The sequence below is a fragment of the Amphiura filiformis genome, chromosome 1 (assembly GCF_039555335.1).
Source record: "Amphiura filiformis chromosome 1, Afil_fr2py, whole genome shotgun sequence".
In the NCBI taxonomy this organism is placed as follows: Eukaryota; Metazoa; Echinodermata; class Ophiuroidea; order Amphilepidida; family Amphiuridae; genus Amphiura; species Amphiura filiformis.
The window spans coordinates 96662536-96731246 of NC_092628.1; the positions used below are offsets into that span (position 1 = coordinate 96662536).

General features: G+C 35.9%; 2 protein-coding genes and 1 non-coding gene across 4 annotated transcripts; all 3 read right to left on the bottom strand.

The window, feature by feature from the left end:
- Nucleotides 1-5175: 5175 nt before the first annotated feature.
- On the bottom strand, nt 5176-5249 carry Trnat-cgu (transfer RNA threonine (anticodon CGU)). The gene has a single exon. It is a non-coding gene; the product is annotated as a tRNA-Thr (tRNA).
- Nucleotides 5250-8251: 3002 nt separating this feature from the next.
- On the bottom strand, nt 8252-18499 carry LOC140167732 (equilibrative nucleobase transporter 1-like). The gene is made up of 9 exons (XM_072191029.1): nt 17967-18499; nt 16150-16273; nt 15684-15776; nt 15206-15440; nt 13502-13681; nt 12046-12135; nt 10868-11060; nt 10642-10765; nt 8252-8775 (listed from the first exon to the last, which is right to left on the bottom strand). Exons 1-9 carry the CDS (start codon nt 18263-18265, stop codon nt 8674-8676), a joined length of 1440 nt encoding a protein of 479 aa, XP_072047130.1. The 5' UTR covers nt 18266-18499; the 3' UTR covers nt 8252-8673.
- A 4597-nt stretch (nt 18500-23096) lies between these two features.
- LOC140158945 (WD repeat-containing protein 7-like) lies at nt 23097-52915 on the bottom strand. Of its 2 annotated transcripts, none has more exons than XM_072182247.1 (24): nt 52792-52915; nt 50042-50251; nt 49183-49289; nt 48029-48107; nt 47279-47453; nt 45878-45948; nt 45526-45648; nt 44663-44808; nt 43838-43940; nt 43011-43179; nt 42227-42309; nt 41522-41693; nt 40449-40669; nt 39599-39794; nt 37836-38871; nt 35986-36065; nt 34534-34652; nt 33629-33860; nt 32818-33018; nt 32091-32277; nt 30812-31082; nt 29948-30130; nt 27435-27539; nt 23097-26910 (listed from the first exon to the last, which is right to left on the bottom strand). In XM_072182247.1, exons 2-24 carry the CDS (start codon nt 50198-50200, stop codon nt 26725-26727), a joined length of 4404 nt encoding a protein of 1467 aa, XP_072038348.1. In that variant the 5' UTR covers nt 50201-50251; nt 52792-52915; the 3' UTR covers nt 23097-26724. The 2 variants fall into 2 exon arrangements, with proteins under 2 accessions (XP_072038348.1, XP_072038340.1); XM_072182239.1 differs by having other exon boundaries at nt 35986-36119.
- Nucleotides 52916-68711: the final 15796 nt, after the last annotated feature.

Sequence of the window (68711 nt, forward strand, 5' to 3'; positions counted from 1 at the left end):
ACCATTATTTTTTGCTAGAGACCTGTATTTAGTTAATATTGATGATATTTGAGTTGCTAAATTAAGGGGTAGGGGTAGCATTATGGAGCATTTCCCCAGTTCTACTGAGTCCATTTTCACAATATTGGTCTTGTTGGGTAGATATGAACTGCAAAAGTACGAAAAAGTAATACATGAGATATGATTTTAGAGCAGCTCTGACTTGACCAGGGGTTAAAGGGTCATGTGACGCCTGATTTTTAGTAATTTTCATGGTTGTGCGACCTTTTGACCTCTGGTCAAAACATGGATAGCCGAAAATTATATATCATTTATTTTTGGAAATGCTGCAGTTCATATCTATGTAACAATATCACATTTGGGAAATTTGACTGAGTAGAACTGAGGAAATGCTCCATAATGCTACCCCTACCTCTTAATATAGCAACTCAAATATCATTAATATTTAACTTACATACGTATCTTTAGCAAAAAAATAATGGTAACCAATTGGAGACTGCTTGCTATTCAGTGATGCTCTAGAGGGTCCAAACAAACTACCCAAAGTATTTAATATTGGTTAGGATGGCATCTGAATGCCTACTTTTCCCAGATTGTTTATACTGATTTCTCTATATAGCCGACTAATGCTGATATAGAGTTATACAGTAAGATATAGCAAAAAAGTATGGATTTTGTGAAAATCTACTGCCTGGGTGAAACATGCTTTGATCTTACTGATATTTTAGCACAATAGTAGTATGTACCCCAGTAAAATTCTCCGAGAGTTCCAAGTCGATCCGAGAAAAAAGGTGTTTTTCGCCCCACCCTAGTGCATAGGCATCTGTGATTGGTTTTTTTACCAACTCCTAAAGTGCTCTAAAGTGCTCTCTTCATTCAATCAGAATTGTTTTTTATATCGAACGAAACTTAACATTTCCACCTAAAAACACTGTTTTTCATTAGGTCAACAGAATACGCAATTTATAGCAAGGCGAATGTGGAAAATCTGTTGAAAACGACCTATCCCAGCACGATTTTTGACCAAAATGTAGGTTTTAAAAGTCAAAACCTGAAGTGTTCCTTACAATATTTTTCACATTTTATGTCATTTTGACATTAAATGAAAAAGCACACTTATATTGTCCATATACTAGCTTCATTTGAATGAGCAATGCCCATTCTCTTTCAATTGCGAATCTTTTGCAAAAAGTTACTATTTTCGCCTGTTTTGTCATACGGTTGTAAATTCGATGAACTATGACTTTGCTAAAGAGCGCTTACAAATTGATATGTGTCGCAAATAAAATACATCGCAAAATAGGAAAAGCCCAACTTTGATTTACATATTTTACGAATCCAATTACAAAAATATCAACCAGAATTGAATTAAAATTTCAATCAGATGACGGATCATTTGTTAGAAAATAATCAAATTCTGAATTCATCAACTCCGCACCATCATGACCAGGAAGATTATTCTGCTTTGGTAAAGTAAGTATCTTCTTTGGAAGACCACGAGTTAAAATTAAATTTTAAACTGAAATAACAAAAGCTCAACTTTGAGTTACATTTTTTAAGAATACAATTACAATTTAGAAGTAACTTAAAATTTTTAATCAGATGACGGAACATTTGTTTAAAAAATAAATAAAATTCCAAACGTTAATATTAGTGAAATACTTAGAAGAAGCTTACCTCTAGACTCTTTTGCTGCTAATTTGAAGATTATAAGAACACATAGCTCTTACTAATGGTGTAGGCCTACTGTGAAATATACTGCCTCATCATATAACTCGATATTCTAACAGTATTATCTGGATGAAATAAACAGCAGCCGAGCAAATCGTACTCTATATAAATACGTTGTAATTATAGGTAATGATAATCAGCAGCCAATCAGAAAAGCTGTTAGAAAACATATCAAATATAATAGGCATATATTTATAATTGCTTTTATGATAGGCTGCTATATATATTGCGAACAGAAAGTACCCGGACACTTAAAACAAAAGCCATTGCATGATAAAGATAGATGGAAACTTTTGTTTTGCGTTAAGCAGGTGGTGTATGACGTGCAGTCCCTAAATTCAGTAAATTTTCATCGTCAACCGTGTAATTGAATGGGATTATTTTGAAATTTTAAAACGCTTGAAATATCACAAACAAATAGGCCTATGTTGATAAATAATATAAATACAAGCTAAAACCGTTGGGGTTCGATAATGAACCCCACAAAACTAACCGAGCATATGGAAAATGCCATACGGCCGGGCGGTTTCACGAGTTGCCGGCTCGATCATGTCATCCGCCGCCTGGCGTTAAGACTTTTTCAACGCATGCGTGTTCGTCTCCTACGCCTTCGCTGTACCATTCCATTCACTGTGTGGAGTGAGTGGAATCTCTTGATCAGATGTTATTATTATATTAACCTAAACAACCAATCATATTCCATCGGTTTACTACAGAATATAATATATTGCATACAAAATTTTTAAAATGTTAAAATGTATTTGTGTACCTAAGTATTACGATACCACACATTCTTGAATTAATCGTGACGTAATTCCACTCGCCCTTCCCATAATTCATTGCAATTCCTGATTCGAACTGGGCAGCTTTGTTTCCAATGGACATTTTATTGTAAAATGTCATTGTACAAGGAATAACATTTAAAAAAAATTCCACATAGCCCCCGAATGAGAAGTAAATTATCTTTGTATATTTGTTTGTAATCACTCAAAAAGCATTTTGTGTGAATTTTACATCCGAACTAGGTGTTATTAAATTTTTATGAGCCTTTTTATTTTACATGTAAAGTCTATGGGTGTAACGATTAGAAATGGATGGCAATATTGAAAAACCCTAATTTTTGGCCATTTTAGACACTAAAATGCCCATAAAAAAAGAATAGCACATAATTCGGATGTAAAATTTACACACAATGTTACCTGAGTGAGTACAAACATAATTAAATACATTTCATTCGGGGGCTATAGCAAAAACAAAAAAATTTCCTATACCTTAATGGTTATGGTACAAAGGTGTGGGGTGTACAGGGTGTAACAATACAGGGTTACAGGGTGTAACAATAATATTTGTAAAATTTTGAAAATAGAATGACACAAGCTTTGTTGCAATAAAATCGATGGTATATAAGTGAAGATATGGCCAATTATGTAACCTAGTCTTAAAACCGCTCAGGCGGTGATGGAAGCGATATCGCCAATTTTGAGGTCGCCATTGGATTAACACATAATCATGAAATCTTCACAAACAATTCTAAATTTTTTATGTGGTGTCAAAGCTAAATTATCTTACTCTAAAACCGTCGGGGTACGACAGTGTACCACACTGCAAGTATGTTAATTTTCCATTTGTAATTGCTAACCGTGTATTTTGAATCGGGCTGTCAGCCTTGTATCTTCGCCAGCCTCGTACGTCACGTGTTGCGCTTCCTATGCCGCCTGAAACCGCTACGTCAAGGGCGCAGTCTTAGCTCTCAAATGCCGTTTGTACTGTTCAATTTGCTTGTTTCCATTTCGAGATGTTTATTTAACAAGGAAAGAGAAAAATCACAATTGTGCCACTTTTACTAGGGAAGAGAGCTGTACATGTAAATCAATGTGATAGCTGATGTTGATGCGTCTAATGCACGAGCCCCGAAGGGGAAGTGGGGGGCATTAGACGCATCAACATCAGCGCGCGTGCATTATTTTGTCTAATTTCTCTCCCAACAAGTAATACGCGTTCATTAACTTGTGCAATTTTTGTTTGTCTTTTAACACTAAGAGAACAGCATTTACCATGATAAAATTATTGACATGCACATGTATTTAATTTTACAGCAGAATGTGAAATATCTCTTTATCGTTTAATCTTTAAAGTGGAAAAAGAAAATCATTATTCCTGCATCATGATAAAGCAGTAAAAACAGTAAGCAAACATTGTATTGTGTAATTGATGCATTCTTTTGGATTTTACGAAGGAACTCTTGATAAACTTGATGCTATCACTGATTTACATGTAAAGCCTTCTTCCCAAGTAAAAGTGGCACAATTGTGATTTTATCCTTTCGTCGTTAACTAAACATATCTCGAGAATAAAACAAGCAAATTGAACAGAACAAACAGTATTTGAGAGCTAAGACTACTCCCTTGACGTTGATGTAAGCATCATGCCACAACGGTATTTTCTAATTGCCAAAGAGGGCGCTTTTCCACTCACACAATTTTTTTATAGACAGGCTGTAGAGTTGAACCATGGACAGCTCTTATGATAGGTAGTTTTAACAACGGTATTCGAAATGGTAGAAATGATTACATAATAGAATATTTCCTTGAGTTTTTGAAAGTCACAACTAAGCACTGATATAACAACCTCATTTACTAGAAATCGTGGATTTCAACCCCAATTCACGTTGGAAGAACGTATTTTTATGGTTGTGACATTCGGTAGCACATGAAGTCAAGCAGAAACCATAAGATTGTTTATAGCTCATTTTCACTCACGTCTTCCATCAAGCCATACAATTACATATGACTATGAAAATTATGTAGAATTTTTGAACTGAAATGCTGGCATTAGTGGTCGCCCCAGAACAACTAGAAGCCCAGCTGAACTTAATTTCAACATTTAATTGTTTTGTACTTATGGATGCAAAACCTGTTCTCAGGGGTATGATATGCGAAATCACTTTATTTATAAGATAATTTGAAAGAAATTTCATGACTTCATTAAAGAAATATCATATTATTATTAAGTTTTTTTATGACGAAACACCACTTATAATTCTTTTGTGTCAGTTCTTTGATGTTTAATGCACGATAAGCATATCTACGCGGTTCAAACTTGATATGCGCAAACATGGCAAAAGTGGCCCAACACGTTTTTTGGATGTTTTAATTAATCGGACATAACTTTTGAACCCATGCTAGTAAAGAAACCAACTAAAAGTCTTCTTTTACTAAGATATAACTGATTGTATTTTCCTGAGAAGTCAAAATGCAATTGTAAAAATTTTATTGTTACACCCTGTAGTATTATGGCGTTGTGTTTGGGGTGTTATTTTGCTACATTAGTGGAACCAATGTTTTTTTAGCATTACACCTCAAATAATAAAATAAGAATTGGTTCTATGATGCAATTTTATCAGTTTCGCCGTCGAGCAATGATTAAAGGAGGAAAGAGGAAAAGTGATCCCGCCCGGGAATTGAACCCAGGACCTCTGGTTTACGAGACCAGCGCCTTAACCACTTGGCCACGGGAGCTTCATGATTAAGCAGACTGGGAATTCAACCTATAAGCGGTCACTTAGCCCTACTTCCTCCGTGTAAGTCATCCCGATGTGGCTCGGGCTTGACAAGCGTAAATAATGCCGTCCTCACTGTAGAGGGACATAACATGAAAAACAGCGGCTTTTTTCGACGGGAATAAGCAAACTATGATGCAATTTTAGAATTGGTTCTATTTTTCTATATGATCAAAGGAGCCAAAACTCACAATTTTGCCCTCATCGTTAGGAACAAAAACAAAAAAGTTAATTGTAGTATTGTTATACGGTGTTTGGTTTTGGTTAGGTTAGTTCTATTTGGTATCAAATCATGGATCGCCTGATATGATACCAGAATAAGTGCGACCTCATAAAGTTGAGACGATTCTCAAAATTCTACATATGCACAAAACATCTAGTAGCCTATACTCAGGCGGGAAATGTTAGGCTTTTACCACAACGCCGAAAAGTAGACCCACGTTAAGAGTGCTATTAGTTGACCTGCCTGTCTATATATTAGATTAAATTTGTATTTAAACTTGAATAATTCCTGATGCTTCTGGGGAGATGTCACAAGACAATTCTCAAAATAAAATAATTTGATATCAATCCGCGATGTTATAAGTCCCGCCGATTACGAGCTGATCAAAGTATATAGTCGTGGGGGATTTTGAGCAGGGAAATGGTCGATTGTCCGAAGGTTCATTAGTCCGAGAACCCAATAACCTAAGCCATTAATCATAACCATACACATAATCCTAACTCATATAATCCTAACCATAACTTTAACTCCTAACCCTAACCCGAACACTAACCATAACCCCAAATGCTAACCCAAACCTAATCTTATCCGTAACCTATTCCTAATATTAAAAGCCCTAAATCCGAACTTTACCCCTTTTCAAAACAATAACCCTTTAGACTATAATGAACTGTTTGGTGTCATTAAAAAAGGATTTCACGGCAGAATAACTTTAATACCAAAAATCCACTGAAATCCATCTTGGGGAAATTCTGTAAGTGTTTCAAAGGTAGCAATGTACAGGGTCAAAATTTGACAATGTTCCGAATGTTTTACTGTAAAATATATACCAATGGTTCTGTCAAGTCCCAAGGATTACAATGTATAGTTTGCACTACCTGAATGAATTATAGTTCAACTCATAGCTACATTACAATAAACATTCAAAGTCATATGGGAATCTCATAATGCTCCTACTCTTTCAAAATGGTGTCAAATTGTTAATCTTATTGTGCATTAACCCAAAACGCATTGGTGGCAATGTTAATGTACGACATATAAATCATAATTAGAGGGGAAAGTATAAAAGGGTCCACATAGTCTATGGGAATCGGTCCTCTATTATAGTCAATCAACATTTTCTGTTTTCAGTGTGTTTTGGTATGACCAAACAAGTGATGAATTAAACGAAACTCTGAGAATTCTGAAACGTATGCCACAGAATGGCCTTGAACCACTTTAGGCTTAAATTGTATGAATGAAATTATAATAAGACGTAGATGGTTTTAATGGGCACACACCACTAAATAATCGCCCCATTGAAATACACGGGAAAATACAAGAAAGTAAGTTTGTTTTTCTACCCCATGTAACAACATTTTTAATATTTTGATCAAACCAATGTCTTAAATAAAGATTAAACTTTTATTTAAATTTAATTTTTTGGGACAAGTTAAGACAAACTTGAGAGATACGAACTCCTGAACAGCGCCATCCCGAATTTCAGCCGACACGCTCGCCTCCTTACCAGTTCCGGGCATGATATTGTTCCGAGGGCCTATTACCCATGCACATTCGATTCAGAAAATTTTCTGAACAGATATGTACTGTTGAGCTCCTATTCTATCTTTTTTTTCTTTTTAACCAAGAGTCACTCAAATTTGGTTCCCTCGGGACGCCGATATATTTCGCATAGGTGCTATTTTTTACCGGAACTTTGAAAGGTTACACCAAATGCGGAAGGATTTAGTGTAGTGCACCCTAATACGTCTCACGTTCACGACTTTATTATTCAGAGCTGTGGTAGCCTGCGACCTGTATCCACAAGCCTTCGGAGCCACTGGTTTATTCCGTGGTCGTCACGTGACCGGGCACGTGACTGCTGGTGTTTCTAGGGTCACATGACTTGATGATGCTGTCATAGCTGAGAGAGATGATGTACTGGTCCTGGTGCCTGTTCAGATTACCGTTTCGTCTCTTGATGTAAATGGCTTTGCGCACTCTCCTACGGTACCAGTCGCTTTCGCGGTCCAGAACGCGGACATTGTCCCAATCAATGCGGTGCTTAGCCCTTATAGCGTGCACTCCAACCAGAGAGCCAGGTCTTTCGTGTTCCCTGAGTCTATTTCTTAGAGGGCGGACACTCTCACCAACATAAGTGGATTCACAATCATCATATTGGAGGCCGTACACTGCACCTGATTTATCCAATTTGTGTGTGGGATCTTTAGGTGACACCAGCTATGCTATGAACGAAGTGAGTTCTGTGGCTATTATGAGTTGTTATGAGATCTGAACAGCCGTTGGAGGCTTTCAGCCACTCCCTCTGCGTACGGGAGAGTCACATTGTCCTTGTTGGGGTGGTCAGTGTCTTATGTCTTATTCAAATCCTTACCAAATTCTAAATTTTAACCCCTGTATAAGCCTAGCCCCTTCACGAATTAATTTTCCCATGAAGGATTTTAATGTAATTTTGGTATGTTGTTGACGACACAGTGTGCTTCTGATGACACCGTCATATCTTGTTCTACCATTTTGTTCTGGGTATAACGTTGTTTTTCTTTCAAAGATATTTTTAATATCCAAAGTCATTAGGTCGCTTATTTGAGCATTGTAGTGAATTGGGAAAACATTTATTGGTGTAGTTGGAAGTTAGTAAGGCGAGGGCAACTGCAATTAGGATTAATGTATAATCAGAGTATATAATCAAGCACGGTCATTCACTTCCAAAAAATAATGGTCACAAATAAAATATTTTATTCTCTAGTTAATATAGTTCTCTTGGTCAAGCATGCTGCCATGAAATAATCAGTTACTCTTTTAGATTTCGTCGAGAACCATATTGCATGAATTATAACTTTATATGATATAAAGTGTCCATCACCCCTGATCACTACCGCAAACGACTTTTCACTCATCACATTAGTATAAAGTCATATTCCATATATAATTACAAAAGAGCTGATTCATTTTTCTTCTCGATCTCGGTCGTTTCAATCTACTTGGAACACTTCTTAGTAGCGATATAGCGACCTACATTTTTCAGTAGCCTGTTACAATTTATATAGAGCGGCTCTTTTCAGGGCCACTTATTATTCATTGATAACATATTCATTGACACAAGAGGATTGAGACTGAACTTTAATGTTATCGATAAAATCTCCTTGCAAAGCACATATTTTTATAAAGTATTTGCTTTTTTGTTCAATCTTCTGGCATGGTAGGTGACATATACAGGCAAGGCAATAGTTGCGGCACAGGCTATCAACATGATAATGTTCATCTGAAAGAAGAAGAAAAAACATGAAAGAAAATTTAATACCAATCAGTTTTTATGTTTGTAGAATGGTGTAGCCTGCTTCTTTCAATGTAACTTTGGATCCTCTTCAAATGACCAGAATTTATAAGCTGATTATCTCCTGTTATCGCTTATTTGTGATTATCTTATGTTTTCGAATGTACAGCTCAGGTGACTTTCAGCAGTTCTGACTTTCAGTAATACGTGACTTGAATAGTGTCTTTGATAAATTAGTGACATCAAAAGAGACTACATTTCGCTTAACAAGACCAATACGACTTTTAAAATAAAACGGTAAGTATACCCTAATTTTGAAAGCAATCAAGTAAATAATGAATATACAATACTGACAGAAAATATCCAACAATCGTATCCCTGAAATATTAGGATACAATTGCCTTAAAGAATATGTAATATTACACATAGTCTTTTTCAAATTAATTGATTGTGATAACTCACTTAGTCAAACATAGACTTCTCCGTAGTCCACTTGCCCATTTTGCATACTCTGGCTATTACATTTAAGCATAAAACTCTGATTTATATTGATTTGTGTGCAACTGATAGATTTTCACATCTGTATCTGATCTTTTCAGTCACCGCACTCCCTCTGTTTGTTAGCTTCCCAAGTGGACTACTGACTTTGCCTTGTGGTTAAGATTTTTAACACGGGACTCTATGGAGAGTTAGGCCAATTTCTGGCCTAACTAAAATTGGCCATGATGTAATGCATCTTTAAATGGATCTGCCTTGTGATTGGTCGCCCATATCTCGCTATGGTTTAAATCTGCCGGGCCCGCGTCATTACAATTAACTACACCGTACACATAGTATCTGTGGTATTTGCGGCGCTTTTGTGTTGACGCGAAAGTTAATCTCTCATCAAACATCTAGCGCGTCTTGTACTATACCATGCTTAGTAATTGTGGTTAATGGACTGATAAACTAGTATGCTTGACAGTGTGTTTTTAGAGAGCAAAGTCCAGGGGGGTAAAGTTCTGCTTAAAATTCAAAGTCCATAGTCGGATTTTCGTGGTTCGCTATCAATACGCCGGTCGCCGCCAACTACAGAATTGTTCAGCGTGAGCCATTATAATGATGCAAGATAATGTTGCATTCAATTACTTTTATTGTCACTAATCATCTGATATTTTTAACTCTTTATTACCATTTTTACAATCAGGTCCCAGGAACAGGTATTTTTACAATAATCTTTATCTCCCTGGTTTAACGAATAACTCATTAACATGGACAAATAACACATTTCGAAACTGCCACAAAATGTTGGAGAAAGACATTCAACAATGTAAATTATTGAGCAACATGCAACCCAATGATGAGTTAAAAGATGAGCGACAACATACCATTTGTCTTTGTCGGATAATGTATACTGCTAATATTTGATACAAATTGATTTTGTAGTATTATAACTTGGTATAGAACTTAGACAAATCATGATAATTATGCTAAGAATACATCTAGCAAGGAAAGTTGTATCTGTGGTCAGCAGTCAGCGTGGTCTTTGTAAAAATCATTTTAAATTTGAATGTTGCACTATTTTAGCTCAAAATGAAGGGGGGAATTCTGTATTTACCGGGCCAATTGGAGGGCTAGATGTTGAAATTTTCTTTTGGGTTGATTTTAGGGGATTGAAACGTTCTTTGGGGGGTTTGGGTCAGCAAACCAAATCATTTCGGGAATTAACCACTTAACACCCCCTTTTTATTTTTGTTTTATTTTTTCTTTAACTTTCAATCAGTTGAAAACATCGTATGTTCTTCCTTTTACCCCTCCACACAAAGACCACACTGTCCGTGGCGGTGACACTAAAGTGCCCGGTAAAGTACATACCACGAGAAAGTTATTATTGAGGTACTTCTGCGTCATGATATACAAAGGATATTGTAAAAGATCGACAGTGGCTCCAAGTAAACCAATAACACCCGTCAATGTTCCATAATATCGAAATGGAAACCTGTGAAAAAGGGAAAGAAAAAGCTATGAACAATTACTACCAGAAATAGTCCTGAATTTTGAATCAATGCAAAGGTAAGCAAACAAAAGCTGAGAAACTTACACCACAGGCAAAATGCCGAACAATATTCCGAACAAAAAGGCTTTGGAAACTCCACAAAGAATAAATGTCGCATATTGTATCCGATGTATAGGAATAGTGATGAAAATCGCAAACAGTACAAATAATATAGAAGTTGTTGCAAACCCTAGAGCGCTATCTTTAAGATCATCGTATGGTTGGCGATTAGGTTTGCCTGCAAGAATTGTAAAAATTAAACTGAACGTCAGATGGAGGCAAAGTATTGTATGCCGAGGCAAAAGAGAGTGGGAGAGAGAGTCTAGACGGAAGAAATAAGAAATAGGTGGAGGAAGGGAGAGCTGGGGAGAGAGGAGGGAGAGATGGGGTAGCGGGATAGAGAGAGAGAAACAAAAAAGACCGAGAAACTGAGAAATCAAACACTAAAAACGAGATATCAACAGGAAATACATTGTAACTTACAGAATATTATATAAGGATAAAACCCAGAGAAATGAAACATAATTCGGTTAAATTAGCTAGTTGGTATGATTATTAGGCTAATCGTGAGTGAGGAACAGCTATAAACTTCTGGTCACAACATATAAAATTGTTATAGGAACAATTTAGTTTGGTTGTCGCGTTGACGAAGCTGTTCTGGATCGGCATGTGATATCGTAACTGGATAGTAGACGCTTGTTGACATGTTTAAGTTACGATTCTTAAGTTATTAAAAAAATATATTATATACTTTGATCAGCTCATAATCTATTGCGAGCTGATCAAACTATAGTTTTGTAATACGTGCTATTTAACCGTGGATTAATCAAGGCCCATTCAGTGATTTGCTCATCCGGACGATCATCAAAATTCAGATTTTGGTACCTTTGTCATTGTCATAGATGTGCTAACATAACCTGCGAGTGGTTAAGCCGAAAGCCGTGTATTTAAGACAAAATAAGACATTTTACACGAATCTGTAATTTAGATACTGACAGTATTTAAATTAGCTACATGTATTTGAATGGGGCTTCAACTTCGTCAGTACTGCTGTTTTCTTCGTTTTTGTGTCAAATTTGTCATTTCAAAAATACCAAATGGGAATTTGAATGACTTATCCTTCACTTTAAAGCAATTTATAAACAATTTTAAATTGTTTACACTTGCGCTGGGATCATTGAATGGGTCTTCAAGTATTACGCTTGTATATGCAATTTTGTTACCTTTATTTCTATCCAGAATCATACCACCCAGTGGTGAAAAGAGTATTACACCAAACTGAATGAAACCAAACACCTTCGTGTAGTGGTCCACTATAAGTTGAAAAAGTAAACAAAAGTAAATAATAAGGACAATATTAGTAGCTTAATGACCACAATCTAAGGGCCCAACTCCATCAAAACTGTTTTTGAGATATTAAAGTTTTATAGACAGAATGTTTTTATATTCAGGGGACCTTTAATACACGAACATACAGTATTATATACATTTGAAATCATAAATGATGTTTCCATGGCAAAGTGTCATTTCTGCAAGCAGATGTGCTGAAATAGCTACAGAATTTTGGAAATTATCCATTACTTGCACAAGTAGAAGCATGTAATATGTTAGCAAGATAGTTTATTGTAGTGAAAAGCAGATTTCATAGATGAACAAAATTCCTCTTAAACCTAATATTTGTGGAAGAAGGGCCCAACCCCATGGAGTTGGGCCTTTCTTCCATGAAAACCATGATTAAGTGTACGTGGAAGACTATTTAGAGAGTGGATTTTGGCTCATCTTTCACACACAGGAAGAACAGTCTGCTGGCAATAAATGCTGGGTCTAACTCATTTTTGTAAAAAATGGAGTTGGGCCCTTCTTCCACTTAAGGTATCAATTGGTTCCGTGGTAATGACCAGTATAGATAAAATGAAGTACCAGTGTCATTGTTTATTGGTGTATTTATCACATCGTTGCGTCATCGCGTCATAAATCTGTGCCCATACATTACGGGCCCTATTTTGGATGCAACCAGGACCGATTGTAAGAGGTTTCGCCCTACTCTTTTCGAAACTGACTTGAAGTGATATGATTGGCATGGCTCTCTGCACACGAATCTCTTACCACTGCACTAGTGAGGTGTGAGGTGCCAAGGTTGCGATTTTAATCCGATATAAACCTTTACGGAATAAATTGCATATGTTATCTGTATTGCAGAAGCTATAACTGTGACGTCACATTTAGTATGGCACAGGCAGAATGATTCCCATGATTACTCCTTCCCCCGTACTTGAACGTCCTCTCATGTTGGTTTCATACTTTCTGCCGCTTGCTGCTGAGCGGCGTGACGCTTCATCATGTCGCTTGAACTTTTCTGCAAGCAGAGCGGCACACCGCCAAAAATCGCACAGCTAAAAATCGTTTCCTGTACTCGGGAGCACCGCTCCCGAGTTGTCTTGATTTCAACTCCTGGCGATGCTGCAGCTTGGGCAAAGCGGCGTAGCGATCAATATATCGGCTTGCCGCTGGCCACCGCTAGCATTTCTGGTGCGACTGTACAGTAAAGCAGAATCGTTGTCAAAGCGGCAAGCGGCAGAAAAGTATGAAACCATCATCATGGCTAATTTAGACAATTCTAGACGTATCATTGCGCCGGCGCGGAAGTAAGAATTTTATTTTCGATGGTAATTTACTTACCTAGCTGCCGATTTCCACCTGTCATTTCCACGGTTAAAGGATTAAATAATCCTGTATATGAACTGAGTCGCAGTTCTTGCATACAGAACCAGAACATTAGCAGAATAAACGAAGGTGATCGTAAACAAGACTTGATTGTAGGAAATTCTACATCGTACGGATTTTCAGCATATCTATTGTCTGAAAAACATATATATATTGTATTATTTTTTGACAACGTTTTCGGTAGTTACAAGTAGATTGGTACTTTTAATATTATTTTCCTGTCATATTGCTAGTTGTGCGTTAATTAGTTGACCTTCAACCCTCATGTAGGTGACCATTGAAATCCCCAATAAATTCCTGAAGTCATATTCTACCTGAGATCTGCATTTGGGGTTGAAGAGGTAATACCAAAGTAACGTAGGGTTGACATTTTTACCATACAACCACCCACCCCTCCCCCCGATCCCTACCTACATACATGAACACCAATACACCTATCGATGGTCGATGCTCGTTTTTTAGTCCCCCGTCTTGACCTCGCTCGATTGGACAATTAAAAAGTAATATATATAATAATAAATAATATTTAAACGTTTCTTTTGTATTTTTAGTTCAGGTAACTTCAAACAAAGTGATTATCTTCTTCACATGATAATATAACAAACTGATATGAAAACCGAATCTCCTTGCTACAAATTTTACGTTTCTAACAAAGGGTAGAAACAAAGATATCGATAATCATGTCAGTCAAGAGTTTAGGCAGGATAATAGGAAACAACGTGACCAAAACCAAAACCAAAACCAAAACTAAAACTCAATATGTGAAATGAGGGATTGTCACCATTATAATTTATGTAAATAAGATAATGACCACTATGCTCAAAAGGTGTGGCCAATTCGGCGTTCATACGCTGTTCCTGGTATTATATAACACTGGGTGATTGCTTAGGGTATAGGCGTAATAGTTAATTCAGTGACCATATCCAGACTACAGGCATATGATCTTCAGACAGATGATAGACATAAATCTTATGTCAACATTAGTGTATTGTGTTGGTGTGGAAATATTTAGCTCGCAGGGAGCTTTCAGTGCTTTTGAAACTAATTGATATAATTTGACAACCCTTAACGTAAACAAAAACTAAATTTTATGTTTTATTAGGGTGCAGACAACCTTATACTTCACATCGCAAAAATCCATTTTCCAAAATAATGTAAACTGCAGAAGTTTTTAGTATTACCAATTCGCTAAACTCAGTAATTTCTTATAGAGGCTTTTGGCAGAAATTAACCTAGTGATTAAAGCCATAATGAAATTGGTTAATTTTTTTCAAACCTGATTTTTGGCATAATTTAAAAGACATGTCCCAGCTTGCACCTAAATGGAATCAGCCAAATTTATTGTGTTTGTAGGTCAGCGGAGCAAAGTTCAACATAGTCATATTTCATGAATTATGACTTTATGTCCTCCTATACAATGTTAAACTACATTTTAATAACCAGTAGAGTTTTTTTTTTCATTTTACTTTTTATTTTTAAAGAAGCCCTTTCCATCTGTGTATTGGTGGTAGACCATTCAGGTTTTTGGAAAGGTGTTCAAATCCTGAGCCAACAGTGATATCTTTTAAACATAACATTTCTATCGATGAAAAATGCTAAAATTAAAGGTATAATAATTTTACGGTTAAAGAAGCTTAAAGAATGCATACATGTCAATACCTTCTTCAGTTATTTTTTGATTTGCATCTTCATGACTCAGCACAGATAAATCACTCTCTTTTGTATCGTCGTCTTCTCTGTGGTCACAATGGATGCTGCTTTTATAGTTAGGTGGTAATGGCCATGGTATTTTACCGTTTGGTAGTAAGTAAAATGTCGGGATGAAGACGATAACAGTGCAAGAAATTAGAATGGTAAAAGATGTTTGCAGTGGAACACCAGCGTCGTAGGCAAGCTGTCGAGTAGTAACAAATTTTCATTTTTTTATTTTATGCTTTGAGACGACTGGGAAAAGAAAGATTGAAGTAAGATCTTGTAATATTATCTTCATGCTATGTACAAAAAAAAACTCTTATCAGTAGCTACACGGTTACAAATCCGTTACGACTACACCGTATACTGTGGTATTTTACTTAGTGGATTAACAATGGTTAGACTTATATGTGCAAGAGAATTTGTAGTTATTTTTTGTCCTTACTTTAATAAACAGCATGACAACAGCTGATGCGTCGTAAGATCCTGAAATGAGTGCTGCTGCCGTAGACCTGTGTTTCGCAAATAAATTACCGATCTGTAAATATTAAAGTAAATAGTAAGTATACACCATACCTGAGTGTATTATTTGCTATTATTTTCTTCTAATACGGATCACATCATATTGAGCTGTGCAATAATTATCAGTCTTGGAAGATGGTAAAGTGGGGAGGGGCAGAAAGGGGCAGGCAAACAATTTTTGGCAGGTTCAACGGGTGAAAATCGATTTTAGCACACATTTACGGGTACTTTTCAATAAGACCCTTAAAAGGCCTAGTTCAAGGATACGTTCAAATGTACAAAATGTCCTGCTCATTACATCCCAATTACTATCACATCTAGGGGCATTTCGTGATCCATAACCTCATCCCCAACCCCCAATGTTGGGTTGCGTTTACTGTGTATCATACCTGTATAAGAGTAATGTACAGTGAAGTACCTCCGACTACAAGACACATCATCCCTGGAAACAATAAGTATGGTGTCGCTGGGCTTGACATCAGCATCAGCAGAAGACCGGTGACGAGAATAAAACTGAATGAAGAGGATGGTCAGAAATTGTTATATAAAAAAAATAAAAACACACTATATTATAAAGCTGAATGAAGTATGAACATGAACGTAGAGCATTCCATGTGTTCACTTATGCATGATTCTTTTCTTTTGGTCTTCCCTAATTTCTTGGATAAACATTGTTCGGAATAGGTCCAAGGTTCAAATCCTGAATGATCAATGAACTTTTAGTGCGTTTGAATAAACAACAAAATATAATACATAATATTAACTGCCATTTATGTTTATAAATGAGGTTCCAAAACATTTAAACCCACTTTGAAGTTATTTCAAAATTTCATTTACATATTAGTAAAGTATTGGCTTAGTCCATTAAGCATTAGTGTTGAAGAAATCTAAGAAAAAGTCTCAAGAATAAGTTAATTTTTGCTAATTTGAATAAAAGTGACGAAAATTCACTTCGTCCACGGGTAACTCTTTCACCGGCACATCTGACTGTCATCTTGTATGAGAAATAAATCGCTGTTTCTGAGTAATTTTTGCCTTTGTGTATTAACTTTGTCCTCATATTGACGGTTGACCTCATTATACGCAATGGCTAAAATATCAAAGATCGAAGATAAATTAATGAAACTTGTACCTGCGTTACGACACACAAAAACTTGTGAAAATGAATGTTCCTTTTTTTTTCGTTTGACTGTCAATGTCATACACACTATCACCGACTAAGTACGTGATATAGCACAATGTGATTGATTGGATTATCCACACCAAAGAATACCACACAACCATGAAAACAAGTACAAAGTTCAAAGTGAACCTGGTTATCTGTTACTTTTCTTTACAGAGTTTGTTTTTTCTGACACATGGGAATTACGAAATAGACAGTATTATAAACCAGTAGCAACCATGAACGCAAAAAGTAAATACTGTATGTTTAAATCATTCAAATTGTACTTGAAACAATTTAGTCAAAATATTGAAACGTTTATTAAAGAAAACGCGCCATATCTGATACTATCTGAACACGACGTACCATTTCGGTGATTTTTAAAGTTAGTTTTAAAGTATACTATCACGAGCTAGAAAGGCCAAGGCCAAATACACCCTTTACTCTTTATTTTATCTCCTGATTTATTATTCTTGTAATTATCAAGAAACTTTCAATCATGTAAATTTGGGAAGTGTTTCCTTCATTGGGAATGATAAAATAACGTCTAATTTACATTTGGACGAAATGGATTTTCGTCATTTTAATTCAAATGGGCATACTAAACTTATTCCTATAAGGCACTTAGATTTTTGTCCACCACGAATGCTTAAATACGTTAATTGTATGTAAATGACAAACTGAAATTAATTTGGGAATTAGTAAAAAACTGTTGTCAAATGTAGGTGTATTTTTTTAACCACCCTGTAGTGGGGACTGATATTTTTAATTATTTCTTATGGTTGTGTTCATTTATGTTGGTACTAAGGTTACCGTAAACTGAGCTTGGCATAAACGGAAAACTGTATTCAAGTTTAGTCAATTGATACAGCACTTAAAACAAAGAACCTGGGGAACATTCTAAGCGAGTGAGTATCAAATCCAGACTAAGATACCCCAAGGAGGTGTTTTAGGCCCACTCTTTTGCGTCACTTGTCTGTGTCAATGGAATATCCAAAAATTATTAAAGTAGGTTATACTATTTTAATATTACAACATACTTACTGTGATAGGATGCGAGTTAATCTGGTCCCAAACCAATCAAACACGATTCCAACTGGCAGCAAAAATAGAAACGCTGTGGTAGAACCGATAGTATAGACAAGGTTCAAATTTGCATCTTGTTTGTCACACACAACAGACTCAGTTATTCTGGAAGTATCGTTGTGAACGCATAAATCGAAATAATAGCTTTCTTCTTTCAGAACATATACTAGAGAAGGCCATCCGTAGAATAGACCACCAAAAAATAGCATTTCACATATTGCCAATATAAATATAACATGGTATCTACACGGAGCCATTATAGTGGTGATTAGATATTGGATCAGTGAGAGCGATCCGGTCGTAGCTTTAAGTAATCAATATGAATGATGTATGAATACGCGTGTAAGGTCACCCCGACACACACCCCAACATGTACACCCCCACATCACACACAACTCACTCCAAGTATTTTGATTTGAAAACCTAGTTGTGTTGAGTCACGAGATAAGCTGTATACAAAACCAATCCTGTTATTCAGTCGAATAATCACAGTTCCCTGAACCTATTCAAACGAGTCAATCAACTTAACCAGTAGGTTACGCTGTATATGCTTAGAAAGGTCACAGTTTCTGTGCATGAAATATCGTATTTGGTATTAATTCCGAAATTTGTCTAAAAACCCTTTAAATTATTTTCCTTCAAACACTGTGTAAACAATAGATGTGATGAACTTCTTGTACAAGAAAAATGTCTCAATAACCATGACAATGTGTGATATCAGATACTAACGTAATTTTTCTTTTACATGGGTGCCCTATAATGTGTGACATCAGATACTAATGTTGTTTTTCCTGTACACGGTTATCCAAAAATGTGTGACATTAGTCTCCTCCGCAGCCAGTTTGGTTACGCTCCCTCCACACAAACAGTCTGCCAATTGCCACTTATAACGCCGTTTCTGATTAGCTACACGAAAGTAGCCGTAGAGCTGTACATACGGGAACTTGATTGACCTCAGTCAGCTGGCGAGATGGCGGGCTCAGATGGCGGGTCAAACTTGCTCATGAATAATAAAGTAGCCGTCTAGCCGATCGACCAATTGAAAGCTTTGTTTGACGTCAAGCTGGATGACGTCGGCAGAAAACCGTTAGCGAATCAAAAAGGACCAGTTCGTGATCATTGGCAGACTGTTTGTGTGGAGGGAGCGGAACCAAACTGGCTGCTGTGGAGACTAGTGTGACATCAGATACTAATGTTGTTTTTCCTGTACACGGTTATCCAAAAATGTGTGACATCAGATACTAATGTTGTTTTTCCTGTACACGGTTATCCAAAAATGTGTGACATCAGATACTAATGTTGTTTTTCCTGTACACGGTTGCCCATTTATGTGTGACATCAGATACTAATGTTGTTTTTCCTGTACACGGTTATCCACAAATGTGTGACATCAGACACTAATGTTGTTTTTCCTGTACACGGTTATCCAAAAATGTGTGACATCAGATACTAATGTTGTTTTTCCTGTACACGGTTGCCCATTAATGTGTGACATCAGATACTAATGTTGTTTTTCCTGTACACGGTTGCTCAATAATGTGTGACATCAGATACTAATGTTGTTTTTCCTGTACACGGTTGCCCACTAATGTGTGACATCGGATACTAATGTTGTTTTTCCTGTACACGGTTGCCCATTAATGTGTGACATCAGATACTAATGTTGTTTTTCCTGTACACGGTTGCCCACAAATGTGTGACATCAGATACTAATGTTGTTTTTCCTGTACACGGTTGCTCAATAATGTGTGACATCAGATACTAATGTTGTTTTTCCTGTACACGGTTGCCCATTAATGTGTGACATCAGATACTAATGTTGTTTTGTCTGTACACGGTTGCCCACTAATGTGTGATATCAGATGCTAATGTTGTTTTTCCTGTACACGGTTGCCCACTAATGTGTGACATCAGATACTAATGTTGTTTTTCCTGTACACGGTTGCCCACTAATGTGTGACATCAGATACTAATGTTGTTTTTCCTGTACACGGTTGCCCACTAATGTGTGATATCAGATGCTAATGTTGTTTTTCCTGTACACGGTTGCCCACTAATGTGTGATATCAGATACTAATGTTGTTTTTCCTGTACACGGTTGCCCACTAATGTGTGATATCAGATACTAATGTTGTTTTTCCTGTACACGGTTGCCCATTAATGTGTGATATCAGATACTAATGTTGTTTTTCCTGTACACGGTTGCCCACTAATGTGTGATATCAGATAGTAATGTTGTTTTTCCTGTACACGGTTGCCCACTAATGTGCGACATCAGACACTAATGATATTTTTTTGTACACGGTTAGCAAATAATGTGTGACATCAGATACTAATGTTGTTTTTCCAGTACATGGTTGTTCAATAATGTGTGACATCAGATGTTGTTTTTCTTGTACACGGTTGCCCAAAAATGTTTGATATCAGATGCTAATGTTGTTTTTCTTGTACATGGGTACCCAATGTGTGATTTCATATACTAATGTAATGTTTCTTGTATTATGGGTTTCCATTAATGTGTGACATCAGATACTGTTTTTTGTTCCTGTACGCGGTTACTCGCTAATGTGTGACATCAGATGCTAATGTTGTTTTTCCTGTACACGGTTGCTTAATAACGTGTGACATTAGATACTAATGTTGTATTTTTTCTGTACACGGTTGCCCATTAATGTGTGATATCAGATGCTAATGTTGTTTTTCATGTACACGGTTGCCCATTAATGTGTGACATCAGACACATTTGACATTTTTCCCGTACACGGTTGCTCAATAATGTGTGACATCAGACACCAGGGGCTATTTTAGGGGAAGACACTGCAATAAATCAAAATTGGTGCATTTTCTTTCTTTTAGACCCCTGTGGTTCTGCAAATTTAAGCTTTGACATTTTGGATGAACTCCGAAATATAATTCTGATATTGGTCAAATATCATGTCATTTATCTTGTACATGGATACCCAATAATGTGTCCGTCATCAGATGTGCGATATCCTTGGGTAGAATCAAAGAGTACCAACTCCGCCAAGTTTGTGTGTCGCTCATGGACAGCAAAATAGTGTTCAATTTATTTTGTTATGCTTCTGCCAAACTTTGATTCAAGGTGCATGGTTGTTTGCAATCTGCGTGTAACATGTCATACCAAAAACGTGTGCTAAGCGCTGATTGTGCAAACCTATGCGATGCTCAAGCTTAAAAGTTAAAGATGCCAGGTACCATTTTATTTTGGGGTTTAGCCGATAAATGGCGGAGGTAAACTATTTTGCAATCCATGAGCGACAACCAATATTGCAAAATACCAGACCATGTTTTTTAAGTGACTGATAAGAAAACACAGACCACATCATGAATTGACTGATAATCAGTATCATGATCCTCGTTTAATTTTATTCAATAAAATCTCTGAATACATGAATGGTATTAACATTACTGTAAACATTAGCACATGACCATGTATCAAAAGTGGGACCCTTTTTTGCGACACTTTTTTCATAGCTGAAAACATCAATTTTGAGATGAATGGTTATACCATTTTATGTACCAATTATAGGTATGTAAAAGCATACATTGCTGGAAAGCATAAAGAACAGAGATTACACTGACCTAAACCTGAAGTCAATATTCAGGGTGTACTAGAAGATATACAGGGTGTAACAATTAACTTTTTAATGAACATGTGGTATAGTTTGGGAGTCCCTATTTCTTTTCGGGAGTATTTTCTCAATCTGATGACCACATAATCAAACAGAGCTCGAAAAGGTCCACCAAAAATACATACTTTATATAGGGTGTGATGCTGGCTTCTATGTATACAGAGTGATAAAAATTTACTTCACTATTAGACCTAATTAATTATTCAAAAGGTTAAATTAGTGCCAATTAGCTGATTAAATACTTTACTGCTTTCAGTAATAAATAATCATTCCAAACTAGAAAAAATACAATTGACTTGTTCTGTCACTTTTAGACCAATTACTTGCAATGTAGATAAATTGACTGTTTTACATAGAAGCCTATAAGAAAAGGCCTGGACGAGCCTGTAAACATGCTCGTTAGTATAATTAATGAGATGATATTACACAAAGTACATCATTATTTAGTTGCTACAATTACTGACATCAAATTGGTATGCAAAAATCAATTTACTTTTCAACTCAACATAAAAGGTCTGTTAGCTTAATTGATCATAAAATTAATTAACATTAATGGAAAATCCTGGTTTTGGTGGCAAATTAAAATTTTAAAAAGAACTAAGCTTTAAAGCAAAACTAATATGAAGGATGTAAGTATTCATCTTCATTTTGAAAATATCATTATCATTTCATTTTTTTCAAGAAAAATGTCACGCTGCCAGCCTTTTGGGGTCCTAACTTTTGCCACATGGCCATATAGCTCCATATTGCAACATACAGGTTATGAATGTTATATAATTAATATTGGATATGGACACATCAATACAAGCATGGGGCAACAGGATAACATTTATATACCTTACAGGAATTTTCCTTTAGTTTTACCTAATATAGTATCAATTGTCACCTGCCACCACGAAATGAGCGTAAACAAGTTGGTAGTTTCAAAATGCCCTGGGTAGTTGGTGGACTTTGTTTCCTTTGTGAATGGATATACTTCTGGCTTGAACAGGTGCGCGGCAAACAATTTGAAAAGAAATAACATCATTTTCTATTGATATATCGAGGGTTGACAAACAGAAGGCTGTAACTCAAAAAGTGCCTTTTTGAGAAAAATGAGTAAAAATAATATTTTGCATTGAAATGTGACCAAATATTATTGTTATAGATGCAACAGGAAGTTAATTGAGTTCAGGCTTTATGATTTTAAGAATCTGTGGGTATTACAGTGAGTTAAGGCCTTCTGTTTGTCAACCCTCGATATACGCTCTCTTTAACTATCAATAATTGGATGTGGCAAAGTTTATTTTATTGAATGAAACAAAGGTCAATAAACATAAGTTTTCACCAGGTTCGCCGTCGCAAATAATAAAGGAGACAAGTAGAAAAAGTGATCCCACCTGGGAATCAAACCCAGGACTTGTCTCCTTTATTATTTGCGCCGGCGAACCTGGTGAAAAGTTGTTTATTTATATAATTCCCGTCGATCATGCCACTGTTTTTCCAGGAAACAAAGGTCACTCACAAGTTTCAATCATCAGCTCCAATACATATCTTTGGTGAGGTAACTGTAATGTATGTACATAACTGGAGTACAACTTAATGAACAGGTGCCAATACACTGATTAATCGGCTATTTATGAACCCTGATCATTATTCCAGTAATGAATGTACACTACAGTACCGTGTACCTAAACTATCTGACATCAAATAATAAGAGTTTGTTTTCTAACCCAGTTGTAGTACTGAAATAAAATAACATTCACAAAATATACAATATACATAATTTACTATCATACATACTATTTTGGGAGGATGCCCTTAACTTTTCACACGCATTTGGTGGTGTATTACGTATATTAAGTGCTTCATTTGATTTAGACCAATGGATTGAGTTGTTCTTCAATACAGACAATATATCCTGTTTATTAATCCAATCTAAAACATCACTGTATATCAGTTTTTCACTAGCACTTTTCATACAAAACACACCCAGTTGGTTTTGTGTGCACTTGGTTTTGAAAAGCCTAACCAAATAAAATGTCACTACTTCCTGTGTCTCCTTGATGAACTTCATCGGATACGCTCATCTGTATACTGGGAAAAGAGATCAGCTAATCAGGGGTCCATTTCACTAAACTTGAACTCCTTGTAATTCAAGAAACCATTCACAAATTACTGAATACCCTTTTACAAGACATAACTTTCGAAGGGTCCCGTAATAAATCCTTAATACTTACAAAGGGTACCAGTCCTAAATCATTTAAGTGAAATGGATTTTACAATGCCCGGCTTTGCAAAGTTTAGTGAAATGGACCCAAGGTCTGATTAAGGCCTTCGACGACATGAATAAAATTATTATCATGTGGTTGAAGGAAGTAAAATTATGCTTGGTTTTGACAAGCAAAACTTGAACATTTTTGTTGAGAGCTATGTGTTGAAATAGCATCTGTTTAGTAACACTACCAGATTACTCTTCCTGGAATCAATGAATAAATAAAATGTTTTATATTAACATCAAATATATTTCAGCAAACCATTTATTCAGGGAGGAGGTAAACACAATATACTGAAATATACTTGGTGTTCACAGACCAGTCAATAGTATATAATGTATATATTTAATTTACATAACATGCATGGTAAATTTGGAATATAGCTATTTTACAATACATTATAATCATGATAATACACACAATATAATATATATTTTTGGAATTATGTACATCTATGTTATCAACACATTGGAATGATTTATATTTTGTTACATAGAACCACATTGTAAACACAATTAATAGGTAACAGAATGGGTATTTCTATTCACCAACATGGTGAACAGTGACAATTTTGTTTTGCCAAATTAAACAGCTCACACAAGATCCTTTGGCTAACTGCCAATAAAAGTGAATTAGGGTCAGGAAAATCACACTTCAGTGTCTGCTGGAAACAAATTGTGTACACACACCAAAATATCTCCTGACCTACATACCTTATTTTTCAGCTTGTTACACCAATACAAAATATTTAGAGCTCTAACCATCAATAAGTTACAGCTATTCTTTGCATATTATAATTTTAGGTTTTTGTTACAATGTGCATCAATAGTGAACTCTTTGAGAACTGGCTCCATTGTAACTTATGATGCATTGTGACATATCTATCATAAATATTTCTGATAAGGAACTCCCAGTTACAATGTGCATCAATAGTGAACTCTTTGAGAACTGGCTCCATTGTAACTTATGATGCATTGTGACATATCTATCATAAATATTTCTGATAAGGAACTCCCAGTTACAATGTGCATCAATAGTGAACTCTTTGAGAACTGGCTCCATTGTAACTTATGATGCATTGTGACATATCTATCATAAATATTTCTGATAAGGAACTCCCAGTTACAATGTGCATCAACAGTGAACTCTTTGAGAACTGGCTCCATTGTAACTTATGATGCATAGTGAGACATCAATCATAAATATTTCTGATAAGGAACTCCCAGTGTGATTGCACAAAACAAATTAATAATATTATGGAGAGTGCTGTCATTGAGATTTTTCTTCCTTGTAGACATGTCAGATAAATTTCGAAAAATCACACTTGTTTTTCAAGTGTTTCTTAAATATGATTTTACCACTGCAGTAAGCCAAAAAATTAAGGTACCGGTTATGTTCACCCCCTGTGTATCCTAAACAAAGACAGATATGTCATAATTGGAAAAAGCAGCCAATAGCTGCATCTTTTAGCTCGAATTTAAGACCTCTTTTGTTGAAATTGTTTTAGAAATAAAAATATGACGATCCACAAACCCAAGGAAGATGCCAATTTTAAAGTTGCGGTTTGCTCCATTGTATGCCCTATTGATTTGTATGCAAAGCATTCGCGAACTAGTGAACTTGCGCAGTGCTTCCATTTATTAGCACGTTAAAACTAGCATTGTGCTTTCATCGATTAGAACACAAAAGTGTAACTTTTGATTTTGTTTCTTCATTAGGTTTTAGATCAGTTTCTTTAATTCTCAACCAATTTCAACAAATAAGGAGTACTGGTATTGGCTGCTTGTTTTAATTTTGACATAATTGTTTTTATTTAGGATATACAGGGCTGAACACAACTGGTACCTTAATTTTTTGGCTTACTGTATTTCGTAAGTATACCATGTGTCATTAACAATGTTGATAAATGTTGTAATCCAAATTTGATGTCGACATCAGCAACTTTTTCTGATAATTGTATGTCAATGACAGCACTAATGGATACTGTTAAGTATTAGTAGATATTATCTGTTTAAGCTACATGTACAGTGATACCTATGTATATTGACTTGGATAGGTTGACCAGTCACGCATGTCTAGGTTTTGATTCTTAATAATGAGATGACATGGTAGATTAAACAAATAATAATACAAACTTGGTCATGATATATATTGCTGGCTACACAGTTAATGAACTATAAAAGACATTGTCCTACAATATGGGTCAGTATGCATACAGGTCATTCAGGTTTTCCCATCAGTGAAGACTACTCATTCAATTGCTCAATCCTATACAGTGCACTTACAGACATCATGAAGCGTACTTTTGTGTATGCGAGGTGCGGATACCTAATTGCATTGGATTGGAAGTAAATTGGCATTTGAGCACAACAGTATCAGACATTAGTGCATGGAAATGTGCAAATGTGCTACTTCACACAGTACCAAAAACTATACATTTCAAGCATATTTTATATTGAAGAAAATCAATACCATTCTCATTAATTCTCGAGATTCATTCAAAAATGTACCATAAATATTAATCTGCAAAATTGGTTGAATTAATATCCAATCTGACTCTGAGCAGAGTATAGGACCTGTCTATCATTCCAGATTTGTTACTATGCAATTTAAAATATAAAATATAATAATTTAAACAAATTTCACTGAGTAGTTTTCTAATGACAGAAAAACCTTAAGGCCATGAAGTAGACTATCATATTCCATGATGTTGTATAGCCCTTTCACACATGCTATGCAATGGTTGCTCCATTATAATACTTTTATGATAGAACTATAAGGAGTGTATTTATAATTTACACTCCCTGTTTATATAACAAATTTGCCTAAACTACCATCCACATATCTTAGGATGACTGCCCTTGATTGAGGCCAAGAAATGCTGACCTGACGGAGCTGGTTTGTACTAGAACTACCTGTGAATACTTTGGTCTTGAAAACTTTGACGCATTTGGCCGAGGAGCTGATCATGCCACCAAGCAGAGAAGTACCCGTCTGAAAAAAGATACACCACAAATATGACAAAATTAGTTCCCACTTCAATTATGTAAAACACTGGATAAAACATTGAACATTTCGGACAATTATGGATTGAAATTACATTAAACAAGGTTTGTCCATTTTCTTCAAATAAAATGATCAAAAAATATGATAAAACATTGAACATTTCGGACAATTATGGATTGAAATTACATTAAACAAGGTTTGTCCATTTTCTTCAAATAAAATGATCAAAAAATATGTTAAAGGTATAATTCGAGATGGAATTAAAAAGGCTAGTTTGTGTCTGACGTCAGGGCAATGGCGCGGCATGATTGGTTGCTGACCTGCGCAGTATGGCATTTTTGTTCTGGTTGATAGGATGTCATGCGTAAACTAGTCTTTTTAATTTGGTCTTGAATAGGTGGTAGTAAAGCCATAATGTATAGTCGTTTTAAAGGAATTTTGTTCATTGTTTCAAATGAATTATCATCAATTAAACCAATTAATTAATACAAACATAAATAATTTGTACTTACTGCCCAGAAGCATAGTTTGGTATCCCAGAGAGCATATGATGCTAGATATTTGCCATCAGGTGAGAAAGCAAGAGCTGTTACAGCAGTAGTATGCCCAGATAATGACTGAGGAAGGAAAGAAACAAGAATCACAACATGTAGAAAACACTATATATTTTACATGATATTGAATGTCCACCAAGAATTTCTTGAATTCATTCTTCAGCTGAAAAATAAGGAGATCACACCTACTATTACTGTTACTGTTAATTTTTGCAGGAATCTGTTAAATGCTAGTTGGATTCCTTGCATCATTTCCTTTCATCATTACATTTAGAGATACAATGAAAAACAATATCTAAATTACGGACTCGAGGAAGGTATACAGACTATAAAAGTTGTCATTCTTGATTGGATAGACTTAACATTGTTCAAATGTTAACTCAGGTCATTAAATACCAAATATTTTCATAATATTTATTTCTTGTTCCACTTCTGTAAAAATTTGTTAATAAGCATATGTGCCTATTAACGAGTTGCTCGGACAAGAACAAATTTTTAGTGTAGTTTAATAAACTTTTTAATTTTTTTCTCTTAATTTACAAATATCTGTAACACATGCTTATGAACAAATTTCTATGGCATAAGGATATCCAGCAAATCCAGGTTCACAATAGGAACCTGTCAATCAAATTTGTATTTGACTAATTAGTTCACATTGTTGCTATCATTGCAAGCATTTTTGGGCTTTTCAAAAGGAACCTGTCTAGCAAGATGGGATACAGGCATGAGACAGAGGTTCAATCAAAAAAGAGGAAAAACACCAAAAAGGAGGAAAATTAATCAATCCCCTATACTAATCCGAGGAAGAATCTCATCCATGGGGATAATATAACGATGTCAGCAATAGAAAGAACACCCTCACATTACCCAAGATATGGATATATCTCAAACTGTCCAAATTTCAAGTTGGATCGTTTTACCAAATCAAGGTCAAGGTGACAGTCAAATTCATTTCACCAGTCTCACTTCCACATCCTACACCAGAACATCGCATATACACTGTTTAGGACTATACAAATGGGAACTTTATTCTCTGGCTTTCACCTATTAACCGGGGGCATATACAAATTACGCACATGTTTTTATTACATTTAATCTGTCAACAAACAATTCCCCATATAAGTATCAACAAGCAATAACTAAAAATACAAGCCACTACCTTTTGAATCCTCATGAAAATAAACCCAACACCTGTCACTCACCTCTTTCACAACCTTCATAGAATTTATAGAAAAGTAAAAATTATATTTTTTTTGTATCAATAAGTCTTCTGCTTTACAGATAATAGGAACATACGGTGAAGGAAATTACAGCCAGATGATAGCTTTTGTAACAATTTGTTTTTCTCTCTTGGTATAAAAACACCAAAATGCTATCTTTGGCTTTCACTGAAGGCCTATCCTATATCCAAAACAATCATCATGATAATCCTTCAACATATTATGAAGTTTGAAATATGGTGTGGAGACATGGGTTCTTATGAGATGGTATACACTCCTTGTTCTAAGACTATACCAACTTCAATTGTGTGAAGGTTAAGATGAAAGGTATCAGAGATGTTATTATAATATCTTGTTTTGTAACAGCACTAAAAATAATCATATCGTAACCATTAATTCTACCCCCTCCCCCCGTAGGAATATCAATATTATTTAGTTAGTGTCTATACCTACTTTGCTACTTTACTTACAAGCCAATACAAAAACATGGGTTAAGCTCATGAAAAATAACAAAGAAACTGACATTTCACTTGTATTTAGCTAGCTTAACATTTTTATATGTTTCATTTATATGTTACATGAACATTTTCAATAAATCAAATGATTTTGCATTTTTCTGATTATAATGATGACAGATCTGAAACAGTAACCATAAGACCAACAAGAACAACTGTGTTCCCAATGTCTTATGTGATAAGGTATATAATTAGATAATAATAATTGCGCACCATCTATTTTGAGGTCATTGTGTGAAATCGGAGGGTTTTGTTTTGGGTTGAGGTATTTTTAAATACAGAGGCCCAAAACAAAACCCGACAATTTCAAACAATGAACTCAAAATAAAATGGTGCAAAGTTATTATTGTCATTCATTACCGTCGTATTTAATAATTTGAACAAATCAAAATAGCATTTTATGTTATTTTATGCCATAAAATGTTGTTAAAATATAACCAGTTTTAATTATTGTTGTAACCTACCCTACAAAAAAATCGACCAGGCGAATTTAACATTCGCGCCGACAACAAGAGCTACCAATCACAGAAATGCGGCGGCATCGCGTAGGCGCGTGCGCTGCAATAACGCTTAGCTTTATACACGCACACGCGCGCAGAAGTCATTGTAGCGCGTCAGGGGTCATTGTGAGTTATTAATGACCTCGCAATTAGTGCCCGGTCAGGCAATCTATTTCTTTTGATTGGATCACAGGTTTCGCGTATATTAATGAGGTTATGAATATATACATATTTACCTGGCATTTTCCAGTTTTGGCATCATAAAGTGCAATGACCCCAGTCTTGGCTCCAGCAGCAATACGTTTTGTACTGGGGCAGTAACTCAGCATGTTGAATCTACAGATGCTGGGGAACACCTCCATCAAACCTTTGTTCTTCAGTTGAGATGCATCTAGACAATGTACTACTATGTCCATCACCTGAGTGAAGATAGAAAAATATGTCAGGTTGTAATCAATGGTGCGATTCCTGATTCCCTTGGGTGATGCAAGTTTTACCAAATTCATACTAATAATAAATCTTAAGCAATTTCACTGCTAACAACAGCTATAGTAAAAATTTCATTCAAATGACAGCATGATCATAATTCAAGTACAACATGAATGCACGACCTTGCATACTTACGTTACACAGCGTTCATAACACAGTGTACATGGACAATCGTCATGCTGTTGGCAGCTGTGGTCATTTGAATGAAATTTTTTCTATACCTAGTGCATTTAATGAACACTTCTGTGGTCTATGCTAAAACCCCACTCAAAATTAATTTAGCCGTCCTAATTGAGGGGGGGGGGGGAGCCATCAGGTGGAAATTTGTACTTTATAGGGGAGAAGGATCCAACATGAGCAGGATCTTGCATTAATTTCCCTAAGCTATAAAATATGATTATGATGTCTTATTATGAACCCCAGCATGGGATCACCAAGCACTGGATCAACGACCGGTAGCCAGGTGATTAACTCTTCCCAGATTACCCACATACTAATTTAAGTCCATATTTCTAGCCTATAAATGCAGGTACAATAGAAGCATCCTAATCCTTGATTGAGCTAACAAATTTCAAAACAAAAAAAAATATCTAGACAAGACTCAAACTTACCTCAATAAGCAAGTCCACCACATCATTTTGCATCTTATCAATCAGTAATTCAAGAATTCTCAAGATCTCAGCCTTAGCCTTGTACAATGGACTAGCCTGGAGTATCGCTGCTGGTGTCTGTGCATTGATTGCCAATGCCTGGTACCTAGCCACCTCTTTAGCCATGGTTGTGATGAACGTAGCAGGTCTTGCTGTGGCGATAAGCGACAAAGCATGGTGTGCGCTACGGCAAGAATCTGCAGCCGATGTGATGGGTAGACCGGTTGCCATGCTGAATAAAAGTAGGGAAATAAATGAGCACTTGTTATGATTATAGATAGTTGTGTATGCTGTAGTTAGTGGCAATGCCACATGCCCGAAGTATTTAAATCATTACGAGATCTGGGTGACCACTGACCAATCACAAGTCAGATCCATTTAAAGAAGCATTACATCATGGCTTAGGTGTTATGCATTTTAACCGCAATCCAAAGTAGTCCACTTGGTGAGCGAGCAAACAGATGGAGTATGGTGACTGAACAGATCAGATATGAAAATCTATAAATTGTACACAAATTACAAATCAAGAGTTTTATGTAAAATGTAATAGCCAGAGTACAATGGGCAAGTGGACAACAGAAAAGTCTTAAGCTTATATGAGACCCATTTTCATTTAAGAAAATACTGTACTGAATAAAATTGTGTCACTCTCAAAAGTCACCATAACAATGCACAAAAAATAATAGTCACCCAAGCAGCAATTCAACTTAGGGTCACTGGGTCACTGGCTTCTCAGTCATATGACTACTGATTTCCCAAGAATAGGGGATTTACAAACAAACTGAAGAGCATGTACATTTCTTTTTTACTGAGACTTAGGAATTAAGGCTGTCAATCAACAAGGCCTTTATCAGCAACCTTAGGGTGTCTTGTCAATGGTGCAGTGGTCTAAGACTTCAACTCACAATCGCCAGGTAGCTTGAGGTCGTGGGTTCGAATCCCCGCAGGATCAACGTGTTGTGCACTCAGGCAAGGCTCTTTACACTGATTGCCTCTTCCTATCCAGGTGTACAAATGGGTACTGGTTTTATTCAATGCCTGGAAGGCAACAGACTCGCTGTGGAGGAGGTGCAGCGATTCCCCACAACAACATCTCATAGAGGAGTCTGGCCCAATTGCTTCAAAAGAGAGGTGGGCACTCCAACCTGTGAACACAGGTTTGTTCCCTTTACCTTTTTTTACATACAAACACAAATCCTGCAGTTCCACAACCCAATCATGCAATACTGACAATACTTACCCTGCAGCATAGAGATTTGGATCACTACTGAGCTCCAGTAATCCCATCAGCACAGCAGACACATCGATAAATGGCTCCCATACAGTAAAACCTCTGCCCAATAAATCTATACCAGCTCTCCTGATAGGAGTATGGGCTGGTAACCGTGGAGTCGGAGGATGGAGTAACAGAAAGGACAGTGCTTGAGCTGAAATCACAAATATCTCAAAATTAGTGAAAGAAAAATAACATGCTTTTTAAAAGCAGCTTCAAGGTCAAAGAGTCATTAAACTTGGTATTGGCAGTGAAAGAGTATGTATGGTTTTCTTTCTTTTTTACATATTCTCACCCACTTCACAAGAATGTTGAACTTTTATCTTGTATTATAAAGCATCCAGTAATTCCTTTTCCAAAATAATACAAAACTTATCTTATCTTATTTTACAATAGTATAATATCATAATAGTTATCATAATATTATATTATTTTAAAAATACTATCAATTTGTCAGGCACCAACATGTATGAAAAACATATTTCTGTACACTTGAAAAAGCAAAACAATTAGAGTACATACATTGATACAGCTTACAATGTTCACATGATGAAGGAAAGGAGTTGTGGGATTAAAGATATAATTCGCCCTTAAAACCACACATTTAGTAGAAATCACTGATATCTTGATATGAATTTTAAACAATATATTTTAAAAGCTTACAAAAAAGTATATCTACCAGTTTATGAATTACCTGTATGCCTTGCCAAGGAGTAGTCACTGAGCCCAAAGCCTTGCTGAATAGGTCTGTTGGTAGTTGTACTTGGCGCCCTCTGTCTACTTGGTTGGACTTCTGCACCAAATTCAGCACCGATCACACCCAGCATAACAATGGCTGTGGCTTGACGTCTTCGAGATTCAAATGATGAGGATACCTTCCTAGTAGGGGAGTCACCTGTAAAGATATAACCCAAATGCCTATAAATCTGACAATATCTTACAAATGAAAACACTGCGCATGCATGCATACCATGTAATGCAAAGACGCAATCACCTTAAGTTTTGTGCACATGACGTATCATACCGTAATATGGCGGACTACTCAAATGCATTCAAAAAAAGTATGATTGCAATCTACCGTGACAGTTCGTCTCACACACATAACAAATGCACTACGATCAAATAGGTTGATGACAACATTTGATTGAATGGACTATGATTACCATGAAGGACACCAGTTCAAATCGTTTGTTTGGAGCTAATCAATAACACACCCCTGGCTACCGGTCGTTGATCCAGTGCTTGGTGATCCTGTGCTGGGGCTCATAATAAGACATCATAATCATATTTTATAGCTTAGGGAATAAAGTTGTATAATTAAAGTAAATAGTAATGCAATCATATGAATTGCCACTCCCGACCTTCAAAAAATAATAACCCACCGTGTATAATCCCTCAATGGAGTCTACATGCACATATTACATGAAGGAAAAAACAACTTTTCTATGCATAATAGAGTGTTTGAGTGTTGCTTCATCTAGCTCCTTAGTATCCTTAATACTGACCTGACAAAATCTCTTCTTCATCAGCTTCGCTTTCATTGCTACTAGTCTCCCCTCCAACCTCTCCACTACGGCTGGTGGCGATCGCCTGTTGGCTATGCGTTGCTGTCAAACTCATAGAGGACTCAACATAATTGGGTAGGTGAGGTGCCCAGTGGTTGATTAGCTCCTCACGGCCTTCACCACCCATTCTACGTAACTCAGCTAGTAGCAAAGCCTGTGCTGCTGCCCGAACCTGCAGAAAAAGTTGATTTGAAGTTATTTGGTAGTTTTTGGAAGTTGGAACACCTTTGGAGAGTCTTGTCTATCTCCATCGCAACCAGGGATGTAAGAAAGCCTGAAGAAAATAACTGAAAACCTGAAAAAAGCGCATAAATTCGGGCTAAAAAGCCCCAAATCGTGTAAAAGAAATCGTGTAAATCTGGACTACAAAAAACCTGAATTCTGTAAAAATACAGAAAACTTACATCCCTGATCACAACCAAAATCACGCTATTCAAAACCACCTGTGTAACAGTACTTTTATATGGCTTTGAAACCTAAGTAATATCTGGTCACATGGAAAATAAGATAAATGCATTTGCCACATCATGCTACAGGACATGCTCAACAGCAAGTACCTTGACTGTGTGAGCAATGCCCGGATCTATGTTATGACTGACACCTAGCCTCTCATCAACTTAGTAAGGCAGCATCAACTTTACTTCCTCGGACACATCCTGAGGATCCCAGTGGAGGAGCCATGCAGAATATATGCTCTTTATGTTCTATCACATTGCTCTTTATGTTCCATCACATGGCAAAAGGATACTTGGATGATTATATCATGTAAAATTAACCAATCACAAGCTCTGTAAGAAGGCAGCAGTAGTACCCATGGGGTTATAAGACATCCCTACACCACTTACCTCCAGACATCTATCTTGCCATCTCCTTGCCAACATTTCCATATGTGGTGGCTTGTATAAGGTACTCCCCAGTAGGTCAGGCAATAACACACAATGCAGTGCCGCTAGCAGACTCCAACCTGTCACACAGTATAGGAATAATGAAAATATCACAAGAACCAAAACACAACAACAAATCCTCAATATTACACATTTCATACTGATTAGTGTCATATTCTGGATGTTAATGATACTTTATCATTAAGGTACATTCAAAATTTACCTACCCCATAATCAGCCCTCGAATTAAGGATCTGAAGGGGCACGGCAACTTTTTTAGGGCAAGTTGATAATTGCCGTGGATTTTCACTGAAAAGGCAAGGCAGCACGGCAATTTGTAATATTTCAAAAGGGCATCAAGGCAACTGTTGAAAATTTGAGAAGGGCACCAAGGCAATTTTTTTAAAGTGAATAGATGCAAATTACCGTCACTGAATTCGACACCAAAGTAAAATTCGACTCACAACTTTGCACTAAAACTAACCTGATTGTTTAAAAAACCTGCTTTATAATACAGTTTAATTTACTTCAATTTTGCGATCCCTAGTTCTGAGCTGCAAAACTGACTCGAAATGTAGCGATGAAACAGCTGTAACTTTGGTAATAATATTGATCAAATTCGCCGGGATAAAAACTATTTCGTGCAAAACATATCTAGCGATGGGCTCACATGTACAAGATAAGACGATACCGGAAGGGTATCGCCATCGGGAAGTCAATGTTTGATAATCGAGAGAACAATTGATTTGCCCAGCGCTCAGATTTTGTTCACGACATCGACACGAGGTCGAGGAAGCTTTAGTTACTAACAGCGTTTCTGATTGGTCGATAGTACGTTGAAGGTATTTCTCTGACCAATCGAGAAAATGAAGTCAGATTTCTAGTAACCAGATAATGTATAACTTATAATGTATAAGCCGATGTGATTGGCTGAATATGTAATACGTAGGGGTAATGAATATTAATTCACAACAAACTATTGTGTATACTGTGATTGATAGCTGGGTTACGATGCTCAAAATAGCGATCGTGTTCAAGATTTTCGATTTAATTTTCCATAATTTTGCTGGGATTTAACCAGTACCAGTACTTGTTAATGATTTTATAATGAAGGGGCAGGGCTGGCCGGCTAGGGCACCCACGGCAACTTCATTTAGGGGCACGGCAAGTGACTGCCGTCGGTAAAGGACATATTTTGAGGGCATTGCGGCAATGGGGGTGGGCACCCACGGCAATATGCCGTCGGTGCCGTGGGTTAATTCGAGGGCTGCCCATAATGCCAGTTTTCCCCCAGTTAAATAATCTAATTCTGAAAATGTCCTTTATCAATCAAACACAATGCAAAAAATAACCATCTGTATAACAAGCGTATAAATACATACAGGCCACCAAATTAAAATCACATTATATTACCTTGCTTTATCTGTGCTTGCTCTGGCGTCAAATCAGCCAAGTTATCTTCTGGGTTCTCCACCTCGCCCGGCGTCTTGACCCTGAAAAGTGTTTGTAAGGTTTGGGATACAATTGCAGGTTGGGGTCCACTAATGCTACAATACATACATACATACATCAAAACCCATATCAACGGAATGTTAAAAAAATAAAATAAAGGGGGCAGTGTGAGTACATTCGGTCGGGGCACAAGGCAGCCATATCCAATGAAAGAAAGGTAGAAGGTTAAGTTATATTATGTTCAAAAAAGGTGTGAAAAGGTTTACCAGATGATGAGGAAGAGCAAAAAGGGGGTGTAGAAGAGATATTGATTGATTGATTAGAAGATATATTGATTGATTGACTAGAGTTGCTGGTGAGAATAAGTGATAGAAGTTGTTATCAGATCAAGATGAAAATATGACTGAAATTTTAAAATGCTTACAACTTGGAATGAAATTTAATTTGCTTTTTTTGGCTTATAATTACATGCAAGGATCATTCAAAAAGTTTTGCCTTGATTCTCATAAATTCAGTGATGTAAACGGTGGCCTCTGAACACTTTCCATGGTTATACATTTGAGTCTCATTCATTAATTGTGGGAAGAGTAAAACATTGTTAATGTTCCAGCGTAAATATTTGCAAACCAATATAATATTTGAATACAATTTTCTTTAATTCCAGTGCATTGAATGGTGGTTTTGTAACACCTGCAACAAATACGAAAGTATATATATAAACCACATGTACAGTGGACCAACATATGTAATCATGGAAAATATCACAGAGAACCTCAGAATTACCATTCACAAACACAGAGATACGAAAATGACGGCAGTTCTTGAATGACCCTCTTATCATCTTCACTGAGGCCATTGCACAGTGAGCTACATCTGTGGTGGTTCATATAATTATTCCATGTTGTCAAACTAGCTCCGTAATGACATAGGTTTGATGAGTTTTGGCACTACCATATCGTCAGCCTACTATGCTATTTGCCAAAGTAATTTTTTGTAATTTTGAGAACAAAGTACGAAATATGGTTCAAGCATGCATTTAAACATATTTATTCACCAATCTTTGCATAAGAATAAATGATAATGAGACCATTAAAGGGAATAATCAGAAATAATTATGGTGATTACATTACTGATGCATACTTGAACCATTATTTTGTACTTTATTCTCAAAATTACAAAATATGACTTAGGCAATTATCGGAGTAGGGTGATGATGCTGCTGACAGTTTGCTGCCATCAGCAGGCAGTGCCCTCTAATAAGTCACTCCAACTTGGTCATTTTGGACAATACTTGTTATACATTAAACAAAATTCAAACCTGAAAAAGCAAAGCAGTTATAAGAGCCAGTATTTAGTTGGACAAATGCAGCATATTTTGTTTCAGCAGTGACAAATTGCCCAGACAATAAACAAAGCCCATATATAAAGCTAATCATGTAAATGGAAAATTACAGAAGGAGAGCACAAAACAAAACATTTTTGGAAACGAAAAATACTAAATACTGGCTCTAAAATTTTCATAATGACCAATTAAAAAGTAAACATTTTAGATAGGAGATTGTTTTACTTACAATTATTAATTTATCACTTTCCAATATAACAATGTTTGTTTTTTGTCAATTACTCTAGGTCTGGATTGCATTTTCCTTACAGAATTTAAGATGATAAATGTTGTTGTAATTGCATAATGCTTTACTTTATCTAAAACTGATGACCCAAAAACCCATTTTGACTTTCTGAAAATAATCTTAACTAATGTAGGCCTAATTATCATCAAAATTACAGCATTTTAACATATTTTCAGTACTTACTTCTTTCCTTTCCTCAGATGTGATAGTATGATGAAGCTTGCATTGTTCATTCCCATCAGTGTGTTGGCTACCGATATCACCGACAAAAGATGCTGAGTTGTAACCGCCCTCGACAGTTCCCAATGGCCAAGGTACTGCTGTGGTTCTGAGATAGGCGATGGAGTCTGTCCCCTCTTCTTCAACTCTAGGGCCTCCTTAGCCGACATAGAGCTTGGATCTGGAGAAAGACGAGGACTTCGTTCTTTACCCGGGAAACGATGCCAACCAGGAAGCATCAACGACATGTGTGCTCCGTGAGAGAGTAGACCAAATGATACCGGTGAGTGTGGTTTGAGTAACCCCAGCTTCTGCAGGCAGATTTCATCTAGTGTTGTGTCTAATCCCCAGGCATGGAGACAGGACATGAAGAGCTGTGCAATGTCCAATGTCAGGTGCTTCTGATCCAGAGTCAAATGCTTGTAACCCTTTCTGGCTGGTTCTCTTTTCCCTTGAGACTGCGGAGCGTGCAAGGAGGGATAGTCATCATCATCATCGCTGTCATCCTCATCACTGTCTTCCAAGATGTTCTTCTCTATCTGTTTGGAGATGAAACCCACGACTCTCTGAGTAAGCTTTGGCGATCTGGACTCGGACCATTTAGCCGATGCCATCTTCAGATCCGATTGACCTTTATTGATGATACCTGGGATTAAGTTCTCATCCGTAAGCAGGTGGACAATGACACATTCTGTGTCAAAGAACAAGACATGGAAATCCGGATCTTTGGGATTTGCCCGCAGCGACTGAATAGTCAGAGCATGCGAGGGATTCTTTGGAACTGGCTCTAGATGAGAGGGAATGTTGAGTACCGTGCCTTGAGCAGCAGCAAGGATGCTGCGGTGAGCGGCATTCTTGATGGCTGCCAGACTTCTACGGCGGAATGCCATGGCAATACTTTGGCCTGGTGTCAGCATGTTTTCAATGGCTTGAGTTCCTTGATCACATGCACCTAAGATGTCTTCTGCTATGTTGCCTTGTGCTATTCTGTCAAGATGACCTGGCAATTAAATAGGAGAAAAATCACATTTAATTTTGTACTTTATGTTTCCAATTTGAAATATTATCATTCTTCACAATTTTTTTCTTTAAACTTTATGTAAATATTTTGCTAACAATGACTGAGACACATAAACACAAACACCTGTAGAGACTGTAATCACACACACACCTATGTTATACGCTGCAATCACAGTTAATCATGTATGGTGTACAAGACTATGCTTGTCCTGATGCTGTGTTGCCATAGTATATTTGCATTAGTCTTTATTCACAAATTTAAAAAAAAAATGAAATACAGAATTACACAACAACTGTGGACCTGCATGTGGACCTCCTATAAAGGAAATAGGGCTCACATGGATTCAACATTATCATCCTTGTTTGGCAGTGCTTACAAATTATCGCTCGCACTCATCCACACCCACACCCGTATGCTTAAGTGCTGTAAAGTGATGATGTCACACTTGAAGCTGTAGTGTATTATTCAATTGGGGGGACACTTGCTCCATTATTGAAACACTATACCAAAGACACATAAAATCACACTATCTAACTAAGACATGTCCTATACGCCAAAAGCAGGTCAGCTCTAAATAGCAATTTTACACTATTTGCAACATTTTTCACCTGACAATGAACTGAGGATATCCTCAGTTCTGTGTGTGTCCACAGTTGTGATGTGCTTACAAATGCACCCCGAATGGTAAGAAATTAAGATCACTTACCAGTTTCCATTTGCCAAACAAAGACGCTTCCATCCTCGCAGCCTACAACAAGAAAATCATCTAGAGGGCGCCATTTAATGGTCTTGATAGGAAACAGATGTCGACTTGCCAGCATCATACATTTGCGATCACGTAAGCTGAGCAGAGCTACGGAATGATCACTTGCTATGGTGCATACACAGGTTAGGACTCTGGCCTGAAATGAAATGGTAAATAGAACATTTGCAATGAGATATGTTAAGTTTCAAGAATAATAATTCTCTATGTTCTGCACAACAAATCTGTAAATCTTTTTGCTTTCCCTAAACCAAACTATTCTATGGAAGATAAAAACATTGATAATTTACATCACTTACAAAATTAAGAACTTTGGATTATTTAAGGAGAGAATAAGGGCAGACACACTCATCCCCATCCGAACACTAAGATGTATTCTTTCGCTTGAAACTGATAAAATACAACTTTTTGATATTTCCCCCAAATTTTTGTCACTATTTCGCTCTTTCCAACAATGAAAGTCACATGGCTCAAGACAGCTAAACAAATTGGTGGGAAAATATGAGTAAAAAATGCGCAAAAGCAAAATATTGTGAATATGCGCAGTGTGACACGTTGCAAACCTGCTTGTCGCTGCTATTTTGTTAACACCAGTAAACGTGTGTAAACAAAACAACGATTTGCAGTCAAAATGTCACTGAGATTTTTGAATTATTTTCCTTTTTGGCACATTATAAAAAGCATTTTTGATTAATGGGTGCAAAAAGATGCAAATTACACAAATGGTAAACTATCCATAACAATCACAAATACAAGTAGTACGCTGTTCAACATCATCAAACAATTGACTTACATTGCAGTTTTCTGGTGGCACCACCATTCTGGTAATTTCCCCACCATGTACACAGAATGTGTGTAACAAAGAACCACTGAATATATCCCATAAGAGAATGGAGAAGTCGACACCCCCTGACACCATGTAGCGTACATCATATCGGCTATTCTCTTGATGGGGGTACATAAGACTGGTCACTTTGCCTTGGTGACCTCGTAGTATACGGTGTGGTGGCCAACCTGCAAGGATAACATAAGGAAGGTGAATTACAATTTTGTTTTTAAATATTCAGATCTACAGTACAGACAATCCATTTTCACACATTCCTACACCTCAATGATAGGCATTGCTGGGTTCCATCCCAACTAAAATGTGATATGATACAGCCTTGGCAGGGTTTTAAACTGTATTCTATCATGTACACATAAAAAAAATAAATGAAATTTTGCAACACAATGCAATTATTAGATCAAATTTTAAGCGGCTTTTATCCACTGAATTGGGCAGTCACAACACCAGTTTAGTGTTGATAGGACCCGTATGAATTCTGACCATCACTTGGCTCATTGGATTTGTCTATAGTGAATCTCCTCTATCAATTCATCATAGTTAATGACTAGAGCAGCACACCTGACCAGGCAAGCCCAGACTGGCACCAGGGCCAGTTATGCTTAATTTGCTCAATTACAAATCTACAATTACAATAACATGCAATAAGAACTCAGAACTCATCAGTCTTTATTGTGACATAATCACAGATCTATCGAGAACTTTAAAATGTCAAGACAGATTTAAACTTGAAATCATATTAATCTAAATGTTAAAAACTCTTGAATCTGGCCCAGCATGGGAGGTGTCCAGGACTCCAGGCTGAAAATGGATAATGCCTGGTCACTTTGTGTAGGTTAGAAGTTTTTAATGGATTATTTTGAAATTGGGTTTGGCTGTAATCTGATACTCAAAGCTTCAATACCACCAAAACCAGTGGTATGAGATGAGTATCAATGTTTTGATACCATATTGATACCAAAAATGTTTACAGATCATTTGTAATAACATGATATGATTACATTCTTTCTACTAACACTCACCTCTTCTCGCAGTGTGTGGTCCTTCTAAGAGTTGTACAATAGATGTTTGAGTTGCAGGGACTATGACTATACTACCATCTTGCCTCCCACACACCAACCAACCCTCGTCTGGTAAATAGATACTGGATGTCACAGGAATTGGTGTGGTATTAGGCTGCCCAACTTTCACACTCTGAAACACACACACAACAGGCTGTTATTTTATCATAGTTACCATTACTTTAAACCTTGTGCATTCTATCTAATATTTCTCATTCCTACTCTATTGCATGTTTTAAAGGTTAAATTTTAAAGTTGCATATTTGATGACCATAATATTACTGACAGAGCAACAAAATTAGCTTCTTCCTTCGTGCAACTCATACACATGACAGTTGTACAAATGTTTTTAATAAAGTCATATGAATGATACACTTTATTTAGATTTCTAAAAGCAGTCACCAGTGTATAATTCTGTGATCTCAATACTGTGGAAACAAGGTTGTTTATCAAATTGGTTGATAATATGGGGAACACCAGTTATATCAGGTCCTATGGGCTAAGGCAAAGTTGTTGCCAACTTCTGTTTTGTGCCACTTTGACAGGCCATATCTTGGCAACCTATTGTCCTATTGACATACAATATTCAGCTTTGAAATCAGGAGAGCATGGACATTCACATATTTAGATTAGAAAAAAAATCTATATCCAATAAGGCCATCTTACCAGTTGGTCAATGATGCCTGCTGGTTGTGGTCGACAAGATTTCCACAAGTCACTCAAGCTATTACCTGCTGATGGAGTCATCACTGAAATCATACAAACAATAAATTATCTCATGATAAATACATCAGCATTCAGTCAAGTGTCATACATATCAATCAATTAATTTTTAAATCTGACACTATCTAATCCAACAAAGCCAAAGACGGCAATTCTGAACAATGAGTTATCATCATTATTATCAACTTGAGCAGCAACCAAGCATCCTATTGCTGAAATCCTTAGCAATTACCAAGTTTTTGTCCAGTCAATTATTTTTGTATTTTATTGTTTCGTACTCATATTAAAATTTCACATTTCCCACCTTTAGCCTGGATCAGACCACATCACAAATACAAGACCAGAAATACCTGAAACTATGTTCCCCTCATCAAAGAAGTAAAACAAATAATCTACTATTTGAATAGCAATGATTTTCTGTTAGTTTTTACCTTACCACATACAACACAAAATTTTACAGCATGTCTAGTCATAATACAGATATTATTTCTATCTCTCATCATGAAAAACATTCCAAATCTGACCAAACTGAATACCTAAAAACTTCATTTCACCTCAAATCTGGTGATGACGTTGGTGCTTTTACAAGCACATTGACAAACATGTATGTGTATACTCTCTGTGGGATCATGTTGTGGCGTGCGATTTGATTCTATGACCAGCAAAATACGCACCTAGGTCACTACCACATGTTAGGTAAAAAAGTATAGTTTTAAGATTTATTCACCTGGTAAAGTGTCAAACTCCTCCTGTTTGAGATAGTTGAGTTCTTTGTCAGATACTTCAGGCATCTTCCACACATTCACTTTGCCGTTAGAGTCACCACGTACAAAGAGTTTGTAGAATGGTCCACGTCTACCATAGAAGAAGGTCATGGCTGGGGAACATGTCAATGGCTGCAAAAATGATACATCACTAGCGGGTATTAGCACTCAGTATTATACACATGCCATAGGAAACTTCAAAGGAATTAAACATCATTATTTGATAAAGTGTTCATGTGAGGTATACCCTGGACTGTGCCTCTATTAATAGCTACATGTTTATCAGAGAAAGCTGATAGTCTAGCGGTTTGGATGTTTGCATAGCAAGCAGAACGTCACAGGTTGAATCGCCTATTGTATCATATTTTGCACATGTGTTGTATACCCTGGACTGTCCATCCATTAATAGCTACTGGTTTCAGCCTTGTTTATCAGGGAGAGCTGATAGTCCAGTGGTCTGAATGTATGGCAAGCAAGCTGAAGGTTACAGGTTTGATTCCTGTGTTGGTGCATTCTCCGTTTTTATCTGGGGTTTGTACCGGCACTTGTCAATTAGGTTTGTCTGAAGTTGTAAGTGTGACACATTGGAGGAGGGTTTGGAATGTTCCTTTCTATTGTTATGATTATATTCAGGTGTATCAATAATTTGATCCCCCAGTATTTACGTGTTCTGGCTCACGACCTGTTACCTACTTTATACATGAAATAATGTATTATGTATCTGATGAATGTCTTTACAGTCATTAACTAAAATCACCTAAGAAGGTTCAACATGGATTATATGACTAACCTTTTCATCTTGTGTTTCTAGTACACAAAATAAGAATGGGTGAGATACCAAATTTTGTCCACGGCTTAGACTGCTACGGAAATCATCACTTTCTGGAATGCAACTGAAAAAAAAAAAATACCACAAGAGGTAAATAGATTGTTGATATATTTTACAAAATTATACAGTAATGTCACATACACCTCATCTGAAATGAAACAATATATATAGTGGCCCCGTTTATGAGGTATATACGCTCTCATTATTAAGAGGGATTTTTTGGCAAATTTTGCGAGTAGACAAGGAGCCACAAAAATTACAACATGCTAACAATTTTTTGTACATACAGGATATATGCCAATAATGTTACAATTTCTTTCTGCTTTTGTTTAAAGTGACAGTCAATTATTTTACTGGGGCATGCCGAAATTGACCTGGTCCAACTTCTGCTATTGAGCCATAGGCAACTCAAGAGTCATTGATCACATCATGCTAAAGCTGATTTTACTAGATCGCTTTTGCAGAAAAGCAATTCTCACACATGATCAGTGTTTTTTTCTGTTTTCAGAGCGTTCAGCCAATCAATCAATACAAATCGCCGAGGCAAAAATGATGTCGCTTTTGCGAGCTGAAGAAATCTCAACTCACGAGCGATGTCGCTCATCACAAGGATGCATTAACCAATTATTTCCTACAAACTGGCTCTATTATTTTGCTAATAACTTTACCTTTTTGAATATTTTAATTGCTATCTGCAATCGCCAGTTAGTCACAGATATTTAAAAATGAGTTCACAGGGAGTGAAATAAACATAAATAGATGAGAGAGCAGGATTGCAATTCCTACCTTGATGGTAGCTGATAGAGATAGCCTCTGCCATTATCACTCCATACAATAACCCTATCAGCAGAAATGAAATCACCACCAGCCCACTGCTCACCCTTCTCACATGTCTCACAACAAAGCTGGGAAAAATCACCTGCATCGTAAATCTAGAGTAAAAAAACATTGAGAATATTATGTAAGTATGGAAAGTTCACTCTATCAGTGTGTTCTCTCTATTACTAGCTACTAGCAAGAGCTGTGAAGCCTAGTTATTCATTGTCTGTAAAGGACTGCAATGCAGATGAAAATTATCATTGCAGTTTAAATTTTGCACACAATGTAATGCCTCGTACTGCTGGATTATAGTATACTGCACTGCAGTGATTTGCATTGCCGCACAGCAATAAACATGGCAGCATCAAGACAATGATCATGTTCTACCGCAGGCTGCTGATATTGATGATATTAAATTCAAATTGTGTTTTAAAATATGCATATTTGCACACATAGCTGATAGGTACAGATGATATGTGACACAATCTGGAACATGAAGGCCTAAGAAGGCATTTGTGAAAATTGAGTTACTACACCTTATACAAACATTAGGCTATCATACAGTGAACACACCAAAGGTCTAGCATACTTGGTTCTAAAGTTATTTTGTGATGTCCATTTTCTTACATATTTTATTGCTATTTTACTACATATTTCTGCCTTTATATCTCAATTTCAAATTTGCTGCCTTTGGCCTCCATGGACTAGATTGTGTCACATATTAAAGTGCTAAAAAGTTTAATTCCATTGAATACTTTCTGATGATCAAAACAATTATAATGCTATCATTGAAATGTTGGTGATATTAAAACTGTACATATGACACCTACCTGCCAAGCTTTACTGCATACTATCAATACAGTTCTCAGTGTAAATGCACAGCATGATAGAGTAAGGGCATTTTGACACCGCAATGGTTTACATTCCTCTTCATAATGTGTTGTTCCAGGCTCCTGAAATGAAATTAGTTCATAGAACCAACAAAAAGTTTTATTCAAACCATGTGCTTCCACCATTCCTGACTTCTGTGTGGTTTGTGGTAAACTTACAAATTAATTCTCTGTTTTGTTTGAGACAATACTAGCCACATATTGAGGGGTTGTAACTGTCAACTGTCAACTAAAACATATGGTGCATGATTGGTGTTAGTTTGACATGTTAGGGTTCAGGTGTTATATTTACCTTTCCTTCCAGTCCTGATAGGCTCCAGACTTTGAGCATCCCAGTCTTGGACAGACCTATCACCACATCCTCTGCAAAACAATGGGGCATACCAATCAATCCTGGAGACAGGACACAAAGACAGAACAGACCAAGACAGGCACACAGACAAGACAATCACATACATGTACATATATTGCAAAACAACAGAAATTTGACTGCTTTTACAAATAAAAAGATTTAGGCTTGAATTTCTAGACTCTTTGAGGCAAACTTTTATAATTAATGCATTTTAAATCAAATGAAGTTAGTGCAAAAGCAGTAAAAATCATGATTCATAAAAAAAGCAAATAGCAGCATTTCAGCAATTGATAGAGTAGCAAAAAAATTCATCACATAAAAGTTGTATAGAATAAGCACCTCAGCAATTGGTTGTTGACAACAAAGCATGGATGTATCAAACATACACAGTCACAAAGAGACAAAATCAAATACATTCTTAAAACACTCAAAACAATAAAACAAAAACAAAAAGTAGAATGATGTATGTTCATAAGTAGGGCTAAATACCAATCAATATAAAGTCATTTGTACTGTAAATCACATGTCTAATGAGGATATAACAGACTGTAGAGTATCACCAAGTCATAGTCAAAAGTAGTTGTGACTATCGCTTATAGTCTGAATAAAGTTGACTTGGTTATGCAACCCTACTGCTACCTACTCACTAATGACTACATTTCCAGGTTGTTCCTACTGATTTCTCTATTATGAAGTTACACAGTACGAAATAGCATAATAGGGATTTTGTGAAAATCTTACTGCCTGGGCAAAATTAAACTGCTCAGATCTTCCTCAGCACACTATTAAAAAAAATATCTGTTTTGCCTAAAGAAACATAGCTCAATCCTTTGGAAATAAGGGCCAAAAACATGCATTTTTAGAGTGTTTTTCGTATGCTGTGACAATCAAGCCCAAAGACTTGTACTAAGACTAATTTCAGGTTATGGATTGTAATATATGAAAAACAAATGTTCTTATATCTTTTATAACCAACTGTCAAAATTAACAATATATTAAGAGCAAAGTCATAGCCTATACTAAAAATTTTGATTGCTTAGACTTGTGCCAAGTCAGAAATCATGCAAAAGTGCATGATTTTGGTGCATTCTCCCTGTAATTGCAAAACTATTTCAAATATGACTTATTGCCAGTTAGATTTAGAACTAACTTAAGGATTAGGATTTAGATATGTTTTATGTGGCAAAACAGGATAATATTTTTCTAATCCAAAAATATAAGTACTGCATTTTTCTGGAATGGGGAATAGTATGTACCCTTCGAAAAAACTTCCAACACTTGCAAGTCGATCTGAGGAAAAGAGTGTTTTCTTGCCATGCACCCTAGCTACTACTGACTCACCTTGTCTCTTGAGTGGTTTGACTATACACAATGCACTGATCCAATCAGGAGCTACTTTAGATGAGAGTGTGAATAGTAGCTCCAGAGTGGTAGTGTCTATAATATGTATGTCTGGATAGTACCCTTGGCAAATCAAACGGTGTTCTCTTGCAACTCCTTTGGTTGCTTGGTATGTCTGTGAAGAACAAAAAATAATTGCGGAATAAGACACAGCGCAAACTTTCTTAAACAACGGTAAGAACACTAACAATAATAACAACAACAACAACAACAACAACAACAACAACAACAACAACAACAACAACAACAAGCATAACACACAATAAATAGTTGTGTTTTGAATAAACAAAGAAAGAAAAACATATCTCAGAAAAGACAAAAATTTGAAGCCTCTTTGATAGTTACATGACATTACAAATACGGGTGCAACTTGATAGACTCCATTTGCGAAAGTCAATGCGATTGGACTCACAGCTAACAGCCAACTCATATAAATATGAATTAAACATCCAAAAATAATCAGGTGACCAAAAGGCCACCAATTTGACATAAAAAACTGGTCCTCTTCAAGTTCAAGAAACTGTCTAGTTTTTCATTGGTAGATAGTACCAACAATTCACTACTACAATATGTAGTAACAAAGTTGAACATAACTCACAAAATTGGCATTAACTTTGATAAGGACTACATAAATCCTACACAGTCATGTAGCCTTATACACATTTAATAGACCTCATGTACCATACTTACATGCATCATAGTGTGAACACCTGCTAGCTTTGTCTGTTCAATGCAGCGTCCATCACTTACATCCCACAAGCAAAGCTCCCTATAAAGTCAACACAAAATATGTCATTTGATATGCTTCATAGTGAAGTAGTGTGTGGACTAGCAGGTAGGGGTGCATGGGGCAAGGTTTTCAGGATGACTGCCACAACAAATTCAATCATAACAAACAGGCATCCAGGTTGTAGCTTTATCTTACTTTCAAGAGTATATGGTCCGGTCATCAGAATCAGTATCTTAGCTTGAAATTTCAATTTTTGCAGTACAATTGCGCATCCAGATTTGACAGTAACCAGGTTGCAGCAGCCCACTAGGAGGTCAGTGAATTTAATTTGCAAACATGGTCTTCAATTGGAAATTTGATCCACTTCTGGGTTAAAGGCATTTGCGGGATGGGTGGATACATTATAGGTACAACACTGGCTCAGGAGCCATTTGCCCTGTATGTTTTACAGGGTTCATCTTGCGATTACTTTTTTAAAGAGCTGACAATATACATGTACGTTTATGTATTAGTACTTCTAAACAAACTTGTACAGTGCTTCAAATTCTGTTTGAAGATCTGAACATTAGGATATTAGTATGGAGATAAAGTACAACACCCTGTTTGACAGCCTGCATGGGAAACCTAGGAACAAAAACATGCCTGCCACATACAAACTTGTTCACAACTGATAAGATTTCATGCAAATAATCCACTACCTCGGATATCATAATCTCCTGGCATCATATGGTCTGAACTAATCAATCATATACATGTATGGGATTGGTTATTTTGCTTTGAAAATTTGTAAAAAAATTCCTCTCATATATTGCCAGTGAACATGAACTCTGTTGAATTCGTGAAAAAATACTGCCAGTGCATATGACCTCTTTTGAGGTACGGTAACAAAGATTCTAAAAACCAAACTTCCATGATCCACAGAAAAAAATTGGTAATCCCCAGGAAATTATGTAGCTGAAATTATGAAAGAATGAAATATATAATAAGGTTCTTAAGATTTTGGAAAATTTTCCTATAGTGCTCTAACCAGGAAACTAGAGTAAGAACTAAAGAATATGATAGCTGTCCATCCTGTCAAATGGCATTCTCAAGGGTCTACTAAATTAGTACTTGCCCATTTTCTGCAGCACTGATGAAACTGGCTGTTTCCCATGATTCATTAGCCCTGGCCAAGCAAGATATAGCTGCAGAGTGCCCAAGTAGCATGTTACGAGGTACAACCTGAAAACAATGAGAGTCCACATTGGAGAATTTTATTTTTAAACATGACATTTTAACAGGTGGGAGACAATTTTTTCTTGCAAATTAAAAACATACAGGGTCCTGCACTATGAGTTGGGACACCTAATTTGGCGATAGAACACTTTTCCACTTTAAGCGATGTTTATGATGTCATATTTTCCATAATACTTGTCATACAAAAATAAATTTGGTGTCATTTTAAAGAGTAATCTATACTCTTTCCATAGCAATAAATAAAATTGGTTCATATTGTTTCAGTTTTAATTAGGATTAATTAATTAATAAATTGGTGATTGCGGTGGCGGCTAGGGAGGCGGTGGCTAGGGAGTCAAGTTTTTAAAAGTTTATTTTAAAGAAATGGGAAGGTCCGTGTCATGAAAACATAATTTCTGGATTAACTGACCCTAAATACATATAAATAGACACCAAAATGAAAGAAAAAGCTTTAAAATAAGAAATTAACATCATTTTATTACAATTAAATATATTTTTGAGACTCCCCCCCCCCCTTTCCTGAAAATGGTATTTTGGCCAGCATCAGTTCATTTATTGGCCAATTTTCATTAATTAGGTGTCAAAATGTTCAGGAAAACAAGCCTCATCAAGTAAGATGTTACTTAGCTGCAAGATGAAAGCCATTGTAATTTTCAAAATTTCCCATGTGTTACCGAAAGGGGTCCCAACTCATTGCGCAGGACCACAGATATATTTTTAGAGTTGGTTGTATTTACCTGCATACTCTCATTAAGATCCCACAAGACAATCTGTCCATCATGACACCCAGTGATAATAGTCCTTTGGTCACTAGTAACTAGCACAGCTGAGATACAATGGGTAGGAGCTGTGCTACCCCATAGCACCACAGGTACAACAAGCCCACTCGATGTCATGGTGAGGATTGAATGATATTGCTACAGATTTTTACATTTAGATGCTCTGATCTGAAAAAGATAATAATAAATACCATAATTATTCTCATTAGAATTTTAATAGCAATTAAAAACATAATGGAAACCACTGCAATCCAAAGAAGGGTAAACTGCTGTACCGGTACTGACATACTACTTTGGCCACTTTTTGATACATTTTATTTTTTTCTCTAGAGATGACATACATGTGCTTTCTTTCTGCAAGTTGCATTTTTTGTTGACATCTACATGTAGCCCCTTAACCATGAATTTTTATCTTTGTGTAAAAACATTGCCTTCATATTATTTTTTGTGATAAATTGGTGGCCACAGTGCAAGGTGGCTGGAATAGCCCCAATAATAATAAAACTATGGTTTGCTAAATTGCTATGTCTTTGAGGTTTATCAAAGTAGAAAACTCAGAAAAAGTGTTCTCAAAAATTTCCAGTGTATTAAATCCACATCCAAATGTTTAAATAAAATTGCCCCCCCCCTTACTCAAGAACTCTAGCTTCGAAATTGCACACGATAGTTACGCATTTGATGCTAGAGTGCCTTGATATCATTTTTCGGTTGGACAGCGGTACAATTTTTATGCTGGTCAGCGGTCAGGGTTCGATTTAGAAAATAAAATTGACATGCACAACTCTGATTTTTTCCTCAAAATGGGCTGAATAACACAACATTTTGCATGCACAGGCAAAATTCTACATGCACAGAGCCAAAGTTACTGTATGCATTTGTGCATGTAAAACCCCTCTAAATCGAACCCTGTCAGCGGTTATATATTCTGTAAATGTTGAAAATTGGATGAAAGTTATTTCGAGAGTCAACTTAGTACCGTACAAGGAACTTAAATGTGATGCGATCAAGCAAAATGAGTCTGATGTCGATCAAAATCAAAATTCAGTTTTCAATATCATTATATCAGCCATTCTCAGAGCTTTATTTTACTGAAAACCCCATCATAATTAGACTTATGGTTCCAAAGATATGGTCATTTTAGTGTTGCTCAGAACAATAAAATACAAAGGAAGTTGAATACTATTATTGATTATATCTCAAAATCAATATTCCCGACATCCGACTCATTTTGCTTGATTGCATCACAAATACGATGTCCTCATTCACAAACTGATACTATCTGTCCATCGTTGTTATTTGTTGGGATCCCTCACAGTCTCCCAAAACATCAAAACATCAACAGCGTTGCACATATGTGATCACATTGAAACACGGCAGTGTCGGAAAACCACATTTAAAGATAATAAAGAAAAAGGGCCTCGATAAATAAAGAAAATAATAAGAAATTTGAACTCTATTTGTCCCATAAAATCACCATTCTACATGCGACATTCATGGAAGAGGTGTCATTTTAAAGCTTAAAAGCAATCCTCTAGCTTGGTAAAATGGCCTACAAGTTCATTTTTGACGACAGCTGCCGTGTTTCGATGTGATGGGTCACATATTACTTAAGACTGTCCTTTTTCACATAACGCAGACAAAGTAGGGCCAACTTGCCTGGAAATGGTCAAATTTTGGCAAGAAATATCTCTGTGTAATCCTATGCAAGTCCCACATCACATCGATATCGGCGATCATGTTTTTTTTTACTGAAGTTTGGCTAGGCTGGTTCCACCAGCGTCATGCACGTGACGTGACACAGCTAAAATAATCAACCGGAAATCGGGGGTCATTAAAACATCAACAAATTTCAAAACACGGAAGTCAGTAAACTTAATGGCGAGCGGTCCGAATTTTGAGCCATTCTACATTCTACAGGATTTTATGGGTAGACAACCTATGTACAGTTGTATCGCGCCCATCTTGTCCTCTTGAACCTAGTAGAGGGTTGAGTGCAGATATCAGAACCAGGGATGATCCCCCTTCTCTTTTCGAATAGCTCTGACACTTTAACATGCACAGGGATGAATCCTCCTGAACACAGGACCAGCGGCTTTATGTGACTTCTGAATCACGGATGTCGCACATACACTACCTATATCTGCACATGCTATGCAGTGTATGGGAGCGAGAAGAAATTCTTCAATTAAATTGAAGATGACCATATAGGAACTTTTTGGGAGGGAAGAGAATTTTCACCTAAGAAGGCAAGCCCAAGGCTCGAATCGGCGTCGATCGTATCTCCCGGCCGGCAGCGCAACGCCTTAACCGCTCGGCCATCTCACCGGCCATACAAGTTTACGTGGTCTAGAGTCAACTGCATCAAGATTTGCCTATTTTGGACAGTCTAAAATTTTGCTGAAGTGTAATTTTTCAAGAAAATGATAAACATTGAGGTCAACTCATCTATAGCATGATAGTGCATGATAAAATGATGAATTTCCAAAATGATAATCATCGAGTGACTATGCAGCTGACTGACTCACAGTGAGTGAGACAGAGTCTGACTGAGTCAGTGAGTGACATCAGACATATTACAAACATGATAATTTATATCAATCATGAAAATAAATATGGGATGATCTTGCAAAACACAACATAGAAGAAAACAATTGTATGGCTACATGAACATTTACAGTCACTAACTTTGATCTTCTCATATTGCTTACCTTAATCTGTGAGAAAATCTGCTCTAACTTTGAAGAAAACACATTGTTTTCTCTCTTTTGCCCATCCCACTTGCACGGTTTTCGCGTTTCTGCGATTGCTGCATTATTTTTTTTTTGCATTCAGGGCTCATTGCATCAATCAGGTACGTACTAGGGTTGGGCTCCTCGATAGATTTTGCATGAAAGATTTCAAATTCAAATCATGAAACTGGGGTTTAAAGGGGCATTTCGTGATCCACAGCCTCATCCCCCCACTTTTCTCAAAAAAAGTTGAGATTTTTATATCGCTGGAAACCTCTGGCTACATCATGTTTATGTACAAAATATCTCTTGCAGATTAATTCGTTTAGCTAAGATATCGTGAAATTTGAATTTCGTTCTGGTGCACCAGAACGAAATTAGGTCTACAACACATTGTCTATGGGGGGGTCTATGGAGCAGTGTAATACACATAATCATGCATAACTCACAAACGCAAAATCGGAATCAACTGAAATTTTGGGAATAGGCTTTTTTCGTGGATATGTACTGAAACATGTCATAAAAAGAGGATGCTAGGATCAGGAAATCCTCCTTTAATTAACACTTGCACAGTTTGCCCCACCCACTTTCTTTCCCCAGTTTTCCCCACCCACTTTTGAGAAAACCCCAAAATTACATAAATTTCCACTTTTTTGGCAATTTTGCGCAAAATTTGTCGATTTTACCCCCCACCCCACCGAAATTCACTTTTCCCCAGTGGCGTAGCCAGGATTTCTGACCGGGGGGCACAACTTGTAAATGTAGGCCCTACCGACGGAAATATTTTTGCCGACGGAAGTTGTGATTTGTTGACCCCAATTTTTTTTTTCCATGGTTTGAAAAAGTGAAGAAAAGAAAAATAGGCGATACGATACATAGGCCTAACTAACATAGGCCCCCTACAATTTTTATGTATAATTCAATTTAATTAAACTTTTTCACTTATTTTAGTCACATGGGTCAAAAAATAGTCTATTGTTACCCAAATTTTTTTTCACAAACGCCATCCATCTACCGACGGCCTTACATGAACTGACGGCCATAAGGGTAGGCCTACATGCCACTAAATAGCTTTCCATAGACTTTACGTGCAAATAGGGGTCACGTTTTAGGCTATAAGTCGAGTTACGTCTTACTTTGAAATATATATTTGATATCATCTTAATCAGAACAAAATTCTGCATAACATACCTGAAAATGACACCATATTTTAGGTCTAATTTTTGAGAAAAATAGCGCTATATAAAAAGGCCCGATTTTCCCGTGTTTACGTCCGACTGCTTACCGCGTTTTGACCTCGTGTGTTCATGCGCTCATCATTGTAAACATCACTCAAATTTTCGTGTTTTTTGTTCAAATTAGTAGAGATCACATTCACAAGTTCTAGCAAAACACGATTTGCAACACTAAAATTGTTAATATTGTACCGATTTTGCACAATTTTTATGCAAAGTTGGGACTATAGTCGTGATAAACTTTTACCGGAAACCGCTTCACATGCGGATTTAGTGGTATGAACCCTTGAAGAGGCTAAAACATCGTTTTTAGGCCTTGAAAATGATTTTGTTATCTTTTTCACTACATTTTAAATTAATTGTAAGAAATTTTGGGGTATTTTCTTTCATACTTTAGACAGGATGTCGATTTCAAGCACATATGATAGCCGACAATTGCCATTTTTCGTCATTTTGATGCACATGAATGCACAATGGTTGCTGATTTGCTATTTTCATGAAGATATTAATTGATATTAAGAGTAAACGTTCTTTTAACATCTTTTACAAGTGCATAACTTCACAATTAAAACATTCTCAGTACCTGCAGACTATTTAAAAAGACAAGAAATGTCAATCAAGTAGGCCTACCCCCCTCCAGCGTCACTTTTAACCCGTTTTGTCCAAAAAGCAAATGTAATGAATGGCTATTTGAAATTAAATATTAATATAAATTAAACTTTGAATGTTATAACTATTTAAAATACTGGACAGTGGTATAAATAAAGCAAACTAGAAACTTAAATATCTTAAATCTAATATTTTATGTAATTTTATTAAAATTGAAGGCCAAAACTTGAGTTTAAATGACAAAAAAATTGGTTAAAAAATAACAATGAAATTGAAAAAACTTCTTTGTAATTTAAACACCAATAAACAATGTTTTCAATATTTTGAAACTCTTCTTAATTCATATCAAAAGGTTTCAAACTTCTACCAAAATCGGAACTTTTATTAATAAAAGCAGGCCTATTCGCGGCAAACGCACATACAGCGAAAAACCCGGCGGCGTCCATGAACGCGCTTGTTGAATACCCTCCTCTTTTCTTCGCGTGCATTTTAAATAGATAAAGACGCGCAGAAAACGCATGGAATTGCTCCTTAAAGGGTACATGCCACTAAATAGCTTTCCATAGACTTTACGTGCAAAATAGGGGTCACGTTTTAGGCTATAAGTCGAGTTACGTCTTACTTTGAAATATATATTTGATATCATCTTAATCAGAACAAAATTCTGCATAACATACCTGAAAATGACACCATATTTTAGGTCTACTTTTTGAGAAAAATAGCGCTATATAAAAAGGCCCGATTTTCCCGTGTTTACGTCCGACTGCTTACCGCGTTTTGACCTCGTGTGTTCATGCGCTCATCATTGTAAACATCACTCAAATTTTCGTGTTTTTTGTTTAAATTAGTAGAGATCACATTAACAAGTTCTAGCAAAACACGATTTGCAACACTAAAATTGTTAATATTGTACCGATTTTGCACAATTTTTATGCAAAGTTGGGACTATAGTCGTGATAAACTTTTACCGGAAACCGCTTCACATGCGGATTTAGTGGTATGAGATCTCACACCACCAAATCAGAGTCCCATAGAGATATGTGCTAAATTTGCCTGAAGAAAACGTCATTTTTTCTTCACAGGAGCGACTCAGTTTTAAGCGACAGCTATGATGGTTGAAATCAGCCCTTGCCTGATCCCTCTGGCTGGGAAAAATATAGGTTGACCGTCATTATTTTTTTACGGTTGGCCCTCAAAGTCTACGATGTCTGGGAATTTACTATTTTTCAAGCAAAACCATGCCGGTGTTTCTGTAAAGAAAAGGCTGCTTAAAATCATTAAAAGTTATTCGATTTCTCCCATCTGTGGTACACTTGCAGGAATTAATATTACTAATCATAACCATTCCAAATTTGGCTAAAATTATGCAAATTTCTGCTCATTTTAATGCTTAAATTCACAATCAATGGGTTTTTCTGAGAAGTGAAATTCAAGGGCGCACAACCATATATACTATTTGGTGGTGTGAAATCATGAACCCTTGAAGAGGCTAAAACATCGTTTTTAGGCCTTGAAAATGATTTTGTTATCTTTTTCACTACATTTTAAATTAATTGTAAGAAATTTTGGGGTATTTTCTTTCATACTTTAGACAGGATGTCGATTTCAAGCACATATGATAGCCGACAATTGCCATTTTTCGTCATTTTGATGCACATGAATGCACAATGGTTGCTGATTTGCTATTTTCATGAAGATATTAATTGATATTAAGAGTAAACGTTCTTTTAACATCTTTTACAAGTGCATAACTTCACAATTAAAACATTCTCAGTACCTGCAGACTATTTAAAAAGACAAGAAATGTCAATCAAGTAGGCCTACCCCCCCCCTCCAGCGTCACTTTTAACCCGTTTTGTCCAAAAAGCAAATGTAATGAATGGCTATTTGAAATTAAATATTAATATAAATTAAACTTTGAATGTTATAACTATTTAAAATACTGGACAGTGGTATAAATAAAGCAAACTAGAAACTTAAATATCTTAAATCTAATATTTTATGTAATTTTATTAAAATTGAAGGCCAAAACTTGAGTTTAAATGACAAAAAATTGGTTAAAAATAACAATGAAATTGAAAAACTTCTTTGTAATTTAAACACCAATAAACAATGTTTTCAATATTTTGAAACTCTTCTTAATTCATATCAAAAGGTTTCAAACTTCTACCAAAATCGGAACTTTTATTAATAAAAGCAGGCCTATTCGCGGCAAACGCACATACAGCGAAAAACCCGGCGGCGTCCATGAACGCGCTTGTTGAATACCCTCCTCTTTTCTTCGCGTGCATTTTAAATAGATAAAGACGCGCAGAAAACGCATGGAATTGCTCCTTAAAGGGTACATGCCACTAAATAGCTTTCCATAGACTTTACGTGCAAAATAGGGGTCACGTTTTAGGCTATAAGTCGAGTTACGTCTTACTTTGAAATATATATTTGATATCATCTTAATCAGAACAAAATTCTGCATAACATACCTGAAAATGACACCATATTTTAGGTCTACTTTTTGAGAAAAATAGCGCTATATAAAAGGCCCGATTTTCCCGTGTTTACGTCCGACTGCTTACCGCGTTTTGACCTCGTGTGTTCATGCGCTCATCATTGTAAACATCACTCAAATTTTCGTGTTTTTTGTTCAAATTAGTAGAGATCACATTCACAAGTTCTAGCAAAACACGATTTGCAACACTAAAATTGTTAATATTGTACCGATTTTGCACAATTTTTATGCAAAGTTGGGACTATAGTCGTGATAAACTTTTACCGGAAACCGCTTCACATGCGGATTTAGTGGTATGAACCCTTGAAGAGGCTAAAACATCGTTTTTAGGCCTTGAAAATGATTTTGTTATCTTTTCACTACATTTTAAATTAATTGTAAGAAATTTTGGGGTATTTTCTTTCATACTTTAGACAGGATGTCGATTTCAAGCACATATGATAGCCGACAATTGCCATTTTTCGTCATTTTGATGCACATGAATGCACAATGGTTGCTGATTTGCTATTTTCATGAAGATATTAATTGATATTAAGAGTAAACGTTCTTTTAACATCTTTTACAAGTGCATAACTTCACAATTAAAACATTCTCAGTACCTGCAGACTATTTAAAAAGACAAGAAATGTCAATCAAGTAGGCCTACCCCCCTCCAGCGTCACTTTTAACCCGTTTTGTCCAAAAAGCAAATGTAATGAATGGCTATTTGAAATTAAATATTAATATAAATTAAACTTTGAATGTTATAACTATTTAAAATACTGGACAGTGGTATAAATAAAGCAAACTAGAAACTTAAATATCTTAAATCTAATATTTTATGTAATTTTATTAAAATTGAAGGCCAAAACTTGAGTTTAAATGACAAAAAATTGGTTAAAAAATAACAATGAAATTGAAAACTTCTTTGTAATTTAAACACCAATAAACAATGTTTTCAATATTTTGAAACTCTTCTTAATTCATATCAAAAGGTTTCAAACTTCTACCAAAATCGGAACTTTTATTAATAAAAGCAGGCCTATTCGCGGCAAACGCACATACAGCGAAAAACCCGGCGGCGTCCATGAACGCGCTTGTTGAATACCCTCCTCTTTTCTTCGCGTGCATTTTAAATAGATAAAGACGCGCAGAAAACGCATGGAATTGCTCCTTAAAGGGTACATGCCACTAAATAGCTTTCCATAGACTTTACGTGCAAAATAGGGGTCACGTTTTAGGCTATAAGTCGAGTTACGTCTTACTTTGAAATATATATTTGATATCATCTTAATCAGAACAAAATTCTGCATAACATACCTGAAAATGACACCATATTTTAGGTCTACTTTTTGAGAAAAATAGCGCTATATAAAAGGCCCGATTTTCCCGTGTTTACGTCCGACTGCTTACCGCGTTTTGACCTCGTGTGTTCATGCGCTCATCATTGTAAACATCACTCAAATTTTCGTGTTTTTGTTCAAATTAGTAGAGATCACATTCACAAGTTCTAGCAAAACACGATTTGCAACACTAAAATTGTTAATATTGTACCGATTTTGCACAATTTTTATGCAAAGTTGGGACTATAGTCGTGATAAACTTTTACCGGAAACCGCTTCACATGCGGATTTAGTGGTATGAGATCTCACACCACCAAATCAGAGTCCCATAGAGATATGTGCTAAATTTGCCTGAAGAAAACGTCATTTTTTCTTCACAGGAGCGACTCAGTTTTAAGCGACAGCTATGATGGTTGAAATCAGCCCTTGCCTGATCCCTCTGGCTGGGAAAAAATATAGGTTGACCGTCATTATTTTTTTTTTTTTGCTCTCAAAGTCTACGATGTCTGGGAATTTACTATTTTTCAGGCAAAACCATGCCGGTGTTTCTGTAAAGAAAAGGCTGCTTAAAATCATTAAAAGTTATTCGATTTCTCCCATCTGTGGTACACTTGCAGGAATTAATATTACTAATCATAACCATTCCAAATTTGGCTAAAATTATGCAAATTTCTGCTCATTTTAATGCTTAAATTCACAATCAATGGGTTTTTCTGAGAAGTGAAATTCAAGGGCGCACAACCATATATACTATTTGGTGGTGTGAAATCATGAACCCTTGAAGAGGCTAAAACATCGTTTTTAGGCCTTGAAAATGATTTTGTTATCTTTTTCACTACATTTTAAATTAATTGTAAGAAATTTTGGGGTATTTTCTTTCATACTTTAGACAGGATGTCGATTTCAAGCACATATGATAGCCGACAATTGCCATTTTTCGTCATTTTGATGCACATGAATGCACAATGGTTGCTGATTTGCTATTTTCATGAAGATATTAATTGATATTAAGAGTAAACGTTCTTTTAACATCTTTTACAAGTGCATAACTTCACAATTAAAACATTCTCAGTACCTGCAGACTATTTAAAAAGACAAGAAATGTCAATCAAGTAGGCCTACCCCCCCCCCCTCCAGCGTCACTTTTAACCCGTTTTGTCCAAAAAGCAAATGTAATGAATGGCTATTTGAAATTAAATATTAATATAAATTAAACTTTGAATGTTATAACTATTTAAAATACTGGACAGTGGTATAAATAAAGCAAACTAGAAACTTAAATATCTTAAATCTAATATTTTATGTAATTTTATTAAAATTGAAGGCCAAAACTTGAGTTTAAATGACAAAAAATTGGTTAAAAATAACAATGAAATTGAAAAACTTCTTTGTAATTTAAACACCAATAAACAATGTTTTCAATATTTTGAAACTCTTCTTAATTCATATCAAAAGGTTTCAAACTTCTACCAAAATCGGAACTTTTATTAATAAAAGCAGGCCTATTCGCGGCAAACGCACATACAGCGAAAAACCCGGCGGCGTCCATGAACGCGCTTGTTGAATACCCTCCTCTTTTCTTCGCGTGCATTTTAAATAGATAAAGACGCGCAGAAAACGCATGGAATTGCTCCTTAAAGGGTACATGCCACTAAATAGCTTTCCATAGACTTTACGTGCAAAATAGGGGTCACGTTTTAGGCTATAAGTCGAGTTACGTCTTACTTTGAAATATATATTTGATATCATCTTAATCAGAACAAAATTCTGCATAACATACCTGAAAATGACACCATATTTTAGGTCTACTTTTTGAGAAAAATAGCGCTATATAAAAAGGCCCGATTTTCCCGTGTTTACGTCCGACTGCTTACCGCGTTTTGACCTCGTGTGTTCATGCGCTCATCATTGTAAACATCACTCAAATTTTCGTGTTTTTGTTCAAATTAGTAGAGATCACATTCACAAGTTCTAGCAAAACACGATTTGCAACACTAAAATTGTTAATATTGTACCGATTTTGCACAATTTTTATGCAAAGTTGGGACTATAGTCGTGATAAACTTTTACCGGAAACCGCTTCACATGCGGATTTAGTGGTATGAACCCTTGAAGAGGCTAAAACATCGTTTTTAGGCCTTGAAAATGATTTTGTTATCTTTTTCACTACATTTTAAATTAATTGTAAGAAATTTTGGGGTATTTTCTTTCATACTTTAGACAGGATGTCGATTTCAAGCACATATGATAGCCGACAATTGCCATTTTCGTCATTTTGATGCACATGAATGCACAATGGTTGCTGATTTGCTATTTTCATGAAGATATTAATTGATATTAAGAGTAAACGTTCTTTTAACATCTTTTACAAGTGCATAACTTCACAATTAAAACATTCTCAGTACCTGCAGACTATTTAAAAAGACAAGAAATGTCAATCAAGTAGGCCTACCCCCCCTCCAGCGTCACTTTTAACCCGTTTTGTCCAAAAAGCAAATGTAATGAATGGCTATTTGAAATTAAATATTAATATAAATTAAACTTTGAATGTTATAACTATTTAAAATACTGGACAGTGGTATAAATAAAGCAAACTAGAAACTTAAATATCTTAAATCTAATATTTTATGTAATTTTATTAAAATTGAAGGCCAAAACTTGAGTTTAAATGACAAAAAATTGGTTAAAAATAACAATGAAATTGAAAAACTTCTTTGTAATTTAAACACCAATAAACAATGTTTTCAATATTTTGAAACTCTTCTTAATTCATATCAAAAGGTTTCAAACTTCTACCAAAATCGGAACTTTTATTAATAAAAGCAGGCCTATTCGCGGCAAACGCACATACAGCGAAAAACCCGGCGGCGTCCATGAACGCGCTTGTTGAATACCCTCCTCTTTTCTTCGCGTGCATTTTAAATAGATAAAGACGCGCAGAAAACGCATGGAATTGCTCCTTAAAGGGTACATGCCACTAAATAGCTTTCCATAGACTTTACGTGCAAAATAGGGGTCACGTTTTAGGCTATAAGTCGAGTTACGTCTTACTTTGAAATATATATTTGATATCATCTTAATCAGAACAAAATTCTGCATAACATACCTGAAAATGACACCATATTTTAGGTCTACTTTTTGAGAAAAATAGCGCTATATAAAAGGCCCGATTTTCCCGTGTTTACGTCCGACTGCTTACCGCGTTTTGACCTCGTGTGTTCATGCGCTCATCATTGTAAACATCACTCAAATTTTCGTGTTTTTGTTCAAATTAGTAGAGATCACATTCACAAGTTCTAGCAAAACACGATTTGCAACACTAAAAATGTTAATATTGTACCGATTTTGCACAATTTTTATGCAAAGTTGGGACTATAGTCGTGATAAACTTTTACCGGAAACCGCTTCACATGCGGATTTAGTGGTATGAGATCTCACACCACCAAATCAGAGTCCCATAGAGATATGTGCTAAATTTGCCTGAAGAAAACGTCATTTTTCTTCACAGGAGCGACTCAGTTTTAAGCGACAGCTATGATGGTTGAAATCAGCCCTTGCCTGATCCCTCTGGCTGGGAAAAAATATAGGTTGACCGTCATTATTTTTTACGGTTGGCCCTCAAAGTCTACGATGTCTGGGAATTTACTATTTTTCAAGCAAAACCATGCCGGTGTTTCTGTAAAGAAAAGGCTGCTTAAAATCATTAAAAGTTATTCGATTTCTCCCATCTGTGGTACACTTGCAGGAATTAATATTACTAATCATAACCATTCCAAATTTGGCTAAAATTATGCAAATTTCTGCTCATTTTAATGCTTAAATTCACAATCAATGGGTTTTTCTGAGAAGTGAAATTCAAGGGCGCACAACCATATATACTATTTGGTGGTGTGAAATCATGAACCCTTGAAGAGGCTAAAACATCGTTTTTAGGCCTTGAAAATGATTTTGTTATCTTTTTTCACTACATTTTAAATTAATTGTAAGAAATTTTGGGGTATTTTCTTTCATACTTTAGACAGGATGTCGATTTCAAGCACAAGCATGATAGCCGACAATTGCCATTTTTCGTCATTTTGATGCACATGAATGCACAATGGTTGCTGATTTGCTATTTTCATGAAGATATTAATTGATATTAAGAGTAAACGTTCTTTTAACATCTTTTACAAGTGCATAACTTCAAAATTAAAACATTCTCAGTACCTGCAGACTATTTAAAAAGACAAGAAATGTCAATCAAGTAGGCCTACCCCCCCCCCCCCTCCAGCGTCACTTTTAACCCGTTTTGTCCAAAAAGCAAATGTAATGAATGGCTATTTGAAATTAAATATTAATATAAATTAAACTTTGAATGTTATAACTATTTAAAATACTGGACAGTGGTATAAATAAAGCAAACTAGAAACTTAAATATCTTAAATCTAATATTTTATGTAATTTTATTAAAATTGAAGGCCAAAACTTGAGTTTAAATGACAAAAAAATTGGTTAAAAATAACAATGAAATTGAAAAACTTCTTTGTAATTTAAACACCAATAAACAATGTTTTCAATATTTTGAAACTCTTCTTAATTCATATCAAAAGGTTTCAAACTTCTACCAAAATCGGAACTTTTATTAATAAAAGCAGGCCTATTCGCGGCAAACGCACATACAGCGAAAAACCCGGCGGCGTCCATGAACGCGCTTGTTGAATACCCTCCTCTTTTCTTCGCGTGCATTTTAAATAGATAAAGACGCGCAGAAAACGCATGGAATTGCTCCTTGAAGAGGCTAAAACATCGTTTTTAGGCCTTGAAAATGATTTTGTTATCTTTTTCACTACATTTTAAATTAATTGTAAGAAATTTTGGGGTATTTTCTTTCATACTTTAGACAGGATGTCGATTTCAAGCACATATGATAGCCGACAATTGCCATTTTTCTTTATTTTGATGCACATGAATGCACAATGGTTGCTGATTTGCTATTTTCATGAAGATATTAATTGATATTAAGAGTAAACGTTCTTTTAACATCTTTTACAAGTGCATAACTTCACAATTAAAACATTCTCAGTACCTGCAGACTATTTAAAAAGACAAGAAATGTCAATCAAGTAGGCCTACCCCCCCCCCAGCGTCACTTTTAACCCGTTTTGTCCAAAAAGCAAATGTAATGAATGGCTATTTGAAATTAAATATTAATATAAATTAAACTTTGAATGTTATAACTATTTAAAATACTGGACAGTGGTATAAATAAAGCAAACTAGAAACTTAAATATCTTAAATCTAATATTTTATGTAATTTTATTAAAATTGAAGGCCAAAACTTGAGTTTAAATGACAAAAAAATTGGTTAAAAAATAACAATGAAATTGAAAAACTTCTTTGTAATTTAAACACCAATAAACAATGTTTTCAATATTTTGAAACTCTTCTTAATTCATATCAAAAGGTTTCAAACTTCTACCAAAATCGGAACTTTTATTAATAAAAGCAGGCCTATTCGCGGCAAACGCACATACAGCGAAAAACCCGGCGGCGTCCATGAACGCGCTTGTTGAATACCCTCCTCTTTTCTTCGCGTGCATTTTAAATAGATAAAGACGCGCAGAAAACGCATGGAATTGCTCCTTGAAGAGGCTAAAACATCGTTTTTAGGCCTTGAAAATGATTTTGTTATCTTTTTCACTACATTTTAAATTAATTGTAAGAAATTTTGGGGTATTTTCTTTCATACTTTAGACAGGATGTCGATTTCAAGCACATATGATAGCCGACAATTGCCATTTTCGTCATTTTGATGCACATGAATGCACAATGGTTGCTGATTTGCTATTTTCATGAAGATATTAATTGATATTAAGAGTAAACGTTCTTTTAACATCTTTTACAAGTGCATAACTTCACAATTAAAACATTCTCAGTACCTGCAGACTATTTAAAAAGACAAGAAATGTCAATCAAGTAGGCCTACCCCCTCCAGCGTCACTTTTAACCCGTTTTGTCCAAAAAGCAAATGTAATGAATGGCTATTTGAAATTAAATATTAATATAAATTAAACTTTGAATGTTATAACTATTTAAAATACTGGACAGTGGTATAAATAAAGCAAACTAGAAACTTAAATATCTTAAATCTAATATTTTATGTAATTTTATTAAAATTGAAGGCCAAAACTTGAGTTTAAATGACAAAAAATTGGTTAAAAATAACAATGAAATTGAAAAACTTCTTTGTAATTTAAACACCAATAAACAATGTTTTCAATATTTTGAAACTCTTCTTAATTCATATCAAAAGGTTTCAAACTTCTACCAAAATCGGAACTTTTATTAATAAAAGCAGGCCTATTCGCGGCAAACGCACATACAGCGAAAAACCCGGCGGCGTCCATGAACGCGCTTGTTGAATACCCTCCTCTTTTCTTCGCGTGCATTTTAAATAGATAAAGACGCGCAGAAAACGCATGGAATTGCTCCTTAAAGGGTACATGCCACTAAATAGCTTTCCATAGACTTTACGTGCAAAATAGGGGTCACGTTTTAGGCTATAAGTCGAGTTACGTCTTACTTTGAAATATATATTTGATATCATCTTAATCAGAACAAAATTCTGCATAACATACCTGAAAATGACACCATATTTTAGGTCTACTTTTTGAGAAAAATAGCGCTATATAAAAGGCCCGATTTTCCCGTGTTTACGTCCGACTGCTTACCGCGTTTTGACCTCGTGTGTTCATGCGCTCATCATTGTAAACATCACTCAAATTTTCGTGTTTTTTTTTTTTTTTAGTAGAGATCACATTCACAAGTTCTAGCAAAACACGATTTGCAACACTAAAATTGTTAATATTGTACCGATTTTGCACAATTTTTATGCAAAGTTGGGACTATAGTCGTGATAAACTTTTACCGGAAACCGCTTCACATGCGGATTTAGTGGTATGAACCCTTGAAGAGGCTAAAACATCGTTTTTAGGCCTTGAAAATGATTTTGTTATCTTTTTCACTACATTTTAAATTAATTGTAAGAAATTTTGGGGTATTTTCTTTCATACTTTAGACAGGATGTCGATTTCAAGCACATATGATAGCCGACAATTGCCATTTTTCGTCATTTTGATGCACATGAATGCACAATGGTTGCTGATTTGCTATTTTCATGAAGATATTAATTGATATTAAGAGTAAACGTTCTTTTAACATCTTTTACAAGTGCATAACTTCACAATTAAAACATTCTCAGTACCTGCAGACTATTTAAAAAGACAAGAAATGTCAATCAAGTAGGCCTACCCCCCTCCAGCGTCACTTTTAACCCGTTTTGTCCAAAAAGCAAATGTAATGAATGGCTATTTGAAATTAAATATTAATATAAATTAAACTTTGAATGTTATAACTATTTAAAATACTGGACAGTGGTATAAATAAAGCAAACTAGAAACTTAAATATCTTAAATCTAATATTTTATGTAATTTTATTAAAATTGAAGGCCAAAACTTGAGTTTAAATGACAAAAAATTGGTTAAAAATAACAATGAAATTGAAAAACTTCTTTGTAATTTAAACACCAATAAACAATGTTTTCAATATTTTGAAACTCTTCTTAATTCATATCAAAAGGTTTCAAACTTCTACCAAAATCGGAACTTTTATTAATAAAAGCAGGCCTATTCGCGGCAAACGCACATACAGCGAAAAACCCGGCGGCGTCCATGAACGCGCTTGTTGAATACCCTCCTCTTTTCTTCGCGTGCATTTTAAATAGATAAAGACGCGCAGAAAACGCATGGAATTGCTCCTTAAAGGGTACATGCCACTAAATAGCTTTCCATAGACTTTACGTGCAAAATAGGGGTCACGTTTTAGGCTATAAGTCGAGTTACGTCTTACTTTGAAATATATATTTGATATCATCTTAATCAGAACAAAATTCTGCATAACATACCTGAAAATGACACCATATTTTAGGTCTACTTTTTGAGAAAAATAGCGCTATATAAAAAGGCCCGATTTTCCCGTGTTTACGTCCGACTGCTTACCGCGTTTTGACCTCGTGTGTTCATGCGCTCATCATTGTAAACATCACTCAAATTTTCGTGTTTTTGTTCAAATTAGTAGAGATCACATTCACAAGTTCTAGCAAAACACGATTTGCAACACTAAAATTGTTAATATTGTACCGATTTTGCACAATTTTTATGCAAAGTTGGGACTATAGTCGTGATAAACTTTTACCGGAAACCGCTTCACATGCGGATTTAGTGGTATGAACCCATAACGAGAGGGGGGGCACTGGCCCACTGGCTACTCCACTGCTTTGCCCCCCCCCCCCCCTCCCCCCGTAAAAAAAAATCCTGGTGCCGCCACTGCACTTGGAAGAGTAGGCCTAATTAGTATTTAAAATGGGTACAATCTTGCCCGGCAATCTTCTATTTCTTTTTATTCAACAAACTTAAATGAGGATTTTAATTATGTCTAAATTTTGTGCTTATTAATTTTACAAGTGGTGTCTCAGATTTATTGGGCGTTTAGGCAGGATTTTGGAGGCCGTATAAAATGAATGTTTTGGTTCTCGTCTAGAGAATTTGCATGAATTGATGATGGAGGGAGTTTTTTTAATGTAAAATTAGCATTGTTAATAGTTGTCGGCATTTTCCAACAGTGCTCGTGGAAAATTTGGAGCCCCCCTCGGCCTGCCAAAAATCGTTGGGGGGGGAGGGGCAAAAATGTGATTTATTCTACACACCAAGTGTTTATTTATTTTTAGGTGTGGCGTTAAACAATAACAAAACAATTACGTTTCCGACGATACATGCAGTTTTTCAGGGACACCCTGTATTTCATCCTAAAAAGGTGTTGGAAAACGTTAGGAACACGTTAAAATATGCAAAATTTCCAGCTCGCTGCGTTCGCATTATATATGATAAGACAATCTAAGGTTTTAAATTAGGGTTCCCCAAAATCTTGCATGTGTAAAGGGGGGAGGACAACGATTTTTGGTACGTCAAAAGGGGAGCAAAGGTTTTTTGGCACGACCAAAGGGGGGGGGGGGGGAAGCACCAAGCAGTGGTGACACTTCCAACCAAGAGGGTACTACCCAGCAAGCACATAACATTTTGAAAATATTCTAATCGGGTTATATTTTGGCTTTTAGTTTTGGTATTGGTAAAAACGTTTTAATAACATTATGCCTAAATTTCGGGTTATGTAAAGGTCATGAAAACGATTTAAAACGTTTTGTATGAAAACGCACACGCTGTCGCCAAAATGTTATTGTAAAATATTTTTTGCAAACATTTTATGTTCATTTTTTGTCAAAACTTACTTAACATTAAGGCTATATTAGAATGTTTTGCAGTTTTCAAAAAATGTTTTTGAATGTTATGAAAACGTTTTATACCCCTATACCCTTTAAATAACACTACATTTAAACGTGGCGAATGTCGAAAACTTTTTGTGTTTGCTGGGTAGGCCCTATGTGTAATATTTGTAATATCTGTGGGACCTCACCCGCTGCATATCAGTTCTAGCAAAAAGAATTTATTGCACCATGTTCTGCTTTTATCAAACAAAGTGGTATAAGATTCTTTAATTCATATGGAAAAGTTTCTATAAAAGTTTCTATACAAAAACGATTCTCTTATAAACCATCTACGCAGAGTTTCCACCTCGATACAGGACAGCAAGCAGTGAATTGTCTCCACACAGTCTTTGATTACACTTCACGGTTGAGTGCATAGCACCATATGAGCTGTGGAGCTTCTAGCTGAAAAATGGGCCTCTGTAAATTGATTTTTGTCGAAACCTTAAGTGTTCCCTTCATCCAATCAGAATTTTTTTTTAATATCAAACGAAAGCTAACACTTCCCCCTAAAAACCCTTTCGTCATTAGGTCAACAGATAACGCAATTCAATGTTTAGCAAGGCGTATGTGGTAAATCTGCTGAAAACTACCTATCCAAGCACATTTTTCGACCAAAATGTAGGTTTTAAAAGTCAAACCTCAAGTGTTCCTTACAATATTTTTCAAATTTTATGTCATTAAATGAAAAAGCACACTTATATTGTCCATACACTAGCGTCATTAGAATGACCAATTGCTAATTCTCTTTTAATTGCAAATCTTGTGCAAAAGGTTACTATTTTCGCCTGTTTTGTCATACGGTTGTAAATTCAATGAACTATGACTTTGCTAAAGAGCGCTTACAAATTGATATGATACGACGGTA

What these genes read in the sequence shown, in the direction of transcription:
- LOC140167732 (XM_072191029.1), bottom strand. Translation starts at nt 18,265, where the DNA reads ATGGCTCCGTGTAGATACCATGTTATATTTATATTGGCAATATGTGAA. An exon ending in TTGTCATGCTGTTTATTAAA is followed by an intron (nt 15,441 to 15,683) that starts GTAAGGACAAAA and finishes ACTACTCGACAG; the next exon opens with CTTGCCTACGACGCTGGTGT. An exon ending in TCAATAATAACTTTCTCGTG is followed by an intron (nt 8,776 to 10,641) that starts GTATGTACTTTA and finishes TTCTTCTTTCAG; the next exon opens with ATGAACATTATCATGTTGAT.
- LOC140158945 (XM_072182239.1), bottom strand. Translation starts at nt 50,200, where the DNA reads ATGACATCGAGTGGGCTTGTTGTACCTGTGGTGCTATGGGGTAGCACA. An exon ending in CTCCTTGGCAAGGCATACAG is followed by an intron (nt 32,278 to 32,817) that starts GTAATTCATAAA and finishes TTGTGATTTCAG; the next exon opens with CTCAAGCACTGTCCTTTCTG. An exon ending in TGGTGGACTTGCTTATTGAG is followed by an intron (nt 30,131 to 30,811) that starts GTAAGTTTGAGT and finishes ATCTTCACTCAG; the next exon opens with GTGATGGACATAGTAGTACA.